This window comes from Sarcophilus harrisii, chromosome 6 (genome assembly GCF_902635505.1).
Source record: "Sarcophilus harrisii chromosome 6, mSarHar1.11, whole genome shotgun sequence".
NCBI lineage: Eukaryota > Metazoa > Chordata > Mammalia > Dasyuromorphia > Dasyuridae > Sarcophilus > Sarcophilus harrisii.
Genome location: NC_045431.1, coordinates 238,472,756 through 238,541,743, shown reverse-complemented (window position 1 = coordinate 238,541,743; position 68,988 = coordinate 238,472,756). Strand labels below are relative to the sequence as shown.

General features: G+C 54.1%; 3 protein-coding genes across 3 annotated transcripts; 1 reads left to right on the top strand and 2 right to left on the bottom strand.

Annotated features, from left to right (window-relative positions):
- The first annotated feature begins 21,331 nt into the window (after positions 1-21,331).
- CCND1 (cyclin D1) lies at positions 21,332-32,489 on the top strand. The gene is made up of 5 exons (XM_031941267.1): positions 21,332-21,736; positions 22,975-23,190; positions 23,840-23,999; positions 28,124-28,272; positions 30,180-32,489. The coding sequence occupies exons 1-5, from the start codon at positions 21,539-21,541 to the stop codon at positions 30,333-30,335; spliced, it is 879 nt and encodes a 292-aa protein (XP_031797127.1). The 5' UTR covers positions 21,332-21,538; the 3' UTR covers positions 30,336-32,489.
- Positions 32,490-42,500: 10,011 nt separating this feature from the next.
- On the bottom strand, positions 42,501-44,926 carry LTO1 (LTO1 maturation factor of ABCE1). Its single transcript, XM_031941813.1, has 5 exons — positions 44,779-44,926; positions 43,942-44,047; positions 43,659-43,729; positions 43,229-43,346; positions 42,501-43,096 (listed from the first exon to the last, which is right to left on the bottom strand). The coding sequence occupies exons 1-5, from the start codon at positions 44,826-44,828 to the stop codon at positions 43,028-43,030; spliced, it is 414 nt and encodes a 137-aa protein (XP_031797673.1). The 5' UTR covers positions 44,829-44,926; the 3' UTR covers positions 42,501-43,027.
- A 10,882-nt stretch (positions 44,927-55,808) lies between these two features.
- On the bottom strand, positions 55,809-61,275 carry FGF19 (fibroblast growth factor 19). Its single transcript, XM_031942274.1, has 3 exons — positions 61,050-61,275; positions 60,465-60,568; positions 55,809-56,188 (listed from the first exon to the last, which is right to left on the bottom strand). Exons 1-3 carry the CDS (start codon positions 61,273-61,275, stop codon positions 55,865-55,867), a joined length of 654 nt encoding a protein of 217 aa, XP_031798134.1. The 3' UTR covers positions 55,809-55,864.
- Between the last annotated feature and the right edge of the window lie 7,713 nt (positions 61,276-68,988).

Genomic DNA, 68,988 nt, shown 5'->3' with positions numbered 1-68,988 from the left:
GTAAAATCCTGTTATGATCCTGGGTTCATTTAGAAGCAGGGAGGGGAGGAGGCAAAATAGTGGCCCCACATCATTATTCCTAGTCAGCCTTGGAGTTTACTTTAGGTGCAAGTTATGAGCTCGGTCATAATCCCTTTGAGCCCCCAGTTAGGAAAATTCCTGACATTGAGGCAGTTTAGGCTTTCTATCAAACTTTACGTTTATAGCTCTCTCTAGTTAACCCCCAGCCTCTCGAAGTAAAATCCAGTTTACTAGAAATATCTGGGTAATGAACAGCAGATCATATAATAGCATCTGTGGATAGAGGGCCATCGAAGGGGGAAGTTGTGGGATTAGCCAATCTTTTCCCGGGACTTCCCCAAGCCTGGATCTTCTGTTCAGAGATGTCGTTAGAGCCGATGATCAGAAATGACATCTTCAGCCCCTCCACATCCTCTTGACCCCGATGGGAGAAATAGCAGCTGCCTTCTGGGGGGCCATTCACCCAGTGCAAGAGAAGACTCCAGAACCTACATCTGCAATGTATATGAAGCAATTTCACTTTGGGGGGTCTGGAGCACAAGAACAGAAGCATCGGGGAGGGCCTTGTGAAGGAGGTGGCTCCTGAGCTAAAGGGGAGAACCAGGCCAGACATGGCGGGAGGCGCCATGGGGGTAGAATGAGGCAAAAGACTGAGCACAAAAAGACCATTTTGGCTAAGGTCAAAGACATGTAGCTATCAGGTAGACTGTTTCAGACTTTGGGTAAAGGAGCTGAGCTTTCCCAAAAGGGGGGATTAGCCATAATAACTAATTCAGAGGAGTGGTGGGAATGAGAGAGGAACAGGTCAGGTTAAGGGCCAAACTTCCAAAAGCCCAAGATGGCGGCCTTCATGTCAACAAGAGTGAATGAAAGTGTAGGAGAGGCTCCTTTGGGAGATAGATTGAGGACAGTCTTCTTCATGAAGGAAGTTAATGACTGGGAAAGCTCAAGGGCAAAGGTAGCTGCCAGTTGTCAATCTGTAATAGCAAAAGACATATTCAGAGACAAGACTGGGGGGTCTGAGAGAGACCAGGCTTGAAGTCTGAATAGTTCTGTCTAGCTTCTCCTCCTTCATGAATATTGAGTTATTAATAGCAGGGGCTGATTTTCTGAGGCAAGTTACTAACCTGTTACCCAACAGAAAAGACTGAGAGGAGGAATAGAGTGAGGTCCCTGTGACTGGAGCTGGTCACCCTGACTTCTTAGTGGTGTTAAAATTAGGATCATTGTTTAAATTAATTTGTTTCTGTCTCCTTGTGGAATCTATAGTTTGCTAATAAAAGATTTTATGGAAAAATTCCTGCCTTCTCTCAGTTACACGGTCCCCCACTCCGAAATAGCCGTTTCCGGGGATGCTCCAGTGGGGATCTATTCACCTGAAGCTGGAAGTTGTCTAGGAACGAAATCTCTCAGGTGTCCCAGAAGCGGGGTGTTGCACACTGCCTGGAATCCTGAGCTGTCAATTCCCAAGCGCTCCATTCTCCCGGGATCGGAGCCTCCTGCCTGAACCCAAAGGGGGTGGGCGGACGGATGGTTTTTCAGGTCTCCTTCAGCCCTGAAATTCTATTACTCCATGATCCTTTGTTTCACAACTGGGCATCTCCAGTGTCTGCTTCTCTGATCTACAAGATGAAGCAAAGCCTTGTGTCCCCTCTCTGAGCAGGACCCTTCAGAGAGAAGCTTTTCCCTCTTTTTGGTCTGAAAAGTTCTTAAATGAAAAAATCTCTGCCGGAGCAGTGGCAGGTCCCTAAGGTACCAAGGGGGTGCAATGCGAGGTAAATGGCAAACCATGTAGGCTACAAAGGGGCCTGGACCCCTATGGAGGCTGGAGGGGGATCCAGCAGCTGACAAATGAAGGTGGAAATGAAGGACAGAGGGAAAGAAACCAGAAGAAGACATGCTGGGAGTCCTTTCTCAAAGGGCTCGATCCCCTTGTAACATTTTTCAAAAGTCACATTAACCCATATTAACAATTTTGTTTTCTTCATTGTCTCCAAGATTGTAAATCTTGGCAACTTGGAAAATAGGACTAATGTTAAAAAAAAAAAAAAAGAGAGAGATGAGAGATCCATGAATCTCCAGCAAAAGGAAAAGCTATCAGGTGACATTAGCATCAATCCCAAAGTATAATTGTGTTATCTACCAACCTAGTAAATATAATAATTACGAAAGAAAAACGTCAAGGGAGTGACATGTTCCAGGACTGTTTTTGTCTAAACTCCATTAAAAAGATAAAGAAGAGAGAGAAAAAAAATTTGGAAGGAAGAAGAGGAGGAGACAAAGGAATAGAAGGAAAAATGGGAAGAGGAGACAGAAGACAAAGGGGAGGAGAAAGAGGAAGAGAAAACAGAAGAAGAGAAGTAAGGGAAAAGAAAAAGGAAATCATTGCTTCCTACCATGCACAAGACCCCAGAACATCTTTTATTCAATAAAAGAATAACAGCCCAGGTTGTTCCTATATGAAAGCCATTAAATTAAAGCTCAAAGAATGATGTGATAATGGAGTCTGCAGAAAGCAGCCATTTATCCATCTGTGCAATGTCCTGTTTACCAGAACAATACCTTGATCCAGACCCATTTCTCTCCACAACCAGAAAAGTTCCAAAAAACAAGGGAGAATAGGCACATTGATGCTGTGTGGGATGAGCTGTGAATTTGTCCAATTGATACAGAAAGCAGCAAGCATGAAGCTATGCCCTCAAATGTACTATTTGTGCTTATGTTTTGACCCAACTCTTTGTGGTTGCTGGGCCATTTTTAGCTGGGTCCGACTCTCCATGGCCCCGATTGGTTTTTCTTCACAAAGATACTAACGTGGTTTCCCATTCCCTTCTTCTGGAACCAAGTCTCCTTGACCCCTGCCACTTATTTCTGCTGGCTGAGTGTTTGGGCAGTGGATCCCTTGGGGAGGATGAACTCCCTGATGCTTCCTATTGACCACAAGGGACTCACCACCCTTATGTCTTTGAGAGGACCAAGTGTTCCCTTACTGGCCATTGAACAGAAAGAGCAGATGACTTAATGAACTGTTTAAAAAGGAATGAGTCCACCCCTAGAGTTTTTCTTCTTCCACTCTTCCATAGGAGCAACTTGCTCTTACGATAGATTTTCTATAAGGAGAGGGACATGCTCTTTCCCCTACTCTGGCTAAATGGTGACTGTTCCTACATTGGCAGGTAGGACAAGGAAACTCAACTAGGTGGACTTTCACCCGAGCCCCTGATTATCTTTCATTTTGTGCTTTCTTTTGTTGTCTTTTTTTAAATTTTTAATTTTTTTATTAAAAATTTTAAATTATTTAATTATTTTTCATTAAATTTTAATATTAGCTTTTTATTTTCAAAATCCATGCAAAGATAGTTTTCAATATTCAGCCTTGCAAAACCTTGTTTTCCAAATTTTTCTCCCTATTCCATAGACAGCAAGTAATTCAATATAGATTAAACATGTTGTGCTCTCTTTTCCAAAGACTTGACTTGACATTGTTTTCAAGATGGATGTGTTGACTTGGAGGTTAGTTTATGAATTCAAAAAGGTCTGGGGTCATGGACTGGAGATCGAAACTACCCCTGGCAAGAAACAGCCCTAATATCTAGCCTGTATTGAAGAAGGCATTGATCAGGAGTCACTTGAATTCTGCACAACCAAGGTGAAATGTGTATTCCACATTTCCATGCTCCGCAAACTGCTTTACATCTCATATTTATGCCTCTTTTGGGTCTTTTAGCCTTCAGCATGAAGAAAATAAATAGCTGCCCCATACCTGATTCATATTATATATCAAGTATTTTCTACTGCCCTCTTTGGGGAGACCCTAGGCTGGAGCACAAACTTGAGCTATAAGTAAATCCTATATGATGACACAGTAGGGGATGGGGCATAATGATCTAAAGAGTATAAGAAAAAGGATCCTAAAAAGGACAAATTTCAGATGAAGAAATTAAAGCCATTTTTAGTCATATGAAAAGGGGCTCTAAATCACTATTGATCAGAGAAATGTAAATTAAGACAATTCTGAGATACCACTACACACCTCTCAGATTGGCTAAGATGACAGGAAAAAATAATAATGAATGTTGGAGGGGATGTGGGAAAACTGGGACACTGATGCATTGTTGGTGGAGTTGTGAACGAATCCAGCCATTCTGGAGAGCAATCTGGAACTATGCCCAAAAAGTTATCAAACTCTGAATCCCCTTTGATCCAGCAATGTTTCTACTGGGCTCATATCCCAGAGAGATTTTAAAGGAGGGAAAGGGACCCACGTGTGCAAAAATGTTTGTGGCAGCCCTTTTTGTAGTGGCAAGAAATTGGAAACTGAATGGATGCCCATCAGTTGGAGAATGGCTGAATAAATTATGGGATATGAATGTTATGGAATATTATTGTTCTGTAGAAAAGATCAGCAGGATGATTTCATGGAGGCCTGGAGAGACTTACATGAACCGATGCCGACTGAAATGAGCAGAACCAGGAGATCATTGTATATGGCAACAACAAGACTATACAATGATCAATTCTGAGGGACATGGATCTCTTCAACAATGAGATCATTTAGATCAGTTCCAATGATCTTGTGATGGAGAGAGCCGTCTACACCCAGCGAGGGACTGTGGGAACTAAATGTGGATCACAACATAACATTCTCACTCTTTTTGTTGTTGTTCACTTGCATTTTGTTTTCTTACTCATTTATTTTCCTTTTTGATCTGATTTTTCTTGTGCAGCAAGAGAATTATATAAATATACTTACACATATTGGATTTAACGTATATTTTAACATGTATAACATATACTAGATTGCTTGCCAACTAGGGGAGGGGGTGGGGCAAAAGAGGGGACAATCTGAAACACAAAGGCTATGCAAGGGTCGATACTGAAAAATTGTCTATGCGTGTGTTTTGAAAATAAGAAGCTTTTTTAAAAAAAAAGGAAATTGGAAAAAAACAAACAAAAACAAAAGGGACCCTACTCCCTCCCTTTCACTAAAAGTCAGGTTGTCTCAGTACAGAATTGGTTCTAGACCACTTACATGGATCTAGAACCTAGAGAGAAGTAGGAAGACTGAGTACAATTCTCCAGCCACTCGAAACAAGCCATGGCTGTAGTACAAGGAGGTCCAAAGTCAAAATAAAAGCATCTTTAGAGCTAAACACGCACACCTCTCATAATGCATCAGGAGAAATAAACGGCCTCTTGGCTTTCTTTTCCCAGTTTCCAATGGGGGCAGGAACGTGCCTACTCTTCCCGGCTTTGAGTCTTTGAACTTCATCCCCACCACCAACCTATGGAGTCTGGGCTGGCTTTAATCATGGCTCCCCCTTTGGTCTGCTAACAACTGGAGGCTGGTGAGTTTATCACATTAACCGAGCTTGATCACTCAGGGCCAAATTACAGGCTGAGGCTCTGAGCTTGTCTGACAAGCAATCAAAGCCCCTCATGCTGCAAATTCCCCCAGCACAGACTTCCCCTTAATCAGAGTCCACCAAATGTGCCAACCAATGGTTCTTTCGTAGTGGAGTGAGCTGATTTTTCTCCTTTTGAAAAGTACCTTAAACAATTTCCCTCTCGTTTAGATTTGAGGACAGATTTTTTTGGTTGTTTGGTTTGGTTTGGTTTTAATCTTAAATCAAGGTTCTGTGGGGAAGAGGAAGATAATGTTAATCTCCTAAAATAAAATAAATAAATAAATAAAAAACTCTGGAACTTTTCCAGGTGCAAGTTAAAGCCACAGTGCTTTAAACACTGTTAGCTTTTTCAAAATACAATGAACACTTATTAAATACCCACTAGATACAAGGCAAAGGGCAAGTTACTATGCAAAGACATAAAGGAAATAAATCGGTTCTGCCCTCAAGAATCTGACATTCCACGGAGGAAAACAAGACACACATAGAAAAGGGAATACAAACTATATGCAAAGTAGTTTTGGGGTTGGGGAATAAAGTGCTAACAGTTGAGGAGGAAGTCAGAAAAGGCTTCATGTAGGAAATAGCAATGAAACTGAGCCTTAAATAGAGCTACGGTGAAAAGGGAAATAGCAAGGCCCACAATCAAAGAAAATGGGAGACAGAATACCAATGCCACAGAATAATTACACTCCGGAGCATTTTATCACGATGAGTAAGAAGGTCCCTCACAACTCATAAAATCCAAGGAAGCTCATGGCTCCTCCCCAATCCCTCTATCTCTGCAAAGTCCCACTCTTCAAAGTCCATCTAGCAGCCCACCCAAAACCCTCCCTTATTGCTTGAGTCCTCACTAAACATTTGGATTTTATCCTGCCAAATACTGCCCTTAATCATTCTCGGAGCATAAACATTTTTCTAATCAGATCCGGAGAAGATCACAGGGCATAAAATCCACTAAGCACCTGACAAAGTCAGGCAAGAAATTATGAAAAAGGATGCAAATTCAAAGGGACCCAGAACTTAAAGCAGCAACTATTCCAGAGAGGATAAATAGCTGTCCCATACTTGATTCATAGAACATCTTCTATATTGTGGCAGAAATTAATGGGGCTAACCCAGTCTTGAGGTTTCCAAGATGAGGCTAGTCCAGAGACGAAACACCTTCCAAGATGGTGGTTTAGACTGTTGGGATGCTGCGATGCCATTTTTAATTGCTTTGTCTTTGGCCATCTCCATTTACCCTTCTACCTGAACAAAATCATTTGAGATTTTTCACCTCGTCTATACCATATTAAAGCATCCATGTTCATCTCGTCCACACCATGTTAAAGCATCCATGTTCATCTCATCCACACCATGTTAAAGCATCCAAATGAAAAGAAAAGAACCGAATTTGCAGGTTCTCCGGAGAGATACGGGACTGAAACAGAAGATTGAGAAGAAAAGGAGAAGGAAAAGGAAGAATGTTTTAAAATCTTGAATTTAGCAGCTATGTTTGTAATTCCAAAAACGGAGTCAAATCCCAGCTTCCTCTTCCCTCCTGATATCCCCAGTTCTTTCAATCATACTTCTTGAAGACCCTCAGCAACGAAGCCTTAGAATACATTGTGAATATTCCTTCTGCCTCATTCCCCCCACCATTGGCAATCAGTTGGCTAAGTCAAGTCCCTTTTATCCATGAACCCCGCCCACACAGGAGTACAGGCCTTCCCCTCCTGGTATCCTTCCAACAGCCTCCTAAACAGCAATATTGGAATATATAGCATCCAGAAACACTAGACTATAGATCTCAGGCTTATTTGCAGCTGACCCAAAGAGCTGAAGAGTTGCCGACATGCTAAATGTCAAGTGTAACGATGCTGATGGGTCAGAATATTGACTCGATTCCATAAAAACATTACGTAATAGGGAGAAATGGTTTATATCAGACTTCACATTCATGATTTTCATAAATAGAAAATGGCGGGTGTGTGACTGAATAGCTGTTCATCTGAAAAGCAAAAAAAAAAAAGCAAAAGACAAATTGGGAGCTAGAGTGGACAAAAGCTCAAGGTGACTGCTTTTTGCTATGGAAGTTGAGAAAGTTATTGTGGTGTTGGATCCCATCAATAGATGGAAAGTATCACATGAAGGCAACAAGAGACCTTCTGTATTCTTCAGCACACTAGGACACCATGAGGGTATGGACTTCGGTCTGAGATTCACTTCTTATGAAGAACATCGATCAGCTGGACACTGAGAGTTTTTAGAGAAGGGTTTTTAGGGATTTTAGAGAGAAATAACCAGGATGGTGAAGGACTTAGAGATCATTCCCATCTCAATCAACATGATTAATGGCCTAGAAGGAAGAGTTTGAAAACAGTTTTAAAATTTTTTAATAAAAGAATTGAGAGTGCTAAAAGGAAAAATAGGAAAAGAAGCAAGGACCATAGAAGAAAGAATAGGAGAGAGAATTAAAAGCTTAACCAAAGAGGCATAAAATCATGTCCAAGCAACAAACTCCCTGGAAATGAGAATGGACAAAATAGAAATTAATTACTTTATGAGGCAACAAAAAATATCAAAAACCAAGTCAAAAGACTGGGGGGAAATGTAAGATATCTCATAGGCAAAACAACAAATCAAGGAGAAAAATAATAACGACTTATTATTAAGTCGACTTCAAAGCTGACCACCCCCATCCCCCAAGGAACTTAGAGATCATATTTCAAGAGATCTTAAAAGACAATTGTTCTGCTAAGTAATAGAGGGCAAAATAGAAAGAGAATCCAAAAGAGGTAACTTGGATGAACAAGGACAAAGATGCCCAGGAAATAGAGGAAGACCTGGGAAGAGCCAGTACTGCTGAGGAAATCTCCTATGGGCTCCCATTGCCCTCCATCCTGCAAAGCAATTAGGAAGGTGCTTTAAGGAGTTTTCCTCTCTAGAGACAAAAAGAAAAGGTCTTCTAACTTCTTGGCCTTTGTCCCTCTAAGACCAAGTAGGAACAAATAAAGGAGATAGAGGAGGCTCTGGGATTCCAGGAAATGGAGAAGATCAGAGAAGCCCTCAGATGGGGTCAGCTCTATCATACTGGAACTCTCCTCTCACGGCCCTGATTAAATCCTCCTTTCCTTGAGATGGCTCCATGTCAAACTAGAGTGTAAGCTTCTCGAGGACAGGAATCATACCCTACCATCTTGGCATCCCGGAATTGTGGCAGGGGATCAAAAATGATGAATGAAAGATTTCTTTGGGGGCAGCTCTGCCAAAACATTCCCAGTGGTCTGGTCCAAACACAGCCTGAAAGCCACAAGTCCCTAAATCACAGTGGAAAGGGAAGTTACAAAGACACTTCAGAATGCCGGGGACATGTGATGAGTGGGGCATCTGTGCCTAGAATGAGTCACAGAAGAAAGACAAAAAGAGCAAAGGAAGTGGGCACAATATCTGCCCATGCCTCTGGCCAAGTATGAGGCAGTTAAGCCACAGAAGAAAAAAATCACCCAAGCAGACACCACCTCCTTCCTAACACCACCCCCCAACCCCCAACCAAGGCACTGCTCAGAGGAGCAGACATTGGAAGAAAAGGAAGGCATGGCCTTTTGTCTTCCCAACTAGCTAAGGAAAATATTGCCCTAGAGGGCTATGTGTCCCAGGAGAAGGCAACTGGCCTCTCTGAATGGCCACCTTATCATATAAAAGGTAACATGACAGACACAATCCCAAAAGCTAATGAACCCAGGGCAAGGGCTGGTCCAAGGATCTACCCTGGCTAGATTTAGGACAACCAAGATCACTTCTGGGTGACGTGGACAAAATGGAGGGTGTTGGGGATGGAGGTGGAAGTCAGGGAGCAACCAGGATGTGGAAGGGTTTCAAGATCATATCATGTGAGAACCCTTTGAAGGAACTATACAGCTCCTATAGCTAGCTAGCATTGTATCTAATACAACTCCTATATCTAACTTGCATTATATTCTGCTCAGATACTGTATCTAGCCTGCATTAAATCTTGTACAGCTTCTACATGTAGCTTGCATTGTATTCTATACAGCTCCTATAGCTAGCTGGAATTGCATTCTGTACAGATACTGTATCTAACTTGCATTGTATCCAGTACAGCTCCTGTATCTAGCTTGCATGGCAGCTTGTTCAGATACTGTAGCTAACTTACATTGTATCTAGTACAGCTTTTGTATCTAGCTTGCATTGAATTCTGTACAGCTACTATCTAACTTGCATTGTATCTTAGATAGATACTGTATCTAACTTGCATTGTAACCAATACAGCTCCTGTATTTAGCTTGTATTTCATCTTGTTCAGATACTGTAGCTAACTTACATTGTATCTAGTACAGCTTTTGTATCTAGCTTGCATGGAATTCTGTACAGCTACTATCTAACTTGCATTGTATCTTAGACAGATACTGTATCTAACTTGCATTGTAACCAATACAGCTCCTGTATTTAGCTTGTATTTCATCTTGTTCAGATACTGTAGCTAACTTGCATTGTATCTAGTACAGCTTTTGTATCTAGCTTGCATGGAATTCTGTACAGCTACTATCTAACTTGCATTGTATCTTAGACAGATACTGTATCTAACTTGCATTGTAACCAATACAGCTCCTGTATTTAGCTTGTATTTCATCTTGTTCAGATACTGTAGCTAACTTACATTGTATCTAGTACAGCTTTTGTAGCTAGCTTGCATGGAATTCTGTACAGCTACTATCTAACTTGCATTGTATCTTAGACAGATACTGTATCTAACTTGCATTGTAACCAATACAGCTCCTGTATTTAGCTTGTATTTCATCTTGTTCAGATACTGTAGCTAACTTGCATTGTAGCTTGTTCAGACACTGTATCTAACTTGCATTGTAACCAGTACAGCTCCTGCATCTAGCTTGCATTAAATTCACTCTAGCTCGGGCACCTCGCTTACATTGTATTCTCTATAGCTCCTGTATATAGTTTGCTTTGCATAACTTTTTTGCATCATCTCCTCAACTAGCCGGTAAGCTCCTTGAAGGCAAAACTGTCTTTTATTCTTTTTGTATTCCCAGAGTTTAGCACAGTGCCTGGCTCCTAACAGGTGCTTAATAAATGCTGATGGTGAGTGATCATTGTTCAAAGTACTTTACAGACATTTTCTCTGCTGTTTCACACTAGTCTGTGCAAGGATCTATAGACTGATCATCACTGACATTCACACCTTATTCTGAATCTTGCAAAGCACTTTATAGTTGTTATCAATCGATTAACAAGCATTTGTTAAGCTCCTACTATATGCAGGCCACCAAGCAAGGAGATGGAGACAAAGAGAAAGTGAATATTCTAATATCCTGTTGGGGCACATACTCCCCTCAAAAGACTCTTATACAAAACAAATTGGGCATTAGGAGGAAGAGGGAAAGGGAAAAGGTACTAATAGCTGGAGGCATGAGGAAAGGCCTCGTTATCTCACTTGATCCTCACAACAACCCTGAGAATGAGGTGCCAATATAATCTCCATTTTACAGATGAGGAGACTGAGGCAGATGGAGCTGTAGGAGCTCCCTTCCTTTCTAAGCCTAGGGCTCCTGCTTCTATCATCTGCAGCTATCATGGACACTGGGGGTTCATCATCAGCTTCCCTTAGCAGGCAGAGCTCATGACAAGAGCCAGCCCCAGGGGGCAGGGACGGCGAGGACAAGGCAGGAGAAGGGACAACCGGGGGTTGTTCTGCTCTCCACATGCCCATTGTAAACTGGCTGGCCAAGGTTAGGGGCGAACAAAGTCTTCCCGAGGAGGGGGAACTAATCCATCCCAAGATGCGAGCCCATGACCATGACCTCATCAATCCAACTCGACAGCCGCCAGCTCAGGCAACCAGACAGTCAGTAGACCCTGAGGGTCTCTGGGAGTTCCAGATGACTTCCCGGATGCAGCAGCTCATTAGCAACAGAGATGGAGGCTTGGTCTGCTTCCTGATGGATGTCCCTCCCTCTCTACTCTCCCCTCAAAAAAAAAAAATAGACCCATTTTCCCAAAAGGGAAATAATCTTACCTGAGCAAGGTATCTGGGAATCACCTAAACACAACTTGCATTCTAACGCTCCTCGGCTCCTTCCTAGCTATATGACCAGGGCATTCAAGGCTCTCTGCCTCAGTTTCCCTCTCAGGGCAGACAAGACACAAATAATACCTCTAAGCCCTTGACTCACACTAGGCCCAAAAAGACATCTCTAACTGCTCTGCCAACTTTGTAAATGTCACTTGTAATTGTTATGGAAACTTTACAAAGCATTTCCCTTAGAACCACCCCAGGAAGTATGACAGGCAAGGTTCTTAGCCCATTTTACAGAGGGAGCCACTGCCTTCCGGCACTCGTCTTGTGGACAGCCCCTGGCAGGACCAAGCAAGTTAGTGGGTACAATAAGCAGCCCCAAGATCGGCATTGACCCACACCCCCCCTGCCCCCATCCAGGGAAGGCTCTCCCCCGCCCTTCCCCTCCCCCAGCTGCCAGCTCTGTCTCCACTTTCCCAGGCCACAACCTTGCGGGCTCTCTCCTGTCTCCGAGGGTGACTTTCTATTTCCCCGAGAGAAACCTTTCCGGAGAATAGCCTCCTTCATCCTGGCTCTCCACAATTCGCTTTAGAATCGGATCCCTCTAAAGATGGCCACCAGCATCCCACACTGGAGCATTTCTCTGTTCAGTGTTACATTTTTAAGGGCTGAATGGAATACACAGGCCCTTCTGAGAAGCTTTGATCTCGGAAACAAAGGTAGCTTTTGAGAGGAGAAAAGATCCCACTCCCCCAGAGGTCAGCATCCTCTTTTAGCCCGGGCCCCAAGGAGACAGAGGAATGCCTGGGGGGCCCTGAGGGGGCCCGGTGCTCGGGGCTGGGAGAGAAGGGGGAAAGGGAGGCAGGCGGCGTTAGAGCTACTCGCTCAGCAACGATAACGAAAGGTAATATTTATAGAGAAGCACTTTAAATGGACGGGTTCATTTGAGTCCCACAAAATCTCAGGTGGGGTGTGCCATGATCCCATTTTACAGAGGGAGAAATCTGAGTTCACTGGAAAGAGGGCTGGGGACAGTCAGAGCCATGTTCAGCACCATGCCTGGTACATAGTAGGTGCTTAATAAATGTTGATTGATCAAGGTATAGATTCAAATTCCAGTTGAATTCACTGGAAAGAGGGCTGGGGACAGTCAGAGCCATTCTCAGCACTATGCCTGGTAAACAGTAGGTGCTTAATAAATGTTGATTGATCAAGGTATAGATTCAAATTCTAGCTGAATTCATTGGAAAGAGGGCTGGGGACAGTCAGAGCCATGCTCAGCACCATGCCTGGTAAACAGTAGGTGCTTAATAAATGTTGATTGATTAATGTATAGATTCAAATTCCAGCTGAATTCACTGGAAAGAGGGCTGGGGACAGTCAGAGCCATGTTCAGCACCATGCCTGGTACATAGTAGGTGCTTAATAAATGTTGATTGATCAAGGTATAGATTCAAATTCCAGTTGAATTCACTGGAAAGAGGGCTGGGGACAGTCAGGGCCATGCTCAGCAACCATGCCTGGTAAAAGTAGGTGCTTAATAAATGTTGATTGATAAGTATAGATTCAAATTCAGTGAATTCATGGAAAGAGGGGACAAGGATGCTCAGCACCATGCCTGGTAAATAGTAGGTGCTTAATAAATGTTGATTGATTAATGTATAGATTCAAATTCCAGCTGAATTCACTGGAAAGAAGGCTGGGGACAGCCAGGGCCATGCTCAGCACCATGCCTGGTACATAGTAGGTGCTTAATAAATGTTGATTGATCAAGGTATAGATTCAAATTCCAGTTGAATTCACTGGAAAGAGGCTGGGGACAGTCAGAGCCATGCTCAGCAACCATACTCAGCACCATGCCTGGTAAATAGTAGGTGCTTAATAAATGTTGATTGATTAATGTATAGATTCAAATTCCAGCTGAATTCACTGGAAAGAGGGCTGGGGACAGTCAGAGCCATGCTCAGCACCAAGCCTGGTACATATTAGGTGCTTAATAAATGTTGATTGATCAAGGTATAGATTCAAATTCCAGTTGAATTCACTGGAAAGAGGCTGGGGACAGTCAGAGCCATGCTCAGCAACCATACTCAGCACCATGCCTGGTAAATAGTAGGTGCTTAATAAATGTTGATTGATTAATGTATAGATTCAAATTCCAGCTGAATTCACTGGAAAGAGGGCTGGGGACAGTCAGAGCCATGTTCAGCACCATGCCTGGCAAACAGTAGGTGCTTAATAAATGTTGATTGATCAAGGTATAGATTCAAATTCTAGATGAATTCATTGGAAAGAGGGCTGGGGACAGTCAGAGCCATGCTCAGCACCATGCCTGGTAAACAGTAGGTGCTTACTAAATGTTGATTGATTAATGTATAGATTCAAATTCCAGCTGAATTCACTGGAAAGAAGGCTGGGGACAGTCAGGGCCATGTTCAGCAACCATACTCAGCACCATGCCTGGTACATAGTAGGTGCTTAATAAATGTTGATTGATCAAGGTATAGATTCAAATTCCAGCTGAATTCACTGGAAAGAGGGCTGGGTAAAATCAGAACCCTACTCAGCACCATGCCTGGCAAACAGTAGGTGCTTAATAAATGTTGATTGATTAATGTATAGATTCAAATCCCAGCTCTGCCATTTACTTCTTGGCCTGTCACTCAGTGCCTCTGGGTCTCAGTTTCCCTCTCTGTGAAATGAGAGGCTTGTACTCAGTGGCTGCCAAGGAGAAGTTCTGATTCTGGATCTATGATCGCATGCCTTGGGCTCTGTCACCCATCTAGGAAGTGATGAATTCGAGATAATAACCATAGCCAATGTTTCTGCAGCGCTTCCTATGTGCCAAGTAGTGCAAACGCTTTACAATATTGCCTCCTTTGACCCTCACAACAACCCTGGGAGGTGGGTGCTGTTATGACCCCCATTTTTACAGATGAGGAAACTGAGGCAAACGGAGGCGTGCCCAGGACCACACAATGAGCAAGGGCCTGAGGTCAGATCTGGGTTCAGGTCTTCCCGACCATGACCAGTGCTGTAAATATGATACCTTGCAGTCATCGTGTCAGGAAGGAAGGAAAAGATGTTCCTCAGCTACCTGACAAATGAGGAAACTGAGGCTTATAGGGAGAGAGCCCTTCAAGGCTCACAGAACGGAGTTCAGGTCTTCGGCTCCTCCGAGTCTGCTTTAGATTTCCAAAAGAGAATACAGGAATACCAGGTCAGGAAAGGGCTGGAGAACGAGAAAGTGGAGGGTCTGCGTGGGAAGCCCTTCCTGGCTGCTGGGCAGCGAGGGGCAGAGCCAGGGGGCCAAGGTCTCTCCCTCTGCTCTCCTCCCTCTTCCTCCTTTCCAGAAGCTTCTCCTTCCTCCTCACTAAAGTAGGAGGGGGGGGGAGTCCTTCCTCTATCTTTCACCTCTCCTTTCTAAAACAACTTCTCCCCTCCCCAGAGAACGCAGTAGTGGGTGGGTCTGCAGCTGACCCCGAGATTTGTGCAGGGGAGCTGGCTGACATCAGAAGCCATACTCGGCACCATGCCTGGTACATAGTAGGTGCTTAATAAATGTTGACTGATTAATGTATAGATTTAAATTCCAGCTCTGTCATTTATTTCTTGGCCTGTCACTCAATGCCTCCGGGTCTCAGTTTTCCTCTCTGTGAAATGAGAGGCTTGTACTCAGTGGCCTTGGACTTCAAGGTCTGGCTTGGGTCTTCTAAGCCCTAAGCAACCCTCTTCTCACCTCTGAGCCTCAGTTTCCCCATCTGTAAACCAAGGGCTTTGGCTCCCACAATGTCATCAGGCTCAGAAATTCAAGTTATTAGACTTGTGAGAGGCGACCTTTATTGTCCCATTCCAGAGGGGCAGGATAAAGCAGTGGGATCAGTGAATGGGTATAAATCCTATCCCTGACACTCTCTGGGAGCCTCAGTTTACCCCATCTCTTCCTTCTGTAAGAGCGTCCACGCTGGGGCTCTAAAGACGGCCAGACACCGAACTGGAAATTTCCCATCCTTGGCTGGAAGACTAAGTTGGTGAGTCATGGTGCCCACAAGGTCTGGCCCCCATTACTCTGCCCCTAACCCAGGGGCACAGGCTCTCCCCGGAATCCTGCCCACAAAGCAGGTGCCCAGGCTGTTGTGCCCATCTCTCACCCAGCAAAGGTCCTCCCTCACACACTCACGTGTGCCACAAGGAAGCCCGCGTGGCTTCCTCCCACTGTTAATGGCACCTGCTGCTTTCTCAGTATTCAGTCAACGAGCATTTAGTACTCCTCAGATAAATCCATGTACACAAGGGATACTACTACACATCACTGTGCCCTCACCCTCAAACTATCACTTTGTCCCAGTCACTCCTTTGCTCAAAACCCTTTCATTCTTCCCCGTCCCTCTAGAAAAAAGCTCAAACCTCTCTTTCTGAACGGAGTCCTTGCCTCAATCTACTTCTGAAACCCAGTGGACCTCCATTTACACAAAGCCCCTCCCCAGCCGGTGGGGACTGTTTTCGTTCCCACACCCTTGCACAGAGGAGACCCTCCTCCACAGATCCACATCCAAGAATCCCCCAGCTCAGGTTCACTGGCACTTAACCTCCTTCTCCATGGAGACCACCCTGACCACCACATCCCCTCTGCGCCTTCAGGAGCTTCCAGTGAATCCGTCAGGTCGCTGAGGCTCTGGCACATTGACCTTTTAGGACCTTCACTGATTGGTAGCTTTCGGGCTGAGCTCCCCACGTCGATTGGAAGCTTCTGGAGGGCGGGAACTTTCTTCCTCTTGTATTCAGCAAACTGAACTGTCACATCAGCCTCCATCCCGGTCATCCTGTCTCTAATCTCTCCCCTTTCCGATATAATTATAATACCATTAGAAGGGATAATAGACAGTGATACTATAGGGCCCAAACTCTCTTTCCCAGAATTCTCAGGGCTCACTCTGGAGGCAAAGCATTAGAGGCTGGAAAATGACCGAGAAAATGACCTGGAGCTCTTCCACTGGGAACCGGATCCCCGGCCGCAGACCCAGAGACAAATTCTCTCCCGAGGTGGTGGGAAACTTGGCCCAGCCTGCGGGGTCTCGTCTCCCCGGCCATGTGCCCCCTCCCCAGACCCAGAAGAGGGGTGAGACTAGGGCCGGTCCTGACCCGGCAGCATAAGTGTTGGAGGCAACCAAGCTCCCTTGTGTGGTTGGGCTTTCTGGTTGGTTTGTGTTCCTAAAAGGAAGTGTTCTCAATGGTCCAGGTCCTCCGGAGAGTTCAGAAACTCTCATTTCCTTCCCCGGCACTCAGTAGGTCTGCAATAAATGCCTGGTTGAGTGAAGGTAAAGTAAAGCCAGCCCCCTCTCCCCTTCCCCCCCTCCCCAGCTCCAGGGAGACTCTAGTCTGGGAATTCTCGCAATCCTCTCGCTTTATTTAGGTTTCCTTTGGGTACACGCTTCCTGCAGAAAGTCAAAAACCTGCCGAGGGAGAAGGCCCGGAGGAGGCGCAGAGGCTCGGGCTCCCCCGAAGGGGCGCGCGTGGTCCTCGGGCTGCCCCGGCTCCGACGGGCGTCCCCCCGCCTGGCTTCTAGGACGCTTTGCGCCTCTTTTGCGTTAAGTGGCCGGGTGCGGATGTGGCAGGGGGGGATCGAGGCTGGAGATCCAGGACACCTGGCCGGGGACACTGCGCATGGGCGGCCCCAGCCTAGTGCGGTTCTAGGACCCTGGGGTGCTCCAGCCGGGGACCCGCCTTCGCAAGCCTAAAGACGCGTCAGGGCCGTCGGGGGTCCGGGCCGTCGGGGGTCGAGGTCCTGGCGGCGCCCCCGGGGCAGCCTCCGCCCCACGGCCCGGGGCTCCGGGGAAGCGGGGCGCGCCGAGCCCGGAGCAGCTCCGCCGGCCGCTCCTTTTTCCTGCTCCCCGAGGGCAGCGTCCGGGCCGGTCCCGTCGCGCCCCGGCCGGCCCGGGCGCGCCTCTTGCAGGCATTACGGTAGGCGGCCGCGATAAGGGACCACGTGGCCCGGGGAGCGGAGGCACCGGCTGGAATGCGCGGAATGCGCGGCGCTGCCTCTTAATGAGCGGAGCTCGAGCCTCCATCACGGCGAGAGCGGCGCGCGCGCTCCCGCCGCTCCCGGGCCCGGCCCGGGGTCCATCCGCGAAGGGGGACCGGCCGGCCCGGCTCGGCCCAAGCGCGACGGGGAGGAGGGGACGGGGGAGGGTCGGCTCCCTCCCCGGGGAACTTCCTTAAGCCGAGCTTTGCATGCCTTGGAGCGACGCCCCCTCCCCCGAGTCCCCGCCCGGGCCCCGGCGGCCTCCCCCCGCCCCCGCCCCCTCCCAAATTCCTAGGTAAGGGATGCAAAGGCTTCTGGCTGCAGAACAATACCCCGAAGATCAAGGGCAGGACCCGGCAGGCCCCGCCGAGGCTCTGGGAAGGGGCCGGCGCAGCCTTCTTCGGGGCCGCCGTCGAGGGGGTGCTGAGTGACACAAACAGCCGTCGGGGGGGAGGGGAGGGGACCAAGCCAGAAGGGGCTAAGAGCTCTCCGGGGGCGGGGGGGGCTGCCCCCCCCCCCAGCATCTCCCCCGAGACCCGGGGCCGACTAGTTCTCATTAGGTCACAGTCGGGCGGGGACAAGGCTGCCCCGCGAGCGTGGGCACTGCCGGGCCCCCCCAGCCCCGGGGAGGGTGGGCCACGAGGACGCACTCTCGCTTGGTTTAGTTAAGCCACCCCTCCGGGGGCCGAGCGAGGACTGCCTTCCCCGCCTGCCCCGCCATCCCTACGGGTCGTGGAGAGAGGGGCTTCGAGAAGCGCCTGCCTCCCCCCCCCCCCCCAGCTTGCCGCTCCTCGTGCCCACGTGGGGAGAGGAGGAGGAACTGAGGCTCGGCTTCAGCGCACCCCAGGAGCCCCCTTTAACCCCAACCCTATTCCCCGCACGAAGAAGCGGGCGCCACCACGTGCTCCCACCGAGCCCGAGCCCGAACCCCCAGCCCGCGTGGAGGGGGGTGGGGCCGGGCTTCCCGGAGGGGCCCCAGAAACCCCCGAGTCGCGGGAGGGCGGGTGAGCGAGGGCCGCCCCCGCTCCCCAGGCATTCTTCGGGGAAACTCAACAATGGACAAGGGCAGGAGGGGGGGAGGGAGGGCCGAGCCTTTAAACTCGCCGGCAGGTATGCGCCTCCAGGTGAGTGCACCTCCACCCACCCACGTGGGAAGTGGCTCTTCTAGGAAGGCTTCCCCCAGCCTGACAAAAGGAGGCCTGGAGTCCGGGGGAAAGCGCCCGAGCCCCCTCCCCCAGCCACGCACGTGGCGGTCCCCCAAACATTCTCGCCCCCCAGCCCGCCGCCCGCCGAGCCCCCACCCCGCGCTTCCCCCATCCCTCCCACCGGGGAGGAAAGGATTCGTTGTAGAGTCCGAAGGGGGTGGGGGGCGGATGGGGAAGATTGTCTTTATGACGCCTCAGTCGCACCTTTCTATTAAGAAAACGTAAACGGGGTTCCCCCTCCAGGCTGGGGTCCATCGTCCTTTGTCTCCCGGGACCCTCTAACCCCCTTCCCCCCTCCCCCCCTCGTCCCGGTCCTTCTTGAGCAGCAGCTCACTTAAGGGAGCTCATCCCCGTCGGATCGAGTTTGAAGAGGCCGGCGCAAAATGAAATGCAGAAAATAAAGTCGTTCTGATTTTCTATATTTGGGGTCTCTGCAATTCACCCCCCACCCCAAGTCCCCCGGAGTCCTGCGTCCAGCCCCGCGAGCCCTCGGGGGGTGCACGCTGGGTGCATTCGGCCTCCCGCGCCACACACCCCCCTTTCTCCTCCCCCCCCCCCCCCCCCCCCCCGGGCTTCTCCCTCTCCGGGTCGGGAGGGCCGCACGGGGGCCACCTAGTTCGGTTCCTAGACGGCCCGGCCCGGATCAGCCCCGCGGACCCGAGCCTCCACGTTTTTCCTTGCGCCGTGCACTTTAGCGCCGGTCCCTGGGCCCCGGCCATGCAGCCTCTCAGTTCCTCGTTGAGATCTGCCTGATCCGCCTGGTAACACATCTCGCCTCCCATTGGCTGATGCTAATTCCAGCTTCCTCTGGGGTTTCCAGCCCGCCTGGGGGGAAGCTCCCTCCAGGAATCGGCCCCGGAGCCCGTTGGGTGGCCGGGGGCTAACTCCGGGGGCGCCCACGGGCGCGGCGAGGCTCCGGAGCCCGTGGCAGCCGGCCCCGGGCCCCGCACGGTCGCTATTTTATGAATGAAAGCCGCGGCGCTGACGTCGGGCCCCGGGCCCGGCGTGGGCGGCGCGGGGTGGCCGGCTCCACGCGGCCGGGCTGGAGCCTCCTCCCACACAGCCGCATTCGCAGCCCACCCGTGCTCGAGGCTGCGCGGCGCGTTCCTCCCGCCCGGGACCCCCCCAAGAGCCCTCGAGGCGCTCCAAGCCCACCGACTCTCGGACCCTCCCCCCCCCCCTCAGCCCCTCAAGCCCATCCTCTAGCCGTGAAATTAACACGATCTCGAGGGAGCTGCCGAACGGGGTCCAGGATGGTCGGCGTCTGGGTGACCTGGGCTGGAGAAAGCACGAGCGCTCGTAGTCACCAGAGGGAGGAAGGAAACCCGCACTTATTAGGCGCCTGCAGTGTGTCAGGCCCATGGAGTAAGCCAGGAATGAGCTGAACACGTTGTGCCAGTTTCTTGTCTACTCCAATTGAAACCCCCCCAACGTCCCCCCAAGTTTGTGCCCCGGCTAAATTTGCTACAGAAGCGCCCCCACCCCCACCGCACTTGACGGGGGGGGGGGGGGCTCCACGGTTGCCAGCCATCCTCCTCTTTTTATTCCTTTTTCTCTTTTATTTTCGCTTTTCATCTCTTTTCCTTGTCGCCTTTTCCCTTTCATTTATCCGCCTCTCCCTTTCCCCTTTCTCCTCTCTCAGTCTCCTTCCTGCTTCCTTTGCTTTCGCGGCCTGGCCGCCTGTGGAGTCCCAGCTTCGCTCCCGAACTCCCCAGAGTGGGCAGGGAAGCTAGGTGGAAGGAGGCCGGGGGAAAGGTGGCTGGTGTGGAGTTCCCTCCCTCTCACCCTCCCCTGGAGGAGCTCTTCCTCTAGGACAGGCTGGAGGGAGAGCTGACCACCATTTTGTCGTCCCGCACCGTTGGTGGCCCTTTCTTCGGGCTTCTTCGGGAAACCGTGTTTTCTCCCCCAGCAGAGCTGGGGGGTCCCATCCGGGCAGCGTGGGCTGCGACGCTGCCTGCCGGGGGATGCTGGCCTTTTGTGCCCGTGCATGTCGACATGCGGGCGGCCGTTCTAAGAGGCTTCCCGAGTGCGGAGAACAGAGGAGCGAAGTGATTTGTTAAACCGAGGGAGGGGGGAGGGGGGAGGGCCTCGGCCCCCGCCCCCCCTCCGGCTCCCCTTTAGCCCCTCCGCTGCTCGGCGAGCTCGTGGGGGCCCCTGCTCCCTAAGAGTTCACGTGTCTGCCCGGCCGTCTGGCTGCGGGTGGCCCGGCCTCCGCCAGGCTCCGTCCCACGCCTCGGGACCCGGAGCTGCCCTTTACAAAGCGCGGGGGACCCCCCCCCTCCCCGGACTCCCCGCACCCCCTCTCTGCACTTCCCCCAAAGCAAGCTGGTCCCGGAGTGATTAGCATTTCTATTCGAGCCCGGCTTCTGTGGGAGCTCGGCTGGCGCAGGCGAGGGGATGGATGGCTTTAAGGCTCGGCCCCTCGGCCCCCCTCGCCTCGCCTCCCCCCCGCCCCCGGCCCTCCCCCCGCTTCCCTCTCTCCCTTTCTCATTCTCTGCCGGGCTTTGATCTCCGCTCGACAACAGTCACGTCACTGGGACTTACAGGAGGGGAGTCGGGCTAGCTGCAAAGTCGTGGAGCCTCCAGAGGCTGGAGCAGCAGTAGCAGCGGCGGCGGCGGCGGCGGCGGCGGCGGCGGCGGCGGCGGCGGCGGCGGCGGGCGGCACCCGCAGCGTCCGAGCCCCGCGCTCCGCTCCGGCCAGGCGGGCCCCGAGCGGCGCGCCCGCCGGCTCGGCCCGGAGCCCCCGCGCCGCGCCCCGCGAGGCGCCCAGCAGCAGCCGGCCCCCGCCGTCCAGCCAGCCGGCCGTCTGTCCGTCCGAGCCCCGGGAGCAGCCCGCCCGCCGGCCATGGAGCACCAGCTGCTGTGCTGCGAGGTGGAGACCATTCGCCGGGCGTACCTCGATGCCAACCTCCTCAATGACCGGGCGCTGCAGACCATGCTCAAAGCCGAGGAGACGTGCTCGCCGTCCGTGTCGTACTTCAAGTGCGTGCAGAAGGACATCCTCCCCTACATGCGCAAGATCGTGGCCACCTGGATGCTCGAGGTTGGTGGGACTCCGGCGCGCGCCCCCCGCCCCGCGGGGCCGTGGGAAGGAAGGGAGCCGAGCGGCAGCCCGGCCGGGCCGCGCTCGGGAGGGACGCCCGCGGCCCGCGGCCCCCGGGGACGGCCGGGGAGGGCGCCGGGGGGAATTTTATTTTAAATTAATATCCAAGGACACGTATGCAGGGGCTGCCCGTGCCAGTATTCCGCGCCATCTTGCGCGTTTATAGCAAAGCAGAAGTGTTTATTAATAATGAGGAGGGGGCGCGCGGGGAGGGGGCGCGGGGGGCTGCCCGGGCCGGCGGCTCCCGGGGCTCCGTCCTCGGCTGGCTGCCTGGGAGTGTGTATGTGTGTGTGTGGGGGGGGGCTCTGGCCTCTCGGCCGCGGCCAGCCGCGCTGGGCCAGGTCTCGGGGCCCCGGGGCCAGAGAGCGCCGGGCCCCCGGGGGGGGGCTCGGAATAAGCGCGGGCGGACTCTGGGGACCCCGGACCCCATTGTCTGACGCTCGGCCGGCGCCCCCCGGGCCTCGGAGTATTTTTAATTAATTTCCGAAGGCGCGGCCGCTGTCCCGGCTGGCAGAGAGGCGGGCGGCAGCGCGCGCTGCGGGCACAGGGGGGGGCGTCCCTTTTCGGGGCTCCCTACGCGCCCCCCGCAGACCCTAGTCGGTCCCCGAGACCGGGGTCTGTTCACGCTTCGCCCGGGGCTCATTGTCAGGGGTTTTGTTCGCACCGGGCGATTTTTTAAATATTTTTAAATATTTTTTGAAAAGATGACGTCTGGGGAAATGCGGCCGCCGCGCCGCCTGCGTGGGGACGCCGCCACCTTTGTGTCTCGGGCCACGGCCGCTGGCCTCTGGGCCGCCGGGCCGGCCGCCCCCCCCTCGGCCGCTCTGAGCCCAGGGACCCCCCCGGGGGGCAGGGGAACGAGCTCCGGAGGGTCCCCCATCCGCCCCACCCGCGCCCCCCCCCACTCTTCCTCCCGCTCCCTTGCCCTCCGGTCGGCCACTTTTCCTTTCAGTTTCTCGGGCCTCGCTTTTGTTGGGGGGGGGGGGTTGGGGTTGGGGGGGGCGACTTTGCCTTGGTTGGCCTTTCTGCACTTTCCACCGCCCGTTCGGCCGGGGCCCCCTCCGCCTCCGCCGGGCGGGGAGGGTGTCTCGGGGATCCCAAGCGCTCTTCTCTGAGGGGGAGCGGGCGGGGTTGGGGGTCCCGGGCGAACTGCCTCCATCCCCCCCTCCCGCCCCCAGGTGTGCGAGGAGCAGAAATGCGAAGAGGAAGTTTTCCCCCTGGCTATGAACTATCTGGACCGGTTCCTGTCCCTGGAGCCGCTGAAGAAGAGCCGGCTGCAGCTGCTGGGGGCCACCTGCATGTTCGTGGCGTCCAAGATGAAGGAGACCATCCCCCTGACGGCCGAGAAGCTGTGCATCTACACCGACCACTCGGTGCGGCCCGAGGAGCTGCTGGTAAGGATGCCCGCGGGGGCCCAGCGTCCCGGGGGGAGGAGGCGGCCGGGCTGCCCGCTGCCGCCCGCCCGCCGGGGCACGCTCTGCACCCCGCGGCGGCCGGTCAGCCCCCAGAAGGGCGAGCAGCCCGCGCCGGGCGGGGGGGAGGCTTTGCCGGGCGGGGGGGGGCGGGGGGGGGTCCGGGGGGAGGGCTCGGGAGCCGTGGCCAAGCCCGGTGCCCCGGCGGGGCAGGGAGACGGGCCGAGCCCTTTCGCCTACTTTCAGCCCTGTCCCTGCCCTCCCCCGAGATGCGCCCCTGCCTCGCCCCCCTTCCCCTCCCCTCCTCCAGCCACCACGTTTATACCAAGCTAACGTGGCCCCAAAGTGGGCAGCGCCTGCCCTCTAGCGGCATCCCCGCGCGCTGGCGGCCACGGGCTCCTGAGCCTGGCCCCTCTCCTTCCAGATGGTGGGAGGTCCTTTTGTCTGAGCTCCTGGAAACGGCCCCCCCACCCCCACCCCCGTAGTGACCGCTGGTCATCCTTCCCTGGGAAGCCCCCTTCCTTTCTGTGGGGGAGGGGACTCCTTCCCCCCCCCCTCCGCCAGGAGGCACCTGGGGCAGAGGGGGCACTCCCCCCCCCTTCCCTGCACTGCCCGCCCCTTCTCCTTCCAGCACATGGAGCTGCTCCTGGTGAACAAGCTCAAGTGGCACTTGGCTGCCATGACTCCCCACGACTTCATCGAACACTTTCTGTCCAAGATGCCCGTGCTGGAGGAGAACAAGCAGATCATCCGCAAGCACGCGCAGACCTTCGTGGCCCTCTGTGCTACAGGTAGGCAGCCCCGGGCCTCCCCCGCCGCGGCCGCGAGCCGCGGGCCCCCTGCTGGGCACTCTCCTCTGCCCGCGCCGGCCGCGCTCTCGGGCCATTTCCACGATCTGAGGGCAGGGACAGGAAGTTTGTTTTTCTTTTCCGTGCGATTGGTAGGGTTACTGTTTGTCGGGGGTGGGGGCGGGGGGCTGCAGCCCCCCCCCCCCCCCTTTCATTGTGTCAGCTTGCGGAGGGGGAGGAGGGCGGCTATCTGGGGCCAAGCTCCGCCCCCTCCTCCTGCCTCCACCCTCTTCCCTGCATCCCTAATGAGGCTGCCAAGCCAGGCCCCCACCCCTCCCCTGGCCTCTCCCTGAGCTGGGCCCGCAGCCAGGAGGGGCTGGAAGGGAGGGGAGCCCCAGCCTCTGCTCTCCGGCGCGCACCACGTGCCCCCGGCCGATGGGCCATGTGCGGGGGCGGCCAGCGGAGCGCTAGCAGACGCTGAGGTCCGGGCCAAGGGCACGGCGTGGGCCCGGGCGGGAGGGAGGGGCGCCTGGATCCCGCCCGGCTGCCCGGCCCGGCCTCCCCTGCTCTCCCCCCTCCTCTGCCACCCTGCCCGTTTGGCGGTGGCTGCCTCTGGTCACGGCGCCTGAGAATCGGCAGCTGCCCCCGGAGCCTGCGCTCCAAAGGAGCTGGCCCGGGGCTCCCCCCGCCGCCCACCCGCGCAGGGCTGGGTCGCTGGCCCCCGGGCGCCGGAAGGCCGCTCCCCTGGCCTCGGGGGCCCCAAGCAAGACAATCGGCCGCTGCCCCCCCCCCCCCCATGATGAATAATAATAACAACAAGCACAAGCGGAGTCATAAATAGTAAACAGCAGCCCCGGCCCGACATTTGTTAGATTACTTTACAATTTGCAAAGGCCGAGCCAGACATGATGTCACTGGACACCGAGCGGCGGCCCTGGGAGGGTGGGAGCCCCGGGCATCCTGGTCTCCATCGGACAGATGTCCCGGAGAGGCCTGGCCCGTGCTCACGAGTCTGCTGTCCCGCGGGCTCCAAGTCTGAGCGCCCTGGTGCGGAAGGCCACTGTTCTTTCTCAGGGACCCCTGCGCTCTCCCTGTCTCTGTGTCTCTTGTCTCTGTCTGTCTCTCTGTCTCTGTCTGTCTGTCTCTCTCTCTGTTTCTGTCCATCTCTCTGTCTATGTCTGTGTGTGTGTCTCTCTCTCTGTCTCTGTCTCTCTGTCTCCATCTCTCAGTCTCTGTCTTTCTGTCTCTCTCCCGCCACCTCTTCTCATGCTCAGATCTTGGTGTTTCCGGCTGACTGTTCACTTAGAGGAGCCGTAGAAAGGTCCCCGGGGTCCTGCTAGGGGCCCTTGGAAGCTCCCAAGGTCTAGGCCCGACTGAGTGCCAGGCGACCCCTTGGCCGTGTCCCTCAGCTTCCTACGGAGGGACTGGGCGCCCCCCTCGGCTGTCAGGGAGCCCCTCCCCCGCCCCGTGGGCTCCATGGCTTCTCCCACCTCGGGCGGGACCTTTGGAAGCTCGGGCCAGGCCTTTTACGGAGTTGGGAACATGCTCATAGGCTCCCAAGAGTTCACTGAGGAGAAGGACTCGGCACTTCCCCTCCCCCTGGCCCATCCTCCTTCCAGGGCCCCGGCTCCCCACCGGGAGCGGGCCTTTACCTGGGGAGGTGGGAAAAGGGGAGAGGCAGATTCAAGTGGACGCTAAAACCCATACTTTGGCCCTCCCTTCCCTCCCTCCTCCTCCTCCTCCCCTCCCCTCCCTCCTCCTCCTCCCTCCTCCTCCTCCCCTCCCTCCCCGGGGAAGGGCCCTGCTTCCTTCCGCCGTGGCCCCAGGGCCTGGTGGGCCGGGGGCGGCTCCCTTGGGTTTAGGAAGGGAATGAATAGGCTTCTTCTTCCCTGAGGGAGGGGCCCCCATCCCCAGGCGGGGAAACCCTTTAGGGGCGGTCCGGGTTCTCCCCCCTCCACCCCGGGGCACCCTGCCTCACTAAAACACCCAATTTTCTTTGGCAGGGGGAAATTGGGGCTTTTAATTATCCAAAATTTAATAATGACCTTGGCACACGGGAAACGACAAAAAAAAAGGGCCCCCCCAAAACCTCTCCCGGGGAAAAAGAAACCACCTCCCGGCCCGGGCCCCCCCCTAACCGGCCGGCCCTTGACCCTCCTTCTCTGTAACCCGCCCCCGGGCAAAACGCCTACCGCCACGGGCACTCACCCCAGGCCCGGTCCGGGACCGCGGCCCCACCGCCCGGTCCCGGTTTATAAAATCAATTCCCCCCAAAAAAATTTTCATTCGGCCTCACCAAATGTATCCCCCCAAGGGAGAGGATGGCCCCGTGGAAGTTTTTTCGTCCTCCCGCCGGCGCTTTGTCCTCCCTTCAGGGTGGCTGGCATTCTTCTGGGCCCCCTCGCCGTGCCCCCCTCTCCCTCTTTAACAACGCTGAAGTTGTTTATTCTTTTTGGATGAAGTCTCCGAGAGGCTACCGGGGCCGTGGGCTTCAATTGCCGGGGGCCCCCGGGCCTTTGTGCCACTGTCAGGTCTCATTCATCTCGCCGAGTTCCCCTTGTTTGTGGGCGCTGAGCGGCGCGAGATGAGGCGATGGGGGCTGACAATGATGCCACACTCTGCTCTCGGGGGCATCCAATTACAGACCCGAGGGGCCCCCTGATTAATATGCGGAAATTCGGGGCCTCCCGGTGGAGGACAAGGGAGAGCGGGGCCAGGCGGGAGACGCCGCTCTGAGCCGCCGGACTCCCGGCCCGGGGAGGGGGAAACCGAGTCTCAGAAAGAGCTGGGAGGGGGCTCCTCCTGCCACCCGATCCCCACGGATGGAGGTTCGGACGGCCCCGGGTCCTGAGGGGGGGAGGGGGCTGGGAACGGGGGCGACCCCCCCCGAAGCTGAATGACAGCCATCCTTCTGGAGGCTCTCACCTGCCCCCGCGGGGTGGGCAGTGAGCATCCCCCTTCCTTGCAGGAGCGAACCAGGGCAGGATGGAGGGGGGACCATCCCTTCCTCTTCCTCCCTAGCTCGGTGGGCCTCGGGTTTCTCCTCTGGACAAAGCAGGGGGCAGGGTTGAGGGCCTCCAAGGGCTCTGCCTTAGGGGATCTTGGGAATGCTCCCTCACTCAGCCCGGGAACCCGCCCCTCCCATGGGCCCCACTCCCCAGCCTGGGGGAGTGCTCTTCCTTCCCAGTTTCTGGCAAACCTGAAATAAGGAAAATTACTCGAGCCCGCCTTAACATTTGATTTTGAAAACAGTCCGGGTCCTTGGGGCTGCCGTCCAGATCCGGATCCTCAGGGCCACCATCCAGACCTGGGTCCTTGGGGCCGCCATCCGGACCCGGGTCTTTGGGGCCACTGTCCAGATCCGGGTCCTCAGGGCCGCCGTCGGGATCCGGGCCCTTTCCCCCCCTTATTCTCTGAGCCCCAGATATTATTGATTCCATTTCCTGATGGTTGGGGCGCGAGCTCTAAACCTGAGTTCTCTCTGGATCTTTGCCGCTGGCTTGGGGGCTCCCTCCGGGGAATGGGGGTTCCCCAAAGCCGCTCCTGGGGGGAAGGGATGCGGCCCCTTGCACAGGGATGGGCCCAAGCAGAGAGAGAGCCCGGCAGACAGCTGTGCTGGGCCTCGGGCCGCTCCCGTCAGCATGGGGTCCATCTGCCCTCTCCGGGACCCCGGCCCTTAGGCTTTGCCACATCCCTGGGCTCTGTTGCCAGGGCCGATGGCGCAGTGAATGTGAAGACGAAGCCTTCATTTGAATGCGCATTATTTAGTTCCCGACAAGCCAGGAGGAGTTTGCTTAGTGGGTTTTCCACCCCCTCCTCCTAGAGAGGTTGTTTTGGTTTGGTTTGGTTTGGTTTATTTGGGGGGGGGGGGCATTTCTGTATTTCCAAATACTGCCCTGGGCTCTTGTTGCCTTGACTGACCTGTGTTTCCAGGTCAGGGCCAGCTCTCCTGGCCCACTAGGAGCCAGGGATCCCGGCCCCCACAGCTCCGGGCCTGCGACCACGAGCCGTTGCCATGAGGGCAGGAGGGCCCCGGGGCGGGGATCAGATGGGGGGGTGACCGCTGAGACCGCGGGTTTCTGGAGCTCAGCCAGCGCCCCCTGAAAATCCGTCCCATTTCCTTCCAGACGTGAAATTCATTTCCAACCCTCCCTCCATGATCGCGGCGGGGAGCGTGGTGGCCGCCGTCCAGGGCCTGCACCTGGGAAGCACCAACTCCTTCCTCACCTATCAGCGTCTCACCAGATTCCTGTCTCAAGTCATTAAGTGCGACCCGGTAAGTCGCCTGCCACGCGCCAGATTGTCAAAAGGGGGAAACCGAGGCCCGGGAGCGGCAAAGGGATTTGGCCACCGTCACAGACGCAGGCCGGGGCTACAGCTGGAAGGGCCGTCCCAACACAGAGAAACCCAAGCCAGGAAAGGAGGGGAGCGTTTATTAAGTGCCGACTGTGTGCCGGGCACTCTGCTCTGGACCGAGGCCACAGGCCGGGGATGCTCAGATGTCACTGGGGCGAGAACGCTGGGCTGAGTTTTATGGTCTGAGCCGCGATCCAAGGAGGATGCCTGGGCTCCGCTCACCCCCTTCTACAGAGGAGCCAGGCGGGGAGTCGGAGACCCAGGCCCTGGAGGCACGGGGGGAGCCCCGAGGCAGGCGGGGGGCAGGGCCAGGACTCAGGCCCCAGGCAGAGTCATGTGTCCCCCGCTCCTCCCCCTCCCCCCCTTGTGGGACCCTCCTCATCTCAGCTTGTCCAGATTTCAGCCCGTGGACAGGGAATACCAAGAGAGAACGGTCCCTAGAAGGCTCAGTGCCCCCAGCCGTGGTGACTCGTAGGGGGCTCAGCAGGGCCAGCGGTCCTTGCGACTCGCACCCGGCACCGCCTGGCAGGGGCAGGGCACGGCTGCAGGGCCACGATCGCCCACACTCAGAAGTGGGGCTGGGGGGACTCAGTGCTGAGAGACCCCCAGGGCCGCCCACTGTGTCAGGTGATGATTTTCAGAGAGTCCGGATTCTATAGGACGCCAGCCCCACCCCTGCTTCCCCAGGTCTGGCCCTCAGTTTCCCCATAGGAATCTGCTTCCCAGATGCAAGTGGTCTGAACTCCCTGGGGTCCGAGGTTGTGCCCAGAGGAAACCCACAGGGCCGTGGGTTTGGGAGTCACCGTGGGCGGGGGGGGGGCATCCGGCCGCGAATTTAGCTGGGGGGCAGGCAGAGATACAGACTGGCTGGTGGGCAGACAGACAGGCTGGCACGTGGGGGGGCAGGCAGATATACAGGCTGGCAGGTGGACAGGCAGACCAGGGTGGTCTGGAGCCAGTCTGGGCTGGGCCAGGCTCGGTGGACCCTGCTCGCTAACATGTCCCGGGGCTAGGAGAGGTCAGAGGTGGAGCACTGGGCGCTGAGTATTGGCCGGGGGGGATTGACCCCTCTCCCCTGCACCAGAAGGGCTCATGGGCCTTCAGCCTCAGCCACGTCTCTCTCCCAGGAGGCTGCGCTGGCCTTGGGGCAGCTTGGGGCTAAATGTTAAAGTAGGAGCTACCTCAGGAGCCCCGTCACAGCAGGGGGGTCGTGCTGAGGGTGGGGGGCTCCAAGCCAGGGGTGGCTCCTGGACTTGGGCACACGGTGGGGCCCACTAGCGGGGTGGCTACCAAAGGCAAGTGAGCCTCAGTTTCCTTATCTGTCAAAACAGCAACTCCTGTGTCTGCCTCCGGTAATCAGCCAATTCTCTATTAAGCCCCTACTGTGTGCCGGCTCTCGGCTCTTGCTGGGAACTGCTAGAGGCCCGTGAGTGCCACAGGGAGAACTGGAGTCAGGCAGACGCTCCCCAAGCCTGGGCCGGGCTCCTGAGCTTCTGTTGGGAGGTGGGGATGACGCTGACGCCTGCAGCCCCTCCCTGGGGGATGGCTCGATTCACCCCCCAGGAGGCAAGGGTCTAACACCGACTGGGGACAGCCCCTGCCCTGGCGGGATCGGAGTGAGCCTCCTCCCAGCATACAGTGAGCACTTAAGCAATGGAGGCCACCCTCGCTCCTGCTTGCCCGTCATGGGGCAGTGGGTGCCATTTAGAGGGGCCGTGGCTCACGGCCGTGGGGGAGCAGGACGGGAGCCGGACCTCTGTGCCCTGGCAGGACGGGCGGCCGGCCGAGGTCCTCAAGGCCGCCTTTTCTCCCCCCCACCCCCCACAGGATTGCTTACGAGCCTGCCAGGAGCAGATCGAAGCCCTCCTGGAGTCCAGCCTGCGCCAGGCCCAGCAGCACAGCTCATCCTCGGTACCCAAGAACATGGAGGAAGAGGGGGACCTGTCTTACACGCCCACCGACGTCCGGGACGTGAACATTTGAGGGGCCGCCGCCTGCTGGGGGGTCCGCCGAGTCCGGAGGCATCCGGGGAAGGAGGCCGCGGCCGCCGTGTCAGGAGCCCCCGCCCCGGTCCCCACCATTAACACCCTTCTCCGGGACACTTGTAGACAGAAACGGCCCCTCCGTTCTCTCTGTTCCTCTGCTTTCTGTCGCGCTCTCTCCCCTTCCATCCATGACTTACAGGAACCAGCCCAAAAACTGTCTTGGAAGCAAAGGAGTCGCCTGGCCCCGGGGGAAGGGGCTTTGCGCCACAAATAGATGCTTTTATACTCTAATAATCAACTAGTTTTTATATTAACGTGTTTATGACTATGTTGTAAAGCTAGGCGTTAACCTGAGAGGAAGGTCTCCAGGGGAGGTCCCAGATCTGATTCCTTACACGGTGAACCCCCCAAAAGAAGCCCCCAAATGCAGAAACCACAAAATGGAGCAGAACAAGTGAAACCGGCTCTTGGGAGGTAGCAGAGGGTTAGTGCTTTTCTTCTGGTAGCTGTAGAGCTCGGGGCGCGGCATCCCTGGCCCCGCCAGCTAACGCATGTAGTCACTTTACGGTCAGAGCCCCTCTGTTCTCCTCGTCGGCTCGCGAGCGGGTCAGCGGCAGCGCTTCATTTCAGGCTCATCTTGTTTGTGTCTCAGGCTCTCCTGGGCGGAGGAAGGCTTTATTCCCGAGTTGTCTCACACACACACACACACACACACACACACACACACATACACACACACACACCCTCATCCAGGACTTGTATTTTAGAAAAGACAAAGTAGTGACATAATATATTCTATTTTTGTAATCTTCCTATTTTTTTAGCGCACGCTGAGGGTATGTGGAAGGCCGGGGACTCCGCGGGTCCCTCTGTCACCCACCCTTTCTCCCCCGGCGCCTCCTCCTTGCGTCCGGCGGAATCTGTGGCGTGCTCCGAAACCATTCCATTCCAAAGCACTTTCAGTCCGGAGAGAGGAAGCCACGTGGCCGGGTTTGGGGGGGGGCGGGGCGGGGGACTTTCTAAATGGAATGGTTTGGAAGTGGGCGAATGCTCAAAGGTGGACTGCCAAGTGAGCGCACTGGCTAGACTGGGATGGTTTGAGAAGGTCGAGTGTCAGGTGAGAGAGAGAGAGAAAGAAAGAAAGAAGGAGAAAGAAGGAGAGAGAAAGAGAGAGGGAAGAAGAGAGAAAGAGAGAAAATAGGTTTGTAAAGTGTCAGGATGGACTCCTGCCCTTCCCATCTTTAACGCCAACTGATGTTTGTAAATTAGGAGCCTTAAAGGTTCGCTTTAGACCGCATAGTTTTAAGGATAATCTCTACCTGTTTTACAACAGAAGGTTCTTAAAGGCTAAAGTATATAATTTATAGTTAAGGCTATCAAGCATATTTATTGCAGAGAAAATTCAGAAGGCCAGTATAATTTGTAAAATAATGCAATCTCCCCCTTGGTTTTAAAACACACACACACACACTCACACACACACACATCCCCACAATACCTTGTGCTTACCCGTGACGTAGCAGTTTTAACGCAGCTTGTCAAAGACCGGTCCTTTCAAGAATCAAGTGATCAGGGAGACGCAGCAATTGGAAGGGGAGAGGGTCTTCTCCTTTCCCCAAGCGCTCTGTCTGGCCGTGGAGAAAGACACGCAGGAGCTGGGGAGCTCACCCGGGAGTCTGGGGGGGTCCGGCGTCCGCGTCTTTCTTCCCTTGTGTAGTGACCGAAAATTTGCACATCTGGGCGACGCATGTTGTTATATTTAGGGAGTAAGTAGGTGAAGGGATGGGGTGGACAGAGGGAGGGGCAGAAGGAGACGAAGCTGACCTTGGAGAAGGACGAGGACGTGGTGGGGAAGCGGAGAGATGGACGGAAGGATGGATAGATGCATGGGGGGAGCTGCCATGCGCTAAAGGGGGTGATTGTAAAAGTAATGGTAGGAGTGGGGGATACTCCGTTTTTATTGAGCTGCTATGGATGAATTCCCAGCATGGTTTGGAAAAGGAAAAAAAAAGACAGCCAGCATTGCCTCTCTGTATCTTTGTCATGTTGTTTTGCTGCTATATATTGTGGATCATTTTTTTTTACACAATGTCATTAACTGCCATGTCATAAGTTTTTAATTTTCTCATAGAAAATTATATTATTGACAATTTTTTTTGTAGATTTTTTTTTATGTGATCGATTTTTTTTTTTTTTTTTTTTTTTTTTTTTTTTACTTAATGTGATTACTGCTCTATCCCAAAAAAGGTTCCTCTTTCACAATACCTCATGCTTTCAGTTAACCGTGTTAGAACCAGGGGTTTTCAGGTCCTGGACTCCTAGCCTCCCTTCCTTCTACAAACAGAAAGGCCTGCAAACCCACTCAGCCAACCAATCGGTCAACAAGCCAATCAATCAGCCAACCACCCAACTAACCGGCCAACCAACCAATCGGCCAACCACCCAACTAACCAACCAACCAACCAACCAATCACAACCAACCAATCGGCCAACCACCCAACTAACCGGCCAACCAACCAACCAACCAATCGGCCAACCACCCAACTAACCAGCCGACCAACCAACCAATCGGCCAACCTATCATGGCGTGCACTCTCTCCTGAACGGGGGCTGGGGCAAGCAGGGTTGTGAGAATTGAGTTGAGAAACAGCCCCGGAGAGCGAGTCCTTCTCTGGTGCGTGGAGAATGCTGGATTCTTCGTCTGACCTGGGGTTCATTATCATAGTAGTCGTAAGCTCTGTTATTAGCCACATCGTTCTATGGAAGGTGCATTAATTCTTAGGACTGTCTGTCGGGGGGCGCGCCCTTGACATAGGATGTCTTCTGAAACGCTACGTATTTGGTGTGTTTAATCTGTTTATTATATACTAGGTTTTTGTTGTTGTTAATTATAGCATAATGCTAATTTAAGAGAAGCCTGTAGGTTTTACCATTAAGCCAGCTAACAGAGTTGTATGCTGAAGAATAATCTAGCTGTTTGTCTGTATGCTGCTAAAACCAAAATGGAATTAGAATTCATTTATTTTTTATTTTGAGGAGAAACGCAGTGAAGCTCCCCCGTGGCGCCTGGAGGGCTGGGGCCGCATCCATCCGTCCTGGCCACGTTTGGGGAACGCTCACGCTCTGTGTCGCGGGTGGGGAGGGAGGGAGGGACGCGGGGTCTGGGGGCTCGGTGCTAAGCTCAGTGGTGGTGCATCCGGTAAGTTTCTTTCAATATTGTACGTACTAAGAGGCCAAAGGCTGATGGCGGGTTCATGTGTCCACCGAGGCGCTCGAATGGCCCGTTATTTACAGAGTTAGAACAATCTAATAGGAAGCAGGCAAGTCAGACATGTACGTTGTTATATTGTACTTATTGGCATCCCTGGTCTGAAATGCACATTTTCACCAACAGACCTGTAACAGACAAGTTTCCAGCAAAAAAGGAAAAAAAAGGAAAAAAAAGTTAAAAAAAAAAGTTAAATTCTAGAAATAAACTTTGTAAAACCCAGTGACCGTGTCGTCATTTTTACTGATGGGGCAGGAAGCCCCAGCCGGCTAACGAGTGGGTCCCTCCCCCAGAGAGAGAAGGGGTGATGAGCGACCCTCCAGAGTCTGAGGGTGAAGACGATGACCCTGAGGAAGAAGGTTGGCCAGGAGGGGCTCCCCTGGGGCTCCGGACATAGGGGGCGGAGAGATGAGGCTTCCCCAGTCTCCCCAGAAATGTAGGGTCCTTTTCTGGAGGACACAAGTTAATTTCAGGGGGACACAAATCAATTCCAGGCCTGGCAAATTTGGGGGGGGGTCAGAGGAAGTGAGCTCAAAGCCCTTGGGAATACAAAACTATCCATGCAGCGGATGAACAGAAGTATAAATCCCAGCTCAGAGCCCCCTTCTCCCCCCCACAGCCCCCCCCTTCGTTTCCTCATCTCACTCACTGGTCGCCATGTTTGTTTGGGCAATGTTTTCCTTCCACCCTTTGGAGAACGTCCCATACCTGGGAGGGTTCCCCGGGGGAGGCGGCAGAAGTGGGACGGGACCCCACAACCCACATTGCTCCCCAGCCCACACCTGCCACCCTGGGCTCGGAGACGGGACCCCACCATCCCGGAGGAGCTGGGCCCCAGGGAGCAGACCCCGAGCTGCAGCCTCTGGGAGGAAGGGGGAGCCCAGGTGAGCCCTGGGTCCGATCAGCCCCTCCTGCCCTCAGCCTGCTCGTCCACAGGCCTTGGATCCCAAAGTCTGGGGAGGAGTGTGAGTGTGTGAGTATGTGTGTGTGTGAGTGTATGAGTGTGTGTGTGAGACTGTGTATGTGAGTGTGTGTGAGATTGTGAGTGTGTGTATGTGACTGTGTGTGTATATGTGAGTGTGCACTGCCCCATGTGCGTGTGGACACTGTGCTGTGTATGTGCACTCTTCAAGCACGTGCCGCCGTGCGCATGGACCAGAGTGGCCAGTGTGCGCCATGTCCAGTTTGCGCCGGGTCCGGCGTGTGCCCTGCGTGGAGTCGGGTGCCTCGGACCCACTGGCTGCCTCTGGAGCCCAGGCCTGCGCGCTGCCTGGGTGTGGGGACGTGCCCCTCCGGTGGGGGGCTTTAAGCCCCTCCCTGCCCCCACGGGCTGGTCAGGGCCGGTCTCCCAGAAGGCCGCATTTTCCCATCCCAGGAATGCCTTTGATCCCGGGTTCACCCAGGAGGAGAACAAAGCCGGACGCTCTAATCCGTTCCCACAGTCCACTCACCATGAGCTGGGCCAGCGCAGCTCAGGGCCTGAAGGGAGCCAGGAGGGCCCACCGAGGCTCGCCAGGGCGGCTGCCTTTGGGAGACTCGGAGAGAGGAGGCCGGGCCCCACTCCAGAAGGGAAACCTGGTACATCCCGGGCAGGGGAGCAGCCAGCCGGGGGGCGCTCGCCAGGCAACACTGGTGGGCCCATCTCCCTCCGTCCACATGGTTTCTGTCACCCCTAATTCTCTCCCCTGGTTGCTGCGGAGGGACCAAATCCATGCCACCTTGGGACTCCCCCACAAAGTGGCTTATTAACCTTAAAGAGCCACATAAATGTTTGCCCCGAGCCCCCTCGTGGAAAACGGAGCCCACCTCAGGGGCTGCTGGGAGGCACGCGCTTTGCCAATGTCATTATCAAAAGGGGAGCCGCTCTGACGGCATCGGGAGCAACCCTGAGCCCCAGATCTCCCTCGGCCTCCCATCCCCTTCTAAAGGCAGCGGTCTCCAGGGGCCAAAAGCGATCATTTTTAAAACACAGTAACAGTGAGTCACGGGGTTTTTAAGTGAAAAGCACAAAAGAAGCCTTGGAAGAGAAATGGCCGATGGGGCCCAGGACCAAGGCTGCAGGCTCAGCCCCTCCATCCCTAACCCTCCCCACTCCTGACCCGAACCCTAAAACAAGGCACCGAGGGGCTCAACTGAAGGGGCCCAAGATGGGTTCCCCACCTCCTCCCTGAGCTTGGGAAGCCCCATCTCTGGGGGCACGTAGCTCTCCTGGCCTGAATCTGCTCCCCAGCCGTCTTCAGGAGTCCAGGGAGAACCCAGAGCTGCCGGGATGGAGCCCACGGAGCGCCACAAGTGGCCCAACCTGGCCCGGACCCTCGGCGTCATCCTGCCATGATGGCCTGGGCTCACTTAAGGCACAGAGCAGTGGGCAGCGGCCTGAGGGAGGGCAGGGGGAGGCTGAAGGAGAGCACCTGCCCAAGTGGGCTTTTAGGAACTCCTCAACTCAGAAGTGCTGGCGTTCAGGGCCCCGGGACTGACCAGCAGGGCCCCGGGGCCGACTGGTGGGATCTAGGGACTGACCGGCAGGGCCCTGGGACTGACCAGCAGGGCCCTGGGACGGACCGCAGGGTCTCAGGCACTGACCTGCAGGGCCCCGGAAGTGACTGGTGGGGCTCCGAGACTGACCAGTGGGGCCCCCGGGCTGACCAGTAGGGTCACAGGGACAGCCAAGGCTCAAGGTTTCTGGTGGACAGCCCCACCCCAGGGTGGACACAACCTTCCCAGCCTGCCAAGGGGCCCAAGAGGCTCCAGCTCTTCTCAGAAGTGCCCAATGACCCGTCCCTCAATGATCCTGGCCCTGGGACTCATGCGCTCCCAAAGTAAGAGCTCCTCTTGGCTGTCGGCCAGCCTGATCACTGGAGAGTTTGGTGCGATGTTTGGGAATCAACATTTTACTGGGAAGGAGACTGAGGCCACAAGGGGCTGTCACCCTGGCCTCTTGGGCCAGCACTGCCCCCCGAGCCCCACCGCTGGGAGCAGATGGAAGGCGGAAGCCCACATGCAGCGCCAGCCAGGGCCCAGCCCCTGCCCTTTGGGGCGCCCCATTCTCCTCAGCCTTCAGAGATGGCGAGAGCCCCCCAACAGAAGCCACACAAAAGCGCACCCGCAGCCGCCGGCACAGCCACGCTCTGTCCCCAGCCGTCCCAGGGGCCTTCCTTCCCAGGACTGAGGGACACACTGACGGGTCAGACGCCGGCCAAGTTTCCCCGGCCCTCCGCCTCACACAAGACTCCTTGTGCTGGCTGCCCCGGGCCGGCCAGAGGTTTCACTTCAGTAAATTCTGGCCGAGACCAACATAAGCTGCCTTCTGTCCATTGATACTCCGGGCCTCCAGATGGAGGTAAACGTTGTCTTCGGTCGTGGGAGGCATTCCGTGTTTTCAGTCAATGGCTGTTTTCAGCAGAGCGAACGTCCCCATTATGAGGTTATGGGTGGCTCCGCGCTGGAAGGGACCCGGGGGCCGTCCAGGCTAAGTTTTGTCCACACGAGGATCCCTCCACGGCCAGTGGTTGCCAGTCTTTGATCAAAGACCGGCCCTGCCATTAAGAGATATTACCCATTCAGCCGCCCAACTGCCAGTGCACCCCCCCTCCTCCCCAGAAGGCTGCTCTGGGGAGTCTCCTAAGAAGGATCCCAGAGGGGGGGTGTTTGTAGAAGGGGGGGGACAGCCTCGACCTCCCCTGACAGGCCTCCCAACTCCAGGGCTCCACGCTCCAAAGATCCACTATGTGACTGTTCCAACACTCAACGGTCCCCCAGCCGCCCCTCATGGTCGCCCCCATCCAACAGGCGGAGAAGTCACAAGTCAGCAGAAAGTCCTTTCTCTTCCACTGTTACGGTCCTGGGTCCTGGGTTGAGATTCAGGCATTTCTTCATCAGTAAAAATCTTAATCAGGAACATCTGTCAAAAATCGGAGTTCTGGTTCTGAACATTTTGTCCTTTCTTGGAAACAAGTGAGGAGGTTTTTCCTGGACTTCTCTGTAATACAGTGAGGAGGTGCAGTGGGTAGAGCCCCGGGCCTGGAGTCAGGAAGGCCCGAATTCAAATCCAGTCTGAGACGCTTCCTGGTTGTGATGCCGGGCAAGTCACTTAATCTCCCCATATGTAAAATGGGGATCAAACAGACAATAATTGTAAAATGCTTAGCACAAAGCTGGCGAAAGTAAGCACTCCCTAGTAGCTTTTTTATTATTGTTATTGTTCTGTAAGTAAGATATCACTTTAATTCTGAGCTTTGAATATCTTCATAATTGTGAATTCATTTGGGGGGGTTGGAAGTTCTGAAACTACCCAGACTGCCCGGAGTTCCACAGTCGGACTGCTTTGCCGAGGCATCAGCTGGAGTCAGTGGTCAGAGGGCTGGTCTCGAGGGCATCCCCCGCCGGCTCTGAGGTTGTTCAGAGGGAGAGCAAGAATAACGAGAAGTGTTCCTCTTAGGTGGGCAATCGAGGCTACAGGCGGGCTGGAGGAAGGCCAGTTTTAGAAAGGAAGAGAGATTTCCCTCCGTTTCCATCTTGTATTTGGGACCATCTTCCCGAAGCACAGATCTGCCCGAGGCCGAGGCCGAAGGCTGGTGGCCACTAAGGCAGACTATGCTTCTTGGGCGAGATCGCGACCAGAACGATCACCGCCGGTACCATAAACTGCCACAGAAAACTCGGCAAGACTGACACGCTCTAGCGTCACAGTGGTTGTGGTAAGGAAGCATTGCGAGCAGGCGCATGGTGTCCTAGTGACGGAAAGCACAAGCAGGTGCATGACCATCCCGGTGATGGGGAGCACCGCAAGCAGGCGCGTGATGGTCCCAGTGACAACCACATGGCTAGAGCTCTTGAAGCTTGGCTGACTGCTCCGGATATTTCATGTGATCTCACAGCCACCCTGGGAGCAAGGTGCCCATTTTCCTCGGTTTACCACACTTGTCCAGAATCACAAGCAGGTAGTGAATATCCGAGGCTGGATTTGGGCCCAGGCTCACAGGGGCACTGGGAGGCTTCTGTGAGATAAGCCACCTGGTAAATGGGTACGTAGCCCAGACAAGGGGAGAGGGCAGCTCCCGCTCTCAGTCTGAGGCTGACCACGGAAGGCAAAATGGACAAAACGAGTCAAGCTGCTGGTTGCTGGCATCCAAGTCCACGGACGTCTCGCCACGGGCTGGGACCTTTTTCTACAGAGCCGGGTGGGGATTTTAGGATAAGGAGCTGGATCTCAAACCCCCAAAAGGGTTGGCTGCTTTGGCCTTCAGGACACTGAGCATTTTCCGAGCTCTATCCTAAGAATTCAGCTAAGTGCCAGGAACATCAGGAAGGGAGAAAGCCGGTTTAGGCTCGTGGAGCTCCCAGTCTGACAGGAAGCCCCAGCTTCCCATCCCACACAGCTAATAAAGGGGCATTTTAGGAAGAAATTTGCTGCCAGGGGAGAGAAATGAGCACCGAACTGCCCCAAATGGGACCATTCCCTCCTGCCTGTTAATCACATCTACCTTGACAAATGCATCATCCTGCTCCCTCACCAACTTGAAAAACAATAGGAAAAAACTCACAAGAAGGCAAAGAAAATGAGGCGTGCAGGACCCAGCAGGCCTCAAAGGGTTCCTTCAGCGTTCTCGAGCCAGTAAGTCCCAAGGGAATTCTCCCACTGCAAACCCACCAAAAACAGCTTCGCTTTTCACACACTTACACTGACATGTGATAGTGTGGATGAAACGGGGAAAGTTGATATTATTTCCAAATTTCTCGACAACTGCTGCTGGGGAAATGGCATTCCGCATTTGTGAGGCCCGGATTGAGTTCTGGAGGGCACAGAACAAAAGGCGTCGACACGCCAGACTGTATGGAGCTAAGGTTTCAAAACCCCGATGGGTTAAGTCAACATAATCTCTTTGGGGGGCTTAGTCCGTGTCCCATTAAAAGAGTATTTCTCCCCTCTCCGGTGCTTTGGAAGATTATGGTACAGATATATTTATTGCCAACATGCCTCTCTGGTAATTTGGCCCACATTAACGGGCCTCCCCAAGAGAAACAACGTCTCTGGTCGGAGAAGAATTGATCTTGTAGGCCCAAGACGCCCTCCTGGGAAAGCAGCACGTGAAGACATGGGGGGGGAGGGGGGGGGCAGATCTTGTAGGTCGCCAACCTGGTCTCAGACGCCATTGCTCCCTCCCGAGCCTCTGAGTCCAGGCTGCCAGCTAGATTCATTTCTCCGGTTCTCTGATCCTCCCTTTTGGATCCAGAGCCTCGCCCAAGCACCCCGTCCGGCACTGGGATCCCCCACACTCCGGCCACTTGCCCCAAACAGGCCCAATCAGTTAGTGAGCACTGCGTGTCTCTTGGTGCACACGTGTACACAGGTGTGATGAGGATGCGCCTGTGGGAGGGGGCTCCCCTCTCTCTGAGGGCTGAGTCTCATTCTCCATCTACATCAGTCTATGAGGTCAGACCACATGCACGAGGCCCAGAGCCCCTTTTCTACAAGGTGATTAGCCATCAGTTGTGAAAGGGGTTCACAGCCAGTTCTTATCAATGCATTCATTAACTCTGCAGAGCCTGGGCTTCCTTTCTGCTGCTTCTCTCCCTGCACCCCCAACCCCCCTCCCAATCTCCCCAATACTTCACCCTTTGCTTTCCATTCTGTTCCTTCAGACTAGTGCTTTTCTTGCCTACAAGGCCGGGGCCTGGGACATTCCGTCTCTGGATGCTGAGCCCCTGCCTCCCAAGCAGCGTGCTCCCCAAGGGCACGGAGAACAGCTCAGTGGTGCAGCGGGGAAAGCACTGGAGTCTGGAAGACCTGCTCAGAGCCTCTAGCATCCTAGCTCTATAATGGGGATTACAGGAGGCCCCCCTTCCTAGGGTTCTCATAAAGAACAGATGGCATGAAAATGTTTGTGGCAGCCCTGTTTGTAGTGGCCAGAAACTGGAAACTGAGTGGATGCCCCTCAATTGGAGAATGGCTGGGTATATTATGTTATATGAATGTTATGGAATATTATTGTTCTGTAAGAAATGACCAGCAGGATGATTTCAGAAAGACCCGGAGAGACTGACAGAAGCTGATGTTAAGTGAAATGAGCAGAACCAGGAGATCGTTATATACCTCAACAACGATACTGTATGAGGATGGATTCTGATGGAAGTGGATTTCTCCAACAAAGAGAAGATCTAACTCAATTTCAATTGATCAATGATGGACAGAAGCAGCTACACCCAAAGAAAGAACACTAGGAAATGAATGCAAACTGTTTGCATTTTGGTTTTTCTTCCCAGGTTATTTTTACCTTCTGAATCCAATTCTCCCTGAGCAACAAGAAAACTGTTCGGTTCTGCACACATAGATTGTATCTAGGATATACCGTGAAATATTTAACATGTATAGGACTGCTTGCCATCTGGGGGAGGGGGAAAATCGCAACAGAAGTGAGTGCAAGGGATAATGTTGTAAAAAAAATTACCCAGGCATGGGCTCTGTCAATAAAAAGTTATAATTGTTAAAAAAAAAAAAAAATCAGATGGCACAAGTTGTAAAACAATACATCTCACTATTACTCTCCTTTCTTCCCACTCACAAACGCTCCTTCCTGGCAGAATTTTAATGAACACAGTTTTTTGGGCCCCCGGGGCAGCCCTGCCTCTGAGCTCATCCCTCGGACCTGGGCCTTCTTCAGAACCCGCAAAGCCCGAGACTCCGTCTGGTTCGAGTCCCCTTGGGGGAAGCGCATGAGATTGCAAGCGCGGGTTTTGCGCCCAGGTCACTGTGGACCAGCTTTTTTGTGGGGCGAGTTGTGCCCATCTGAAATCACATCAGTTGCTTTTGAAATTTTGTGCGCTTTACACACTGAGAAACACGGCACTCCCTGGGACCTCCAGGAGCCCCGTCCTACTTTCAGACGGCACCATGGGTCTGCTCTAAACAGAATGTAGAAGAGGAAATGTTCCTGGAGCCCCCACCCCCGGGAGCTCATCCCCTAAGAACCAGGTTTTCATATTTAGGGGCCCGAGAATTTACCAGGCCTGGGCCCCGAGAGTTCTCTGCTCCTGGTGCCGCCTGGCTAAGGCAGCTCTGCTGTGCCAGCCTTGGAGCCAGGAGCCGGTCTTGAAGTTGCTCCCTGCCTCCCTGCTCCCAGGCCGGCCCTCCCCATGCGAGGGTTTTCTGCCGCTGAGAGCTCAGCAGACTGCTCAGATGTGGGTCCTATTGGGTTTGCTTGGTCAGAAAGGTCCATCTTCTTTATGAAACAATAAAAATTCAGTTTAACTTTTAGTTGGAAAAAGAATTTAAAGCTAGCAGTATCACTGGTCAGGGAGGACATTTCAGGTGCCCACCGCTGCGCCCAATGGGTGGTAGCCACACACTTGGGACCCTCACCTGCGGGAACGCCAGCCTCTGGCTGCAGCCGAGAGGGGCCCCGGGCCCCAGGCAGCGGACACTTCAAGGGGCCTGCAATCTAAGGGGGAGGGGAGAAAAGCGCCCAAATATCTCCAGCACTGTCCCCCCAGGAGGGTTCCAGGCAATGCTGAATGGAGCAGGACCAGAAGAGGGAGCCTCTGGCTCAGGAAAAATGGGGGGCCGGTCGGGAGGGAGCAGGGGCTGGGTCCGTCTGGCTGAAGGGGCCAGTGTGAATGGGGAGGCGGGCACCAGACTGTGGAAGGTCTTGACCGTGGGCACTAGAGGAAGCTGTTCCCCATGGGGCTGAGGTGATGCTGACTGGCTACTATGGTCCCTGGGAAGCAAGATGGGGGAAAGCACAGAGGGGGGTTGGGAATGGGTCAGGAGTCGTGACAAAGGCAGCAGGAGCAGAATCTAACGGATGAGGAACCTAGGGCGCAGAGGGGCTGTCCAAGGTCACCAGCTCTTCCCCAGGCCGCGCCCACCCTGCCCCACCAGGAGAAACCACACACGGCTCATGGCACAAGTTTAATCGTGCTACAGCATGTTTTCCCGTCTTTAGCCACTTGGGGACGAGCGGCCAGGGCAAGGGGAAGCAAGGCCAGGGTAGAACTTGCTAGAGCCACTTGACGGGTCCCCCTTCACTCTGAGGCCTGCTCCGTCCCGGTCAGCCCCAATGGGGCAGGGCCGCTCAACCTCGGCCGGAGGAGGGGCTGACCACCGGAACCTTGTGCCGGGGACCTCGGGAGGGATTCTTGACTTGCTTATCCCTTCTCTGCCCTCGGATCCTGCGACCGGCTCTCTGGAGGCTGAGGGACCCGGCCCCCCCACGAGCAGGACCACAGAGGCTCACAGGAAGCAGGAAGGGACTTTCTGAGGGAGCTCGGGCCCAGTTTCCCAGAAGGCCACAGTGCAAACGCATCCCTGAGGTGACACCCAGGACCTGGCGGCCACGGCGCCAAACCTTCCTGGCGAGGCCCGGCCCGGCCTTCGGGAACGTCCGCTCACCACGCGCAGGCGGCCGTTCTGTGCCCGGCCCTGCTCAAAAGGAGAGGGCGGAGCCTCCGGGGCTGACGTGGAAGTCGGGCTGAACGCTCAGCAGAGAGCAAACCTGCGGCACAGACGAAGGCAGAGGCTGCAGACGGGGGCGCGGCGGGGGAGCCAGCGCCCTCCCCCCAGCCTGCTCCCCCTCCCCCGCCTCCCGACCCGCTCTCCGGTCCTCCCAGACTCTCACAGAGCCCACCTGCTTAAACTTCCCCCGAATCCTGTCCAGGTCTTCGTGGAGCTCGCCGTGAGTGGGGTCGGCGTACGGGAACCTCTGCACCATCCCCAGGAGCGAGTCGAGCATCTTGGCCTTCTTCCTGGAGAGCAGGAGGCAGGGCCTGAGGCCTTGGTCGGGCCCGGGCCAGGGGAACCCGGGGCCCGGGGCACCCGCCACCAAGCCCGAAGAGGCGGGGGCGCCCCGCCTCGCCCCATCCCCGGGCCCCGACGGGGGACCGTGACCCTGCCCCGCGCTTGCCCAGAGGGAGCCTCGGGGGAGGCGGGCAACCCCGTCTCCAAGGCGGAGCCCCAAAGTCTAACTGCAGGGCGGGGGGGGGGGGTCAGGCCCGGCCCGGAGCCGGGGCAAGGAGGGAAACCCAAGCCAAGCCCTCCCCGCCTTCCCCAGCGCCCACCTGTCCTTGTCCGAGGTGCTCCCCGAGAGCAGGCACTTCCACGTCAGGGCGAAGCCTCGGTAGCTCCCGATCTGCGGGTTAAGTTAAAGGGGAGAATACAATGGGCCCAAGTCCCCCCCCCCCCCCCAGAAAAGCCTCAGAGCAGGCTGAGAGCCCGAGCTCTGGGACCCCGGCCCGGCCAAAGGGGAGGCCGGAAGATGCTGGGCGCCTCCCCCTCCCCCCCGCCCGCCCGCCCCCCTCCCCCCCAGGGACCCCTGGGGCGGCTCCGGGGGTTCCTGCTGACCTCTGACCCGATGCTGGCCCCCCGGACCACTCCCGCCCGCCGGCCCTCGGCCAGGCCCAGGCAGCGGCCCTCGGCGTAGCCCTCCTGGAAGCCTTCACCGCGGTACCTGAGGGAGAACGAACACGGGAACCTCCCAGTGGGGGGGGAGGCCGAGGGGAGCCGTTACAGCAGGAGCCGCGCCCTCTGGGGCCTCCCGAGGCCCGAGTCCCCCCACAGGAGCCCGTCTCCACCCCCGCCTCTCTCCCCGCTGCTGGGGGAGGGGCGCCCTCCGTGTCTCCGGTACTCGGCACACAGCAGGCGCTTACTAGGTGCTGGCGGACTCGGCACACAGCAGGCGCTTACTAGGTGCTGGCGGACTCGGCACACAGCAGGCGCTTACTAGGTGCTGGCGGACTGAACTGCGCTTGGTTTAAGGGGGGCGGGGGTGCAGGGGCCCGAGCCCACGGCCTTGGCCCCAGCACTAGGGGTCCCATAAAACCAGGGTCCCTGTCACTCGGGGGGGGGCAGAGACCCTCCAAGGCGCCCGGCTTCTCCCCCTCCCCCCCCAGGACCCGCGGGCCCGGCGCGGCCTATAAAGAAGAAGAGCCCGTCGTCAGAGAGGCTCCACCTGTTCCTGGGAGGACTCCGGAGGGCCGGACCCCAAACTCAGCTGAAGAGGCCCGAATGGCCGCTCCCCCTCCGGGGCTCAGACAGGGCCGGGGGCCTCTCGGTGCTCCCGGAGCACCCTCCCCTGGGAAGGGGCAGACGTGGAGCGGAGCTGAGGAGCGGGTGGGAAACTGAGGCAGAAGGGCCGGGCGCGGGCTGGGAGGCCGGGACAGGGCGCAGGCGCGCACCCACCTCTCCTCCGCCATCACGATGGCGTCAAACAGGTCCGGGGGTCGGTCCATGACCCGGTTCGGCTCCGGCCCGCCCGGGATCGCCTCCCCTCCCAGGCCGGGCCGGCCGCGCACAGACTGACGGGACAGAAACTACGGCGAGCGGGAGGGCTCGGGCGGCGGAGCCCACGGCGCATGCTCAGGGGCACTGGAGAGGGGCGGGCTCTGAGGCAGGACCAGAGGCGGAGTCAGAGGCGGAGTCAGAGGCGGAGTCAGAGGAGGAGCCAGGGTTCGCCTCCCCCGCTCGCTTCTCGGCGGTGCAGACAGGCGGCGTTTAATCCGTGCCTGCGGCTAGAGGGGCAGCACACGCACAAGCACACTCACACCTCGGGATTGGAGCGGGGAGAAGCCTCAAAGCCGGGGCTCCCAAGTCTGCACCCCGGCCCCCATGCTGCGCGGAGGGTGGTCTGGACGCGCGGGGCTTCCCCCGGGTCTTTCAGGGCGCGGCACACACTCGGAACTTAATAAATGCTCCCCCCCCCCCCCTCGGCTTCTCCCCCTCGGGGCCCGTTCCGCCTTGGGCCCTCAGAACCCGGGCTAGCCTAAACTGGGGAACCCTGGACGGCCTCTGGTCCCCGCCACACACACTCAGCCCCATTTCACAGACGAGAAGGCTGAGGTCCAGAGAGAGTGAGGGGCTCGTCCGAGGTCACCCCTCCCTCCACGCCCCTCCCTGCCTGGTTAGTGTGTCTGGGGCACGTGTCTTCGGAGCCCGGCCCCCCGCCCCGCCCCTTGAAGGGGACCCCGTGCATGCCCTTTCCTCCCAGAGCAGGACTGGTCCCGCTGCCGCGTCACTCGTGGCCGCTGGGGGGCACTCTAGGCCTAAATTCGACTCGTCCCCAAGGTGACAGACAGTGCTCCGCAGACCCAGGGCCTCCGGCTGGGGGCGCTGCGGGGCCGGGACCCCTCGGTCTGTTTTCAGAGGCCGGAGAGGAGAGGATCCGGGCTAGAGGCCGAGGCCCTGGCTCCGCCCCAAGCACGGCTTCTCCTGCCGGGGGCGCCCAAAGGCCTCTGGCCCGCAGGGGGAGCGCGCGGCGCAGCAATGGAGGGTCCGGGCCCCGCGGCGCCGCGGCTAACGTTCCCGGCTGCTTTCCCAGCGGCCACCGGGAGGCGTCGGGGCCGGATGACGGGACCCTGGAGCAGCTCGGGCAGAGAGCGCCCCCCGCCGGCCAAGGGGGAGGAAGTTCCCCGGGCCCGGCTCCTCGCTGACTGGCCCGGGGGCCAGCAAGGGCGCGGCGGCCCCTTCCGCCCCCTCCTTGGCTGGAGCCGCGGACCCCCTCCCCCCCCCCGCGCCGCCAAAGGGCGCCCCGCGCCGAGTTAATTAGCTCCTGAAACTCAATCACGGCCCTCGTTTACAGTGTGGCTCTATCCCGGGCCTTTATCTCCTCGGGAGCATCTGGGAAGATAAGCGAACAATGTCCTCGCGGGAGGGATCGCTAAGCATCCAGCGGCAGGAGCGCGGGGCCGGGGAGGGGGCGGGGCCTCAGCATCCAGCGCGGGGGGGGGGGGGGGCTCCAGCATCCAGCGCGGGGACGGGGGGCAGGGCCTCCAGCATCCAGCGCGGGGAGGGCTCCAGCATCCAGCGCGGGACAGGGGGCGGGGCCTCCAGCATCCAGCGCGGGGAGGGGCTCCAGCATCCAGCGCGGGGACAGGGGGCGGGGGCCTCCAGCATCCAGCGCGGGGGGGGGGGGGCTCCAGCATCCAGCGGGGCAGGAGCGCGGGGGGGAGGCGGGGGCCTCCAGCATCCAGCGCGGGGGGGGGGGGGGGCTCCAGCATCCAGCGGGGCAGGAGCGCGGGGGGGAGGCGGGGCCCTCCAGCATCCAGCGCGGCAGGAGCGCGGGCCGCCGGGAGGGGGCCTCCAGCACCCAGCGTCGGAGCCGGGGCCTGAGGGCGGGAGACGGAGCTCCGGCCAACGAAATGGGGACTGGGAGACGGGGCGGCCCGAGCCGGAGCGCTGGGGACAGAGGCCGCGGCGGTTCCTGGGTGTTCTTCGTTGCTCTCGCCAGGACCGTCCCCACAGCTCTGGCAAACACGCCTGGAAGTCATCGCCCACAAATGGAAGCCCCTTGGCTTCCCGGACTTCTCCCTTAGCCGTTCAGTGACCATCCCCAGCGCCTCCTCCGGGAAGCCCGCCAGGCTGGGCGCAGCTCGCTGTCCTCCCCCTTGCTCGCCCCTCCCCACTCCCGGGGAGGCGGGCCAGGCTCGGGGGGCTGCCGGGCTCCCAGAGAGCGGCGGTTCGGGGCGGAGGCGGGGCTGGAAAAGCTGGGTCACCGAAGACATTAACCCCCCCCCCCGCACCTGCTGCTCGCGGGGGTCAGTGTTTCCGCTGAAGTTCGCCCCGATTTCCCAGTCAGGGTGACTTGAGTCTTTGGCCTCCTTGATTTAACCGTCATCACTGCCATCTCCTCCTTCCAGCCCTCTCGGGGGACCCCACCCTGGCTCATCGAGGGGGAAGGGTCCCCTTTGCTCACCATCGCCTGCCCCTGACGGGCGGGCCCTGGGGAGCAGCCTGCCCCCGACCACCTGCCCTGCATTCAGCCCGCCCGTCACCACCAGGTACCAGCCGGCGACCATGGATAGGGCGGCAAAGCGGGCTGCCCGAGGGAGCCCCAGGGGGCAGGGGGGCCGGGCAGGCCCAGCCATCTCCCCTCAGAGAAAATCCCCGACCCGGAGCCCCGGAGTCTCGGGAGTGGCCGGGCTTGGCTGCCCTCCATCGTCCTCCAGGAAGTGGCCCCTGTGGAGATGCAGCCCCTGGAGACCCAGAAGGAGGGGCCTTGGTACCCAGGCTTTGGCCGTGTCCTGCGGCTCAACATCAGAGCAGAGGGTTTTATCAAGGGAAATGCTATCAGAGCAGAGTCACGACCTGCTTTGGTGGTGCAAAGGATCATGGGACTTGTCCCTGAGACTTTGCAGAAGCCTTCGGTATCAGTAATCTCCCCTATTAGACCAAAACCCCCAGTTGTATCCCCGGCACTTAGCAAAGTTCTCAGCACAAAGTACATGCTTCGTTTTTCATTCTTTCCCTAAGAAACATTCAATGGTTACCAGCACCCTACAGGATAGAGTCCAGACTCCTTAGCTTGCATTCAGGACCATCTGGAACTTGATTCTATTTACCTTTACAACTTTCTTTCCTCCTCTTTCTTTCCTTCCTTCCTCCCTTCCTTCTTTTTTCCCTCCCTCCTTCTTTCCCTCTTTCTTCCTTCCCTCCCTCCTTCCCTTCTTCTTTCCTTCCTTCCTTTCCTCTTTCCCTCCCTCCTTCCTTCCTTTTCTTCCCTCCCTCCTTTCCTCTTTCCTTCCTTCCCTCCTTTCCTTCCTTCATTTCCTCTTTTCCTCCCTCCTTCCTTCCTTTTCTTCCCTCTTTCCCTCCCTCCCTTTTTCTTTCCCTTCTTCCTCTCTTTCCTTTCTTCCTTCTTTTCATCCAACAGACACTGAGCACTACACGAGGCTGAGTTCCTCTCCCATTGTTCTTTCTGAGCACCCGCCCCTCTTGCAGGGGTCTTTACAATACCCCCCGCATAGTTCCCCCAATCCACAAGTCTAAGCCACCTGCCCAGGGCCTTTCTCTTCCGGCCGAACCCTAGAACCGACCGGCTTCCTGCCCTTGCACATAGTTGGAATTCACCGAATACTTGCCAGGATTGCATCAGAGACTCCCAGCAGAGCTTGACCCTGGGCCAACCGTCCTCCTCAGCTGGTACTGCCTTAGGGACTCCCTGTGCTTTCTGGGCATGAGTCAGGCGGCAGTGAAAAGACAGGTCTCCCATCTCGTGGCTTTGCAAGACCCTGCCCCTTCAGTCCTTTATGTCACAGTTTTTGTGCCACGGTTCATTTGGACTTTCAGTGGCTGGAAGGAGTCCTTCCCACCCTGAGCTTGGAGCCATCATTTTGGGTCTGAGTGCAATAATTGCTTCAAAACCACACACACACACACATCAGAGACACACACACATCACACACACACACACACACACACACACACACACACACACCGAGGTGCAGGTCCCACGCAGCCTTCCTTGTTCCCCAAACCCTAGGAGACAGTCTTGAATGGCCACAGCCTACTGGCCCCTCAGGGCCAAGCTAATGGCGTTCTCCCAAAGGAGCCAGGCTTCTGCGTTTATATATACCGACGCTTCAGTGTGACACATTCGGGCCCTCACACCCATGTTTCCAGGCTTATTCCTCTGCACATATGCTTAGATTTCAGGCAAAGTGGACTTTTTGCTGTTTTGTGAACTTAGCGAATATTTAATTTCTCACCTTTGCATAGGCTGTCCCCCATGTCTGGAATATACTCACTCCTCACCTCCCCTTCTTAAAAATCCTTCGTTTTCTTTAGAGCTTAGATCAAATATCCCCTCACCACAATCCCCCTTTGTTAGTTTTCATTCTCTCCTTCCCTTCTCCCCCTCTTCCTCTCTCCCTCACTTCTTTCTTTCTTTCCTTTTCTTACTTTGTTCTTTCTTTTCTCCTTTCTTTCCTTCTCTTCTTCCTTCTTTACCTCCTTCCATATCTCCTTCCTTCCTTGTCTCCCTCTCTTTCTTTTTTCCAAAATTCTTTTCTTCCTTCTTTCTTTACTTTTTTCTTTTCTTCTATCCTTCCTTCCTTCTTTCTTTTCTCCTTTCTTTCTTTCCTTCCTTCACTCTTTCCTTCCCTCCTTCCTTCCTTTCTTCCTTCCCAACTTCCATCCCTCCTTCTATTCCCCCCCTTTCCTTTTTTCTTCCTTCTTTCTTTCTTTCCTTTCCTTCCTTCCTTTCTTTCTTCCTTTCTTTCTGTCCTTCTTTCCCTACTTCCTTTCTTCTTCCCTCCCTCCCTTCTTTCTTTCTTTCTTTCTTTCTTTCTTTCTTTCTTTCTTTCTTTCTTTTCTTTTCTTTCTTTCCTTTCTTGTCTCTCTCCTCAATTGACTCTATACTTACTTATCCATGTTCATTTTATCTCCTGAAAAATATCAACTCTTTGAAGGCAGGGATTATATCATGTTGTTGCTAGGCAACCGAGTGTCAATAGTAGAGAGAATGTTGGATGTAAGAAGGTATCAGAATATTGCCTCAGATATTTATTTTGGGCAAATCACATAATCTCATTAAAAATGAGTTTCTCATGAAAAATGAGAAAGATGATAGCACTTTCCTCATAGAATTGTCGTGTAGTTCAATGAAACAGTGTATCAACATGTCAGGACAATAAGCATTTATTGAGCACCTACTGTATACTGGGGAAAGAAAAGTAAAGACAGCCTTCCCAAGGTTCATAATCTAATGGGAGACTCAACATGCAAACAACTATGTATGAACAAGGTAGAGGCAGGAGAAACTGGAGGGGAGAGAGAGAAAGGTTGTGTAGATAGATAAGCCCTTGCTTACTTGCTATGTGCCAGTATTGGAAATACTATTGGCAATATCAATGCCTGCCCTCCAGACGCTTACCGTCTAATACAGAAAAGAGCATATAAAAGTGAGCTGAGGGGAGGGGAAATGAATGGACCCATTAAAGGGGCAGGGTTAACAAAATCCTGGGGAGGTGAATCAGAATTGCAGCCAGGAGAGGCAGGAAAGCACAGCCAAGCTGGACATTCTTCTTAAAATGGAAGCTCTGTGAGAAACACATCCATCAGAAGCAGAGGTCACCCCTCCCCACCCCCACCCCCATCCCCTGTGTGGGGGAGAGCTTTCAATGGGAGAGCTTCCCAGGCACCAAAGTGAAGCAGGACTGGGGAAGACTTCCTGGAGAGCATCAGGGAATGCAAAGTGGAGGGGGGGGGAGGTTCCAGGCCTGGGGAACAGCCCGAGAGGATGCCTGGAGCCCAGAGATAGAGGAACTGTTCATGGAGCAGTCCCTAGCTGGAACCACTGGATCAAAGAGTACAGTTGGGGAGTAAGGTGTCGGAAGGTAAGAGGAGCAGGTGATGAAGGGCCTTGGAGGCCCTTCTGGAGGCCAGAGGGAATCCCTGGAGTCGATTGAGATGGAAAAGGGATGATATGATCCGAGCTGAGCTGGAGGAAGATCACTTAGAATGCACTGGAGGGGGGAGAGATCTGAGATGCTCCCGCCCAGCATCCTTGGGGGCCAGATAATGAGCTTTGATGCTGCTGCTATTCAGGACTTAGTCACCAGGACCAGGTTCTCCTGAGCCATCATCCACTCTGTAACTCAGCCCCAAAGCAGGACTCTGCAGAGATGCAAGGATGATAAAAACCACCCAAATGCATGGCTGGGTCTTGAGCCACAATTTCCTCCTGTCAGGAACATGAGAGGTAGGAACCTCTGAGCAGGATAGTGACGCCAAGGCGGGACTCACGTGAGCCCCTCACCCCCCACAGAAAGCTAAACCCATGGACTGACCAAAGAAGATGGTTTGAGCCCCTCTGGACTGGCATACCAACAACCCTCTGCGATGCTCCCCAAGCGAATCCAAATCTTTCTGCTAAATCAGCAGCCACAAGACCAGATTAAGCTTTCACAGACATCCTGAGTTGGGGGGCACTTCCTCGATTTTATGATTTTACGATCTGGGCTGATAACAGGCCAGGCATCCTGCCTGGGGGGCGCTTCCTTGCTTCCCAGAAACTGGAACCCTGGCATACAATAGGCCAGATATCCTGAATTAGGGGCCTTTCCTTGCTTGTGGCTTTTTAATCCCCCTTATCCAACACTTCTGGGAGCTCAATTCGTGTGCAGGCAAGCTTGCTTTTGGAAGAAATAAAAGTCCCCCCACAGCCTAAGACGGTTTTTCTTAGACCAGACTGGGAAAAAATTGGCAATAGGAATGGCTGCTGAGCAGGGCAGTTACCCCACAATGAAAAGACCTGCCTGATCTTCTCCAACATTTCATGACCATGGACAGTATCAATGGCCTTTCTCTGTTGTAGGGGAATCAAGGCCAGTCATGCTGAAGATAAAGGCTATTGCAAGACCAGCACTGGCTATGTTAATGGGGATGATGACAGGCAGAGGCTAAGATCACACTTAGGGATCTGGGGCTGCCCGATGTCCTGACTGTCCCCCTAAACCTGTCAATAGTTCCCTTCAGGGAATGTGCCTTTCCCTTGCTGAAGGCAAGATACATTTCTTTCTCATTTTGGGTTTTGTTTTGTTTTTGCTGATAACTTAGCTGTTCTCCCAAATGAAATGAGACAGACCGGATAGATGGTCTTACCTCCAGCTAACAAATGAAGAAACTGAGGCAGATGGTGTCATGGGCTGGATTTGAATCCAGTTTTTTTAATCTATTGTCATTGTATGAGGAAAGATTGAAGGAGCATGCATAATTAACTTGGAGTTGAACATTTAACTTTGAGGAGGAAAACTGGACAGGGGATAATAGTTTTCTTCCATTATTTAAAGGATTTAGAAGATGGATTGGACTAGCTCCAGTTGGATTCAGACGACAAGGCTAGGAAAGGTGAAAGTTGTGATAGAGTTAGGTTGGTGTCGATCAGTCAACAACCATTTACTAGTTGGAACTGTACTAAAAAGGCCGGGGTTGCCCCACTGGAGTTGGCCAAAGCTGGGTGGCTGCTTACTGGCTACTTTGAAGAGGGAATTCTCATTCAGGGACAGCTTAGAGGAGATGGTCTCTAAGGTTCCTTCAACCACGGAGGAAATCTGGATTTTGTAAACTGTAAATTGTGGAGAGAAAGGATGGCAGCAGAGGATCACCAAAGGTCAGAGAGCTGGACGCCATGGGGAAATCCATTAAATCCCACCCTCTTTTTTCAGAGAGAAGGAAAGTCACGCAGCCAGTAAGCAGCCAGATAAGACTGGAACTCACGTCTTCTAAATCCAAGCTTCTTAGCCTTTTAAAAAACATTATTGTAGCCCTGAAGTCAGGAGGAGCTGAGTGTAAATCTGGTCTCAGTTCACATGTTCCTATCCCAAATTCCAAACATCTCAAGCCTCTCTGAGGGTCCATCTCTCTCCACTCAGACAATGTTTTATAACTAAGTGCCCGGCTCTGGAACCTGGCATTCAGAGCTCACAGGGCCCCACAGCTTAAGACCTGCCTCGGGCTCAGGGGTCAATGAACTGCAGGTTCTGACTCCAGGGAATTCTTTCTACCTGTGATGAAACCTCTGGGAGACACTTGACAATTCTTGGTCCAGTGTAAACAATAGCAAAGTAGTAGAGTGAGTTGTGGCTGGTTGCCTTGGCAACTTCCAGCCCTATAAGATGTATACGATTGGTTCGCCATATGGGAAATTAAATGGGGTCTTATACTGAATCCTGCAATTTCTGAGTTGAAAGGGGGATGAGAGAGAGAGACAGACACAGAGAGATAAAGAGAGAGAGATTAATGTAGTTTAATGAAGAAAGCAGAGGATACACCAGGAGTCAAGAAAACGAGTTCCAATCCTGCCCCAGAAACTTAGGAGCAGTGTGGCTGGCATCTGGTAGGTGTTTAATCAATGCTGACAACATCTCGGCCTCAGTTTTCTTTTTGGCAAAGTGAGGATAAAAATGGCGCCCACCTTCAGGCTGTTGTGAGGATGGACTTGAGATAACATCTCCGTGCCGGGCTTCGTACACCTCACAATGCCACGTTAGTCATGGCTATCTCGTCCCACCTGGGTGGCTTTTGGCCAATCATCCGGCTATAAAATGAGTGGACTGGAATAGATTTCCTCCCAGGCCCCTTCCTGTGATCCTTTCCCACAGACCCCTGGATTAAACCATTTCTTCCGAGGGGCCCTCACATTGCTGGGATACTTCTGAAATCTGATTTCTGAGATATTCAACCAGGATGTTTGTTTGGAAGGAGGCAGGGGCTGGATCTGAAATTGATCCGTGGCGCCATGATAAACTACGAAAATAAAGGGTTGACCAAAAAATGTTGAGGTTCAAGGAGCACCAGCCGCCTCTCTATCCTCCTCTCTATCCCCATGATAAACTACAAAAGTAAAGGATTGACCAAAAATTCCTTATAAAACCTGCTGAGGTTCAAGGAGCACCAGCCGCCTCTCTCTCCCCCTCCTCCTCTAAGGGCCCCAGTTACCCAAAGCTTTTCCATATGCGAGCATTTCTCGTCACTCAAAGGGCTTGCGTACATCCTCCTGATATTCCCATGGATATTCCCAGGAGATAGGCAGCATGGACTGTGGCTCCCTTTTACAGGAAATTGAGACGGGCTTAGGACAGCGAGGGGATTTGGCTGAAACCTCCTAATTCTGACCTGACCCATCCCAGATATCCAGAAGTCTGTGGCTTCCCTCCCTTTGCCTCTGCAGAGTTTCTTTGTTCAGAGGATTCATGAACCAGTTGCAGAGGGTCTAGAGTCATGCTCCCAAGGGGGAGCAGTAAGCTTTGACCACTTTCTCTCCCTGTCCAGCAGCCATTCACTTTTCCTTCTTCAACAATATCCCCAGGGAGAGGAATTTCCAAAAAACGGTGGTAAGGATGGGGCGCTGGAGACTGGGGGGACGCCAGAGGGGGTCAGTTGGGCTGTTGCCCGAGAAGAACCTTCCCCTACCCCTTTCCCTGCTTGTCACAGGGCAAACAATAGGTACTTAATACAAGCTTTCAGAGAGTAGAGTCTACTTAGAGACCTCGGGGAGGGGTCCGAAGGTCTTAGCACTCCACTGGATATAATTCTATCTTCAGAATCAAATTCAAAGTCTTCAGAAATAAGACAGGCTTTGACACAAACCAACGCCACTTTAATGTAAAAAACAAACTCCCACCAGCGCATAAATATGACAGGGCATAAATAAAGTAAGAAAAAGGGTTGAGAATGGGACAATAAATTACTCATAAATATCACATGGGGCAGCTAAGTGCTGGGCAGAGGAGGGGGTGAGATTTCCCATGAGCACCCGATTACAAGGAATGGAAGTCTGCTCTAGGTGGGATACCCAGGGAAAGCCTCCCCATTCTGCCTTTGGATTATTCCCAGCTCCTGCCCCCCCACTACTGACAGAAGAAGAGGAAGAGGAGAACAAAGAAGAGAAGAGGGAGGAGGAAGGGGAAAAGAAAGAACAAGGAAGAGAAGGAGGAAAGGAGGAGGAGAAGGGGGGGGGGAGAAAAAGAGGAAGAAGAGGAGGAGGAGGAGCCGGCCTGTGTGAAGGAGCCCAAACCCATCTATGGGAGAGAAGAATCCTGTGGGGGCTCTATCCAGTGGCTGCTGGTCGCTATTCCCTGGGAAGTCTCTCGAGAGGTGCCTAAGAGACATCCCCAGTGACTTGGGTCAATAAGCTGCCCCAAAGCTGGCTCCTATCTCTTTCTGTTTCAAGCTGTGTTTACTTTGAAAAGACAGGCAGTTATGGAGCTGGGGGTGACAAGGTCTTTTCATTTCTTCCTGTCAATAAGGTAAGCCAGGTTAAAAGAGGGAGTTAGTAGGGGGTAGGGAGGGGTGAGCAGCCTTATCTCCCAGGAGCAATCTGATGCTTAGTAGGCAGGAGAGAGAGGTCATTCACCCTCCAATTCTACCCATTCGGGCCTGAGGAGTGGGGGTGGGGCCTCCTGCAGCCTCCCTGGCTGAGGGATTTTGAGGAGTCTTGGCTCCATTCCAACATGGATCTGAGGTCGGTCAGGTCCCCCCTTTCAGCTCTCAGAGTCACCGATTGGAGGCAGAAAGGGGTCTCTCCTGGGCCATGGAAGGTGTCCCCGCCCAAGTGAGGGATCCGCTGGGCAGGGGGGGCCATGGAAGGTGCCCCCACCCAAGTGAGCGATCCATTGGGCAGGGACTTGGCCATGGAAGGTGCCCCCGCCCAAAGGAGAGATCTGCTGGGCAGGGGGGCCATGGAAAGTGCCCCTGCCCAAGTGAGGGATCCGCTGGGCAGCGGGGGCCACGGAAGGTGCCCCCACCCAAGTAAAGGATCCATTGGGCAGGGGCTTGGCCATGGAAGGTGCCCCCGCCCAAGTGAGAGCAGGGGTTTTGGCTGATGCTCAATATCTTACACATGTACCATCTGGAGACGTTTTATGTATTTACAAAATGGAACCATCACTCTCTCCAGGGACGTCTTCATCCTTCGAGACTCCCCCCGTGGGCTGCAGGAGGCCGAGAGAAGGACCCCGGCCCCGGGTCCGAATCCTGGCAGGGGCCGCGGTTACTTCTGGAAGCTGGGGCTCTTTATAGGCGACAGTTTGGAGGCAAAGCCAAAGGGGTCCATGCTATCGGTCTCTAGCGGCGGGGAAAACAGGTCCGAGTCAAAGGCCTCTCCGGGCCCCCCGGAGTCCTCGGCCTCCAGCGGCGTGGAGCTGATCATGGGCAAGAAGTGCGACAGAGGCAGGAAGTCCTTGCCGTGGAACTGCTGCCTCTGCCTGTCGCTGCACAGGGAGACCGGGAGGCCGTACTTGGGGGACAGGTACACGTTGTAGCCGTCGGGACGGATCTGCTCCTCGAACGTGCAGTCTTCAGCGGAGAACCTCACCTAGAGGGGGACACAGACGGGTCAGAACGCCGGCCGAGAAGGCCGGGAGCTGTCTGCAGGCTGCCTGGGCGCCCACTAACCCACAGAGAGTCAGAGTGACGGACTGGGAGACTGAGTCCCGAGGGCAAAGGCAATTTTTGCCAAGGTCACAGAATCCCGGTTCAGGTCTGTCTTCTGCCCCTTATTAGGTGGGGGGTGGGAGAGTGTGTTCCCCATAAAGGCCTGAGTTCAAATCCTGCCTCAGGCCCTACTGGCTGTGTGGCTCTGGACAAGTCACTTCCTCCGTTTCTTCCACTGAAGAATGGGGATTATACGAGCAGCTCCCTCCCAGGGTTGTCGGGAGGCTTGATGGAGGCAGCATTTGTGCAGCACCTGGTGCTGTTAGGTCCACGCAGCCTTCTGCCCTCCCTTCCCTGAAACCAGGCCCACAGAATCTCAAAAAAAGAATGGCTGAATGTTGCCTATCCGACTCTGGGAGACCTAGACCTACTGATCGTCTTTGATTATTTAGATACTTGATTTTCTGGGCAGTCCCAGACGACAGAGCTCGGGACAAAGGATGGTGGGTAAAAAGCCATAAAGATTCCAAAGCAAGCTAAGTAAGAACTTCCTTAAAGAGATCCGGGTCGCCCCAGGAAAGGGCTTCCCTCCTCTGCCCTGGGGGGACTCCAAGCCGAGGTGGCTCCTCCCGCTCTAGTGGAGAATCCCCTAAAGCCAGAGGTGAAAGCAGCCTTCTTGTCCTCCTTTTAGTCAATAAGCATATATTAAGCACCGACTAAGTGCTGGGCCTTGTGCTAAATTCTGAGGATACAAAGAACACACACAGCTACAAACACAAGCCCACTTTTCCCAGCCAGTAAAGGAAGGAACAATCCAGGATTTGAACTCAAGGCTTCCGTTTCCAAGCTCCTCAGGCTTTTAAACAATATTATCAGAGACCACCCCGAGGATCCATTTTTAGAGACAAAAGCTTGATCCCTGTGGTTCACTTATGTTTTCAAGAAGCCAAATAATCTGAGGTGATGTAGAAGGATCTGTGTTCTCAGAGGGAAACGCTCTGATCCCGGCTAAGAGATGGAACAGTCCACTTCCAAGGGAGAGACACAGAGATACAGAGAACCAGAGCCAGAGACAAAGAGACAAAGGGAGCAGAGACAGAAAGTCCAGCCTGCCTCAGCCAATGTTTATAACTAAAGTGCTGGGCTCAGCAAACCGGCGATCAGAGGCATGAGGGCCCCGCGCCTCAGGGGTCACTGAACTGCCGGTGATGGCTCCCAGTGAACTCTTTCAACCTGTAATAAAACATCCCAGAGAACTTGGCAGTTCTCGGTCAGCTCCCAACAGTCATGAAGTCGAGCCGCTGATTAGTCCGTCCTATAGTCAATCATTTCTAAAATGGAGGAGTAGAAACTGAGAAGTGAACCTCAAACTCCCCAGTCTCCCAGGCCGAGTTGGAGGGGACCCCAGAGGCCCCTCGTCCAGCTCAGCCCTGAGCTCCCCACTTCCACAGCATCCTCGCCAAGCCTTTGTGTACGACCAGCTCACTCTATTTCTCTTTCTAATGATCACGTCAGTATCAGTCAAGCCCCCTTTGTGATGTCCTCTCCAAGCCGGAGCCCTAGGATGGCAGCGCTGGGAGGGAGGACGATAGGGGGTCTCCCAGCCCTTGGGTCCTGTCAGGAGCATCTGGTTCAGGATGTATCTAGAGAGAGCAGCCAGCTGGCCTTCGAGTTCTCCAAGAGAACTGCCCAGCTGGCAGTTACAGACGCTCAGCATCTGAGATGGAAGGGGTCTCTCAGAGAAACTGAGCTCAGCCAGAGTCCCATGCCGCAGGCAGGGGTCAGCCAGCCTTTGCTTAAGGACACCGGCAGCCTGGGATGACCCTTGGCTTTGTAGGGAGCCCCTTAATCCCCTGCTTCCCCTCTGAACCCAGAGACAGGAAGGTCGTCCCTCGTGTACAGAGGCCCCCCTACCCCTCCTAGAATCCCCTTCGGGATACATTAAGGCAGATGTGTCCCCTCCTCCAGGCTTCTCTTTTACATTAGGCAGAACGAATGGGAAAAGGCTTTCCCTGCTGCTCACCTGACGAATGGTGGGGACATCCATGATCTTAAAGACCAAGAGGGCCCTCCATGCTGCCACTTTAAGTAAATGTCTCCAGAGGAAAAACAAGCGCATGGCCTGTAGAGTCCCCCTTCCCCCAGGTGCCAGATTTCTCCCGGGCTCCCTCCTCCTTTCTTCCCTCTGCTCCAGTCCTCTCCTCCCCTTCAAGTATTTAACTAATAAAGGTCACAAAGGGAGCCGACATCAATGGTTCCCAGCCACAAAACAAGCCGGGGACCAACATCAAAAGGCCTGCACTTGGGTCATGAAGCATCCTGGGTAAGAGCTAATCAAAGCTGGGCTCTCCTTGCATCATCTTTGCAGGCAATGGTTCTGGCCTGGGAAGACCGGGCTATTCCCCCGGTCTTGGGAAGCACAAGGGGTGGGGGTGGGCATTCACAGCAGGGCAAGAGGGCACCGGGGGCCCCTGACCAGCCTGCCTTGGACCACCCTTCTCAGACCTCCCACAGCCAGCAGCCATCGATGACCCCAGAAAGAGAGGGGGTTTTATAATGGCTCCCTTTGAACTCCAGCCTTTGTTGGCGGCTAATTAGGGAAGCAGCGAGCTCTGATTTTCCATGGGCCCAGCTCCTTTTCAGTGGGGGTGAGCTCTCCCACTAGGCCTGAGCTGAACAGTAAGAGGGGAGCAGTAGCGAGGCTGCTGACAGGCCTGGAGTGTTTATTATTCTTCTAAGATGAAGAGACCCCGTTTGGTGGGACTGGGGGCCCATCCGCTGGAAGCCCCGGCTTTGGGGACAGAAGAAACGAGGAAATCTTTGAAAAACTCTCCTGACAGTTTGCAAGAGGCAGGATTTAAACTAGGGGGACAGGGTGAATATATAACAAAGGTGACATAATTAACCCTCCCTTCCCGCAGCAAAGATGGGGAAGCGCTTTACATAATAATAGCCAGCATTGAAACCACGGCTTTGAAGTTTGGAAAACACTTAACTCTGTGATCTCATTGGGGACTTGCAACAACTCAGCAAAGAAAGTGCTTTTCTCTCCTGCGCCCCCACCCCATTTTCCTCCAGAAGAAACCGAAACTTGGAGAGGCTAAGAAACTAGTCTGGAGTCACTCAGCAGTTTTCTAACCGCCCCCCCCCCCCTCCAATTATCAGTAATCACTTTCCCTAACCAGAACGAGAGCCCCTGGGGGGCAGGGAATGCTTGGTTTCCTCCAGATCTGGGCAGCTCTCAGCCCAGAGCCTGGGGCTTAGCAGATGATGGACAGCTCCAGCTCCCCCATCCCTCCCTGTTATTCTCACCCCCATTTTCTAAAGAAATCGAGGCTCAGAAAGGGAGAATGGCTAGAAAACCGGGCCGCGGGGAAGAGGCTCGGAGCTGCTGGGGCTCCCGGGTCTTTTTAATTTACGTTTTTATTTTAAAATGCGGCCAAACAGAGCTCCAACACCGACCCCCAAGGTTCTCCAATGGGATTTCCTGGGATGCTTTAGAGGAACCAATTTTCCAGATTTAAAGTCCTAGGAAAGGCCTTTCGGGGACTCTCAGCGGCTCCTCGGGACAATAAAAGCATCCCTTCCAGGATTATAGGAAGGGCTGCTCTCTGGCAGCATGCCGCAGGGACTATCACAATCTCGCTTCCGGTGCAGAAGCCACAGCTCCTGCACAAAGCAGATTCCACCCGGCTCCGGGCTTTCCTGGTTTTTCGGCCCTGGATTGGGAGCTGGAGCTCCAAGCCAAAGTAACAATAGCCCCTGTTCTCAGGTTTCGGGGCCTTAGTTTATCAGAACCCCTGGAAGGAGCGTCTGAGACCTTTTTCTTGCAAATAGCAACCAGCAATCCCCTCCCCCGACTAGGCTGGAACTGGAGCCGCCAGCCTCGCAAGCTGCAGTCTGGGACCCCCGGGCTCCCCAGCCTCTTCCCCACCTCCGGCAGGCCCCGGCTCCCGGCTGCTTAACACAAAGAAGCCAAATTCCTCCCCTAGCAGAGTTCCAACGCCCGCTGAGAACTTGACATCCCTAATCTCTTTAAGGCTTCCCAGAGTCCCGGGGTAGTCAGTAGTTTGCAGGTGAGGAAACTGAGGCTCTCAACCTTCTAGGAATTTTGAGCCCAGGGCACACACAGAGAGGAGCCTATAACCCCGCCACGGGAAAGCCCGGGGGAGCCAGTTACCCGAGCCCACGAGGATTATCCGGGGGGTTTGATTTACCGATCCCTGGAGCTTCCCGGCGTCTCCCATACACAGGTACCGAGAGCTGCGGACGCCCTTGATCGCCACAAGCCGCCGAGCTACCGCCTTGATCTCCAGCAAACCTGAGCAAAAAGGAGACAAGTGAGTAGGGGAGAGGAGCCCCGACGGGGCGTCCGAACGCAGCCCAGAAGCAGGAGACCGCGCTGCGCCCCCAGCAGCCTCAACCCAGGCCTGCTGATGGAAGCGTTCGAGGGGAGTGGCGGGGAGGGATCCGGCGCCACCGGCCAGAAGCCAAGGTTATCCTCGCCCAGCAGGACGGAGGAGCGCCCGCCTCCCGGCCCCCGGAGGTGCTGCGGGGCCAGAGGATCGGGGCAGAGCCCTCCAATCTGCTGGGATGAGCCTGGACCAGCGCCCCAGGGGCTTTCGTCTGCAGGGAGGGAGGGAGGGAGGAAGAAAGGAGGGAGGGAGTTCCAAAGAAGGGCTCCAAGCACACTCCAGCGTGTGCAGAGATATTCAAGTACACGCGCGCTCTCTCTCACCCGCTCGCGCGCGCGCACACGCACACACACACACACTCACCCCCACTGGGGCTCACCCACTTACTTAGCGCGCTCTGACTCCGGCTGCCGTCCACGCGGCCGTCGCGATGGATCCGCAGGAAGAAGCTGGCCAGCCCATGCCGGCTGGCGGTGTAGAGGTGCCGCGTGCGGATGGGGTCCCCCCAGCCGTAATAGACGTGCGGGCCGGCGTCCGACAGCGGCCGGGCGCGCACCGTCGGGGCCAACCAGAGCGCGGCCAGGGCGAGCAGAGGAGTCAGCAGCAGGGCCATGGCGCAGCCGGCTGGAGCTCGGGCCCGGGGCTGGCTCTCTCCAAGCGGCCGCTGGGGCACACGGAGCGCTGGGCACGACCCGCACTGGCACCTCCAGGCACGCGGTCGGTTGCTTCCCGACGGGCGAGAAGCACTAGGGAGCCAAGGCGCTGGGATGGGGAGGAAGAAGAGAACCGAGCGGCTGCAGGTGTTCACTCCTTTTATAGGGCTCCTTATCTGTCCATTCATTGATGAGGTTCCTGCAAATAGCTAGAGCATTTCATACCGGGGTCAAATCTCAGGGGGTCAGTCCACACCCAAATCCACTGGCGACTTTTTCACACACACACACACTCACACACACACACACCCGTACCGCCCCCACCCCCCCACGCGCGGGTACTGGCATTCCTCTCCCCCCCCCCCCCAGCCCTTTGGGCTCCGCCCCCAGCCGGCCCTCCCACACAGGCCGTAGCAGTGGGGATGGGCGGTGTGGGGGGAGGAGGCTTCAAAGGAAGGAGGGAGAGCAACGGAAGAGAGGAAAGGGGAAGCAGGGAGAGGAAGACAAGGAGGAGAGGAGATAAAGAGGGAGAGAAGGAATGGCTACAGGAAGGAAAGAAGGAAGAAAAGAAATAAGAAGGGAGGGAGAAAGGGAGAGAACAAAGGAGGGAAGGAAGGAGAGAGGGAGAAAAGGAGAAACTGGGAAGACTGGCTGACTGGCTGGCTCCTGGAGGCCCAGTTGTGGGTAACAAACAGTCTGCCTGCGGAGAGAAGAGGAGCTTGTGGGAAGGTTGGATGTTCCGAGGTTGGGGGGGGGTGCAGACTGGGGAGCTTAAATCCAGAGAAAGAAGGATGGCTGCCCTCTCCTCGGCCCTGGCTTCCCCCCAGCACCCCGTACCTTCCTCCAGCGCCCCCCTGCTGGACCACAACAAAGGAAAGCTGGCCGGGCCCAAGGGGGGATGGAGATGTGGCTGGAAAGGGCTGGGACTGGGAGGAATGGACAGGGACATCTCGGGCAAGGGCCTTTCTCTTCTTGGGCTTTTGGCTGAGAACCCATAAACCCCAAACCCAAACCACAGACCCGTAAACCCAAAGAGTGGTCAGTCATCCATCTGGACAGCGAAGGTCCGGAGGAGCATTACGGACACGCTGGGACTTCCTGTGGCAATTGGATTTTACAAAGTCCCTCTTAGGGACTCAGTTAATTGGAGGGAACTCCTTGAAATCAAGGAGATGGACACAGTGTACTCACAAAAGGAGAGAGAGAAAAAGAAAGAGAGAGAGAGAGAGAGAGAAATAATGGAAGTAAATGGCAGCCCGGACAGTCCTACCTTGGAATCCCAGCTATCAGGTATCACCTTGGACAAGTGACACATTTTTTGCCTCTTGGCAAAATGGCATCAGTGAGAGCTGGGCTGTGATGTCCTTGGGAGAAACCTATTCACTTAGAGAGGCAAGTTCACAATCATTTATTTATTAAACTCCTACTGTGTGTCAGGCCCTCTGCTAAGGGATGGCCATGATTAGTCATGGAACCTTTTCTGCTTCACTGCCCCCTCCCCTGCCTGGAATCCCACCTCTGCCCAGGCGCAAGCGAAGCTCTGACCGAAGTTGACTTCGGGGAAGGGGAGGGAGGCCCTTCCCATTCAGAAACGCTTGGCCACTTTCCTCCTAAGCAGTTTGCTGGGGTTGATCCCCTTCTCCATTCTTTCTCTTTTCTTTGGCTCAGTGGGCTGCAAAGGGCGGCCACCTTGGGCAGCTGAGGACAGATTCCTCCTCCTTTTCAAACTGCCTCCCAAACTCAGGTCTCTCCCAACCATTTGGAACATGGCCACTAGATGGCACACTCTCCTCAGGTTGGGCTCCTCTGTCCACCGCCAGCCTGGATCCTCAGAATCCATCCTCTACCCGACTCTGCCCAGATGGGATTGCAAGGAGTTAGACCCCCGAGTCCCCAACAAGGGGTCATTTAGCCTCTGCCTATAGTCTCTGGATCTACCCTCAGAGAGAGAGACACTCAAACCTTCTCATCTCCTTTCCAAGATTATTTTTTTTAAGTGGTTAAGACACTTAAAAAAAATCTCCATTTATTTGTTCTTGGGCTACTTACCTCCCTTGAAAATGGGGGTAACTACTTGCCAGCAAGGAGGCTTTAGGAGAAGGAGAAATTATGCCCTTATAGAAGCTCAGCTCCAACACTCGCTCCTGCCCACGTCTTCCATGATGTCCCCATGATGCTAATGCTCTCCTCTGTCTCCTCTCTGAAAGTCCCTCATCTGTAAATCATCATCAATGACAGTTCCTCGTCTGTAAAATGAGCTTGAGAAGGAAACAACCAACTACCTCAGTTTCTCTGCCATGAAAACCACCAATGGGATCACAAAGAGTAGGACATGACTGAAAAATAAAATGTTTTCTTTTCCATTACATATTGTTTTCTACAATATAAGTTTCTTGAGGGGAGGGACTAAGATCTTTTCTCTTTGAATCTCCAGCACAGTATCGAGCACCTGGTAGATTCTTATTAGTCTTATTGAATGAATGAATGGACATTAGGATGGGTTGAAGTCGACTCCTCTAATGAAAAAATTGAGCTCTCAGAAGAAGGAATTTGTGATATTAAGCTCATAGAATGATGATGTGGAAAAGAAACTTAAAAATCAACTGTTTCAAACATCTCATTTTACAGATTGGGAAACTGAAGCTAGGGACTGGGTAACTTGTCCAAGATTACATAAACTGCATAGTAAAACCAGGACAGGAGTGCAGGTCCCCGGACTTCTGGCTTCTCCATTGCATCATGAGAAAGGAAACCATGGAAAATGTAAATAACTGGACTCTGCTCTATATTTCAAGTTGGGGGTTTGAGCTTGTGTCCCTCTTCCTCTGGCATAGATCTCTACCTCTCCTTTGTCCCATGGGAAGTGATGGATCATTATCATTATTTTTTTTTAATTGAAGCTTTTTATTTTCAAAATATATGCATAGATAATCTTCAACATTCACCCTTGCAAAATCTTGTGTTCCAAATTTTTCCTTCCCACCTCTTCCCCTAGACCTCAAGTAATCCAATATATGTTAAACGTGTGCAATTCTTCTATATATGTTTCTACAATTATCAGGCTTCACAAGAAAAATCAGATCAAAAGAGGAAAAAAAATGAGAAAATAAAATGCAAGCAAACAACAAAAAGAGTGAAAATACTATGTTGTGCTCCACACTCAGTTCCCACAGTCCTCTCTGGATGCAGATGGCTCTCTTCATCACAAGATCATTGGAACTGTCCTCCATCATCTCATTGTTGAGGAGAGCCATGTCCATCAGAATGGATCAAGGTAGAATCTTGCTGTTGCCATGTACAATGATCTCCTGGTTCTACTCATTTCACTTAGCATCATTATCATTCTTTTTTTTTTTTTTGTAGTTCATTCTTTTTTTATTATTATTATTTATAAGTTATCTGCATGGGTAATTTTACAGTATTGACAATTGCCAAACCTTTTCTTCCAATTTTTCCCTTCCTTCCTCCCATCACCTTCCTCCCATGGCAGGTTGACCAATACATGTTAAATATGTTAAAGTATAAATTAAATACAATATAAGCATACATGTCCTAACAGTTATTTTGCTGCACAAAAAGAATCGGATTTTGAAACAGTGTACAATTAGCCCGTGAAGGAAATCAAAAATGCAGGCGGACAAAAATAGAGGGATTGGGAATTCTAGGTAATGGTTCATAATCATCTCCCAAAGTTCTTTCACTGGGCGTAGCTGGTTCAATTCATTACTGCTCTGTTGGAACTGATTTAGTTCATCTCCTTGTTGAAGAGGGCCATAACCATCAAAATTGATCATCATATAGTCTTGTTGAAGTGTATAATGATCTCCTGGTCCTGCTCACTTCACTCAGCATCAGTTCCTGTGAGTCTCTCCAATCTTCTCTGTATTTATCCTGCTGATCATTTCTTACCGAACAATAATATTCCATAACATTCATATACCACAATTTATTCAGCCATTCTCCAATGGATGGGTATCCCTTCTGTTTCCAGTTTCTGGCCACTATAAAGAGACCTGCCACAAACATGCGTGCCCATACAGGTCCCTTTCCCTCCTTTAAGATCTCTTTGGGATATAAGCGCATTACTAACATTGCTGGGTCAAAGGGTAGGCACAGTTTGATAACTTTTTGAACATAGTTCCAAATCGCTCTCCAGAATGGCTGGATGTATTCACAATTCCACCAACAACATCATTATCATTCTTAAAGCACTATTTCCCCAGGAACTTTTGAAGACTAACATTAAGATTCACAATGTGTGTTTTCCAAAACTGTCTTGTGAGATAAGTGAGTATTTCAAGCTGTCAGGGATCTCAAAGGACATCAAGTCCAACACTTGCATTAAAAATGAAGAAATTGAGAATTTCTAGCAGAAATCAGATTCAATAGGACACACAGGAATGATCATATCTAATCATACAACCCTTCCTAGCTTTGGATGGCATCTTCTGTTGTTATTCTGAAGGTCTGGAAAATTTCTTTGTTTTTTGTTTTTGTTTTTATTTTTTTAGAACATTCCCAAGTACTACGTTCAATAGGATTATTAAAACAAAACAAAACAAAACAAAACATTGCTGATGAAACTGCTTTTTTCCCTTTTCTTTTTCCTTTTTTTTTTTTTTTTTTTTTTGCAATCAAGCAAAGTCAATTCTCACTTCAGCTGGAGCTGAAAGATTTTATCTTACTCTACTTCCCTTCTCTGCAAAGAGGGGAACAGCAGGCTTCAGACATCCGTCTTTCAGAACGGGGATTGCTCATTGCACTGATCTGACTTCAGAAGAGCTTCAAGGTGGCTTTTCCTTAGTGACAGAGACACAGGGCTGCCCCATCCAGAAGCTTCTGTTCTTTATAAGCAAAGCTGAACTTTGGGGGCTCAAAAGAAACATGAGGTGCACAACCCCAGAACCTTCTCTCCTCCCAAATAATCACGCAGATTCTTTGTGCCCAACCTATGGTAGAACCTTGGAGCTCACACTGGTCTGAGCAGCCACAGATGGAAACACAACATAGTAATGTCATCTGTCCTCCGAGCGGATCCTGTTGTTTTTAGTGTATATCTTATTCTCACTTTACTCTGAATCTATAAGAAGGGTCTTCCCAGATTTCTCAGAAACTGTCCCTTTGATCATTTCTGATAACACAATATTTGGTTACATTCATATACCATAACTTGCCAGCCATTTTCCAATAAATAAGCCCATTTCTAGTGTTTGCCACCCTCCAAAGAGCTACTGGCAATATTTGGGCACACAGGGGACCGTTTCCTCCCTCTGGTCTCTTTGGGAATCTTTGGATCAAAGGGTCCTAGCGGTTTAGACCTTCAAGGTGATCTCAAACGTGCCTCAGAACTGCTAGGAAATGCCAGGAGATGAAACCTGCCTTCCAGAAAGCTTTCCTGGGTGAGTGGGCACCTGTCACCTTCCTGCCTTTCCCCAGATGGGCCGGGTTAAAGTAGTCCTGGCCACTTGGGCCCTCCCGGGCCGGCCCCACAGAAGCTGTGCCCATTGCTCAAGCTGCCCACTCCCCAAAGGCATCAGATTGGGTTTCCAGAATCAAAGGCAAATATGTTCAAGGCTGACATCAGACAAGGGGAGGTTGCTCTTGGGGACCCTGATGCATTTCAATGAGCAGAAGCAAAATTAACACAATAGTCAATGACTGGCATTAATAACCAGGCAGGCAGAAGTGTCACCATGGAAAATCTTTGTGGAAAATACCTGGAACCACCAGTGAGCTTCAGTCTTTCAGTACGACAGAAGCTTCTGAAGCATTACGCCCCTCCCCTCTCCCAGTCCCCTGTGATTTTAAATCAATGGTGGCCCGATTAAACTTAATTGCTCTCTGCGTGGCAGCTTTGGTTTTTCAAAGGTTCCGGGTGAAGGCGCGGAAGGGCATTGCTGTCAGAGGCAGCTCCCAGAAGGACGTGCTCTGCAGGAATCTGGCAGGACTCGAGAGAGGCGTTGGATGAGACGCAGCCCCTGCGGATGCCACCTCCTCTGTTTGAAGGCCGCCCCTTGGTCTCTGGGGGCAGCTCTGCTGGGCAGGAGCAGTTCCTGCAGCTGCCCCTTCTCTCTGCATCTTCCCCTAGAGGGCTCTGTCTTCTGGGAGCCAAATTCATCCCTTCAGGACAGTCCAATACTTCCATTAAAAATGAAGCAACTGAGGTCAGCACATGTGCAGAAGTGTTTGTGGCGGCCCTTTTTGGAGTGGCTAGAAACTGGAAACTGAGGGGATGCCCATCAGGTGGGGAGTGGCTGAATGTGGTATATGAATGTTATGGAATATTATTGTTCTATTAGAAATGATCAGGAGGATGATTTCAGGGAGGCCTGGGGAGACTGACAGGAACCGATGCTGAGGGAAATGAGCAGGACCAGGAGATCACTATACACTACACAACAATACAACATGATGATCATTTCTGATGGACGTGGCTCTCTTCAGCAACGAGAGGATTCAAACCAGTTCCAATTGTTCAGTAAAGAGGAGAATCGGCTACATCCAGAGAGAGAACCATGGGAACAGAGTGTGGAACACAACACAGCATCCTCACTCTTTCTGTTGTTTGCTTGCATTTTATAAATATTTACAGTTACCTTGCTACACAAGAAAAATCATCAAGAAGGAAGAAAAAAAATATATGTTAAATCCAAGGTAACTGTATAAATATGTTTACATATGTGTCTATATATTTATACAGTTACCTTGGATTTAATATATATTGTAACATTTAACACATATGGGACTACCTGCCATCTAGGGGGTGGGGTAGGGGGAAGGAGGAAATTTTGGAACAGAAGGTTTTGCAAGGGTCAGTGTTGTAAAATTACCCATGCATATATTTTGTAAATCAAACGTTTTAATTTTTAAAAAAGGGAAAAAGAGAAACTGAGGTCAGAGTGGTCACACAAGCACATTTTCCCTTAGAGTCTCCTCTGCAGGTTAACCCTTCTCAGTTCCTTCCACTGATCTTCCTAAATCCCTCCATTGTCCTTAACCTTGTGCCTGTCCTCTGGGATTAGTTTCAATTACTCCTGTTTCTCTAGATTTGCATATACTTTTGCCTTCCCTCCCCCATTAAGTGAGCGTAAGTTCCTTGAAGGCAGGAACTTTGGCTTCTTTGTGAATCCCCAGGGTTTAGCACAGCCGCTGGCATGTAGTGGGTGCTTAATATATGCTTATTGGCTTGGCGAGCCTAGTGTCCGATGTTCTCTGGTTTATCAATGTGTGGTACCCATGGGGTGCTGAGGCAGAAGAAGGGGGAATTGGGAGAAGTAAAGGATGATGCAAAGGACGCCTCAGGGCCAGCTAGATAGGGTGGGTTGGGTGAACTTGGGCTTCTTCACCAAGTCAGACATCTTAGTCTCAGTGCAGGAGCTCCAAAACTGAGTGAGCCCACTCCTCCCGGACCTCCTGGTTCCCAGGGGCTGGGCATATGGGTTCTGGGGGTCTGATATGGAGGTGCTGCCCTGGGTGGGGAGGAGGGACCATGGAGAGCTTTGGTGCCATCCAAGAATTCTCCATCCCTCCTCAGCTGGTCATCTGTTAATTGGGCAAACTTGCCCTCAGTGCTTTTATACAAGGGACAGGAACCTCCCCAGTAAGCCTGGCACTCTCAACTGACACCCCCTTACACTCTATGGGTAAACCATGGGTGTCTACTCATTGGCTTT

Coding starts and splice junctions, on each gene's coding strand:
- CCND1 (XM_031941267.1), top strand. CDS start 21,539: ATGGAGCACCAGCTGCTGTGCTGCGAGGTGGAGACCATTCGCCGGGCG. Junction 23,191..23,839: donor TGCGGCCCGAGGAGCTGCTG/GTAAGGATGCCC, acceptor TTCTCCTTCCAG/CACATGGAGCTGCTCCTGGT. Junction 24,000..28,123: donor CGTGGCCCTCTGTGCTACAG/GTAGGCAGCCCC, acceptor ATTTCCTTCCAG/ACGTGAAATTCATTTCCAAC.
- LTO1 (XM_031941813.1), bottom strand. CDS start 44,828: ATGGACCGACCCCCGGACCTGTTTGACGCCATCGTGATGGCGGAGGAG. Junction 44,048..44,778: donor ATCGTGATGGCGGAGGAGAG/GTGGGTGCGCGC, acceptor GTTCTCCCTCAG/GTACCGCGGTGAAGGCTTCC. Junction 43,347..43,658: donor AGCACCTCGGACAAGGACAG/GTGGGCGCTGGG, acceptor CCTGCTCTCCAG/GAAGAAGGCCAAGATGCTCG.
- FGF19 (XM_031942274.1), bottom strand. CDS start 61,275: ATGGCCCTGCTGCTGACTCCTCTGCTCGCCCTGGCCGCGCTCTGGTTG. Junction 60,569..61,049: donor CCGGAGTCAGAGCGCGCTAA/GTAAGTGGGTGA, acceptor CTTTTTGCTCAG/GTTTGCTGGAGATCAAGGCG. Junction 56,189..60,464: donor CCGGGAAGCTCCAGGGATCG/GTAAATCAAACC, acceptor GTCCCCCTCTAG/GTGAGGTTCTCCGCTGAAGA.